We start from the raw sequence: 71,735 nt of genomic DNA on the forward strand, positions 1-71,735 counted from the left end.
AGAAGATCTAAGAAAAATTTCAGAAGCTGGGGTCTTGTGAGCCAGTGTCTAAGCTCAAACCATTACCTTTCTTGCTGCCTGAATTTCTCCATCTGTACAAAGGCTATGAGCTCTCACAGAGCACAATGGTGTCCCTGGGTCATTGCGCCTCAGTAGGAACGAATGAGGATGCCAAATTCAGGAAAAGATGCTGGGAAATAGCGCAACTCACCCCATCTCATGGTGGTTTTATTATTTGATTTTACAAAGCCAGCAACAAATGTAGAATCATAAAATCATAGAATACTAGAAATGGAAGGGAGCTTGAGAGATCAAGTCCTGTCCCCTGCCTTCACGGCAGGACCAAGCACTGTCTAGATCATCCCTGATAAATGCAATTTCAGACCATTGCTTCTTGTCCTCTCCTCAGAGGCATCGGAGAACAATTTTGTGCCTCCTCTTTGTAACATCCTTTTAGACTCAACAGACTGGTTACCTGGAAGCCACAAACAGTCTCTTGAGCCACCCTGACCCTTGGCTCACCACCTCGATATTGGACATCATGGTGAGCGGTGACTGAAAACAATTTGTTTGCCCTATAAAAATCTAGTGTCCTTCTCGAGCCATTGTTCTTTCCCCACAAAACACCCCACCCCTGTTCAAGTACAGTGCTCTGATGCCCGGGTCTAATTCTGCGTCGACTCCATTGGGACTTTATCTTCTCCTGACTTGTCATGCCGGGGGCTCTGTTCTGCCTGTCTCCAGCACTCTGGACCCCGCTGCCATCCTCATCTGGGAACCCCAATCCGTTCAAACTTCAGGGGAACTTAAAACGACAAAGGCTGCCAGATCGATTAGCAGAACATGGAACCTGTGGAAGAGCCATTCAAGTGCTAACGAAGCCGTTGAACAGGCATTTGCCAACCCCAGGGACATAAAGTCAGTTTCTAAAAGTACTGTGGGAGTCGACAAGACCTTAGTTTAAAATTTGCTTTGAAAATATTTCATTGGTGAGTTACTGAGGGTTAAAAAATCACCACTTTAAAAAATCGCCCTCCCACCTAGCTACCATCGGGTATCGGGGCACCAGTGTAATCGTGCTGCGTAGGGCCCATAATTCCGAAGCAGAGGCCTGCCTCTGGGGATACTGCTTGTGACTTGCCTCTTCTGGACTGGAGAATAGCAACAACTCAAATAAGAGAAAAGAGTCCCTTTGGAAAAGCCCCTTAATTGCTGTTTATTCCTAAAGCTGGTTAATGAGCACACAAGCACTGAGAGGCTGCTCTCCAGCCTGTTTACATTCAGACATTGAGCACGCCCCTCTGGGATCACACCGAGCCTTCCTACAAAAAGTGCCACCCCTGTGTCACCTCCCACTGTGAGATGCTGCCGCAGGTGCTGGAGGGAGAGAAGTGAAGCTGATGCCTATGGAAGACACGTCCGTCTCAGCATTCCCAGGTACCCGTCTCTTGCTGAGGAGCTCCCCTGCTTGACAAACCAAAGGTTACGTAGGCCTGATGGGTTAGCCAGTAAGTCTGGGGTCCTTTCTGCTCTCCTCAGCTCTTAGACATCCCAGGGCTCTTGTCACAGGTGATAAGTTTTTTCAAAGCGTCGAGGAGTCCTGTGGCGCCTTATAGACTAACTGAAGTGTCGGAGCGTAAGCATCACGTGCATCTGATGAAGTGGGTCTTTGCTCACGAAAGTTCATGCTCCTACACTTCAGTTAGTCTATAAGGTGCCTCAGACTAACACGGCTACCCCTCTGAAGTTTTGTCGAGTATCACAAACCTAAACCTCACTCTTTTCTTTGCACCAACTCCTGCCCCTGCTGGGCTGCGTTTCAGGGGCTAAGCGGATCGTTCCAGATGATGGGTGTTACTAGATGTGCAATGCAAGAGCAAATTTTGAGGCGGTGGTCCATAATATGCTGAGACCCCTCCCCCGCTGAGGGATACCTCCCCTTGAAGTAAGACCAGAAAAAAGACCACAGGAGCCAGCTTTGTGGTAATGCCCAGAAACGGTCACCTCCTCCCCCTGCATTTCAGGGCTCCGGCCGTTCATGCTTTTAACCTGCTTGGGAGCATGGCGGTTCTAAGGCCCTCGCTGGATCATTTGTAAGAAGTTTTCAGCATGGGCAAGACGTCTGCTCTCCCAGATTCAATCCCCAGGGTGTCAGAACGGCCATGTCAGAGCAGCCAGAATCTGTTCGGCCGGAAGCAGACACCCTGTGAGAGACAGCTGGGCGCAAACGGTTCTGCAGTTGGGCAAAAGGATCAGCAATTACATGCCAGGACTCACAATTGCCGGGGTCACACAGCAGTCACCTAATGTGACACCACCAGCACTGTCCACAGTAGCCACTCCAGTTGGGAATCCCTCTCCACTGAGCTCTTCCCTCCCGCAATATCCGTGGCAAGGCAGTGCCCAGGCCACAGATGGGTTCTGTGGACAGGTGTTTTTTAAATCAATTTTACGCATTCAGACTTTCAGTGTAAGTGAATGTTCCCTTGGGCATGTGCTATGAGACAGGGTGGCTGCGTCTAGATTGGCATGATTTTCCAGAAATGCTTTTAACGGAAAACTTTTCCGTTAAAAGCATTTTTGGAAAAGAGCATCTAGATTGACACAGACGCTTTTCCGCAAAATCACTTTTTGTGGAAAAGTGTCCGTGCCAATCTAGACGCGGTTTTCCGCAAAAAAGCCCCAATTGCCATTTTCGCGATTGGGGCTTTTTTGCGGAAAACAAATCTGAGCTGTCTACACTGGCCCTTTTGTGCAAAAGTTTTGCGCAAAAGGGACTTTTGCCTGAACGGGAGCAGCATAGTATTTCTGCAAGAAGCACTGATTTCTTACAGTAGAAAGTCAGTGTTTTTGTGGAAATTCAAGCGGCCAGTGTAGACAGCTGACAAGTTTTTCCGGAAAAGCGGCTGATTTTCTGGAAAAACTGGCCAGTCTAGACACAGCCGGCGAATATAAACTTTTGATTTGCATTTTTAGCAATAAGCCCACGGAGTTTAACGCCATAACACAGGCCATTACATTTCACCTAGTTACTCCTCTGTTCAGCTCAATGACCTGTGTGTGACTAAGGTCTGTGCCACACTGGGATTTTACAGCACAGATACATAGAGCCCAGGGTAAGAAAGGACAGAAAGGCGGCCAAGTCTAACCCCCCTGCCAAGACGCAGAATTTGCTGTGTCTGTACCATCCAGGACAGGTGAGTATTCATCCTTCTATGGGAACCCTCCCCAGGCATCTCTTCCTTTGTCCTCCTGCTCTTACAATCCACACTTTTTTCAAGAGATTTCTTCTAAATCTGCTGTGCACTTCTTTGAGCCAATTATGGCTGTCCTGCTTCCTGTGGCAAGAGAGAACAACTTTTCTCCATCTACTTTTTTCGTGGCAGATTGTCAAGTACCTGAGGAACAGTGTCATATGCCCCTTCGGTGCCCTCGTTTCTGAACTGGACATGCTTAGTTCCTTTGTCTGCTCACATTCGTTGCATTGCGTCTCTTGGATCATCTTCATCCTTTGCCTCTGGATTGTTTCCAGAACCCTTGAAATCTTCTGAGGGATAGGTGAGAAAACTGGACACGGTTCTCCAGCCAAGACCTAGGCTATGTCATGTAGGGGAACACTGTCACCTCCTGTGACTTCCACTCTGTGCTTCTCGTAATGAAACTCCAAATTGCATTTGCTTTTCTGTCAATACCCCTCCCCCAAGAGAGCTGTAGCTGTGTCGATCTTACCGTGTTGCAAACAACATGAGGGCAGCAAAAATTTCTTCCATCCACCTCTCTAGTGCCTCTTGGTGAAGAGGATCACCCATGCTAATGGAAGGACCCCTGCCACTGCTGTAAGTGGCTGCCTATGTTGAAGCACGACAGCACTGTCACTGTGGCAATTTACTGGTAGACGTGCTCTCAAGTAGATGATCCAGAAATGCACCCAGGCTGGGTCTGCAGACCCACGGAATTATAGAATCCACCAAGTCCCTTTGCAGTGGATCCCAATGGTTGATCATCCTCAAGGCTAAACATTTGTCCCTTATTTCCAGCTGGAATTTGTCTGGATTCAGTGTCCAGAAATTACCATAAAATTATCTGCTTGAGCGTGTTTTTGACAAGATAAATAGATGGGGCTCTTCAGTGTCTCTCTGTCAGTCCTAATCTCCAGCCACAGTGACTTCTGTGTCTCTTTTCTGCACCATCTCTCCTTTTACAACATCTTTTTTGAAACATGGATCCCAAAAATTGACGCAACTGATGTCACCTATACCAAGCGCTGAGGTAAAATCCTTCCCCTCTTCAAACTCACCGTCTCCCTGTTTGTGCATCCCAGCATCCCATCAACCCTTCCAGCCCCAGCATTGCACTGGAGACTCACACTCAGTCGGTTGCCCGCAACGTCCCCTGAATCCTTTTTGGGGTCCCTATGTTCCATAGAACAGTGTCCAGGTCTCTGGGTCAGGCCTGCAGTCCCTGTTCCAAGAGGATCACTGTGAACTCAGACAAACTTTGGGTCGTCCACAAATTTTATCTGCTGGGATTATCTCTTTGCTTCCAGATCATTTATGACAACACTGAAGAGCATTGGGCCTAGAACTGACCCCTTGAAAACCCAACGAGGAACAACCTCATTCCCTGACAGTGGTCCATTGACAATGGTTTCTGATATCTGTCAATGGGACACAATAAGTCCACTTTATATGTGCTCTTTTATTGTAGAGTGATTTTTGTTACTCTAAGGCAGGGGTGTCCAAACTTTTTTCAAAGAGGGCCAGATTTGATGAAGTGAACATGCGTGAGGGCCGACCATTTTGCCTGACATTCTTTGAACCATTAAAATTAATTGCAAATTAACTATTTTATGCAAAGTTTATTGCAAACGGCATACTTTTCATTTCGTCACATGGATGACAAATCTAAAGAAGCCAGATGAAAAAAAAATCCAGGAAGCTGAAATATATGTCAGGAACATTGTAAAGTACATTACATATTATTGGTAATAAAGGTTGTCTGTCAACTTTGGGGTGTATGGGGTGTTCAGGGAGGGGTAGCACCTCTGATGTACGGGCATGTCGTGTCCTTTTAGGGCAGCTCGTCCACCTTTGGTCCCCACTTGTCACTCAACTCTCACCTGTGGCTCCTAGTAGCTGTAGCATGTGCAGCGGCCACACCCCGGGCAACAGCTTCGACAGGCTGGCTAAACCAGGTTGAGAGTAGCCGTCGGGTCATCGACCTTCGGTGAGATAGGGACTTGTCTATCCCGAGCATGTGAAGACAGACTCCGGCGGATCGAGCGGATGAGACCTACTAGAATAGGACCAACGGTCATGAAGGTGGTTTCTGCAAGCGATGTGGTACGCTAAGAGCACGGCAAGACATGAAAGATGCCCTGGTCAACCACTGCGCCCAGCCCATCTCCAACCGTCTCGACTTTAGTCCTGCCATTGGAGTAAGATGGAATCTGGGAAGAGAGAGTGAGGCTGACTATGCGCACCTCTCCCTCACTTTAATCCAATTCACGCGCAAGTCTTGACATCTCGACATCTCCTAAGTCCTGTGGCGACGGGCGAGCGACGAAGCAGCAGGTGTGGATACACTGGGAGCTGTAGCCGCGGACCTGCACACAGGCGGCTCAGGTCTAATGGTCGTCTTCTTGCTGGTGGAAGCAACAGCTGGATTCGGCGTCTACCTGAGTGACTGAGCAGCCCTCTTTAGGATTGCACTGCTCACCTCCGTAGTAAGAGGAAGGGGCTAGAAAAGGTGCCCTAAACATTGTTTGCTTCACAGAACCCTGGCCAGCTTACCGCGGCTGGAGGGGATCCCATCTCATGCGGTCGAACAATAAAATTTCGAACAAAATGCAAGGTGGCACCACTCACTATTGGCACATGGAACGTACGCACGCTTCAGGACAACCCTTCAGCAGACCGCCCAGAAAGAAGAACAGCCCTGGTCGCCAGAGAGCTCACAAGATTTAACATCGATATTGCGGCACTGTGTGAAACTCGTCTAGCAAATGAAGGTCAGCTCATGGAAACAGGAGGTGGTTACACATTCTTCTGGCATGGACGCAGCAGTGACGAACGTCGTGAATCTGGGGTTGGCTTTGCGGTTAAGAATCATCTTGTCCGCAAACTTGCCAGTCTTCCCAAGGGCGTGAATGACCGACTCATGACACTGCATCTTCCACTACCGAGAGGAAAGCAAGCCACACTGATCAGCGCTTACGCGCCCACAATGACGAATCCGGATGAAGTAAAGGACAAGTTTTATGAAGATCTCGATGCCCTACTCTCATCCGTGAAGCGCACTGACAGGCTGATTCTACTTGGCGATTTCAACGCGAGAGTAGGATCTGATCACACTGCCTGGGATGGCGTCATTGGAAAAAATGGAATCGGTAAATGTAACAGCAATGGCCTACTATTACTGAAGACATGTGCGGCTCATGATTTGATCATCACCAATACCATCTTCCGCCTGCCCACTCGCAAAAAGACGTCCTGGATGCACCCACGCTCTAAGCACTGGCATCTCATTGATTATGTCATTGTGCGGAGGAAAGACAGACAGGATGTAAGGGTGACCAAGGCCATGCCGAGTGCTGACTGTTGGACTGACCACAGACTTATCATCTCCAAATTAAGCTTTCGCATCAAGCCAAAGAGACGTCCGCAGGGAAACAAAGCTGTGATGAAAAAGATCAATGTCAGTAGACTGAGGAACCCCAACACAGCAACTTTACTAGCAGAAGATCTTGGCAACCAACTTTTAGAGCTGCAATTAGAGGAAAATGCTGAGAAGGACTGGGAACGCTTCCGGGATATTGTGCACTCTTCTGCACTAAAGGTTCTTGGACCCTCACACAGGAAACAGCAGGACTGGTTTGATGAAAACGATGAAGAGATCAAGGCCATACTTGCTGAAAAGCATTGCCTTCACCGTGCTCACCAGAATGACCCATCGTCAACAGCTAAGAAAAATGCCTTCAACAACATTCGCAGGATCGTACAGAACAAGCTTCGTAAGATGCAGGACTCCTGGTTGAGTGCCAAAGCAGATGAAATCCAGAAGTTTTCTGATAGAAACGATGCCAAACGGTTCTACGAAGCCCTTAGATCCTTGTATGGACCTCAGCCCTCAGGGAGTTCCCCTCTACTGGACTCAGATGGTGCAACTCTCATTACTGAGAAGGCTCTGATTTTACAGCGTTGGGCTGAGCACTTCCAATCCGTACTGAACCGCCCATCTTCCATCAATAATGAGGCGATTGATAGAATGCCCCAGGCGGATATCAACCACAGCCTGGATGTCTCACCATCAGAGACTGAAACCTTACAGGCCATCAGCCAGCTGTCCAGTGGCAAGGCCCCAGGATCTGATGCGATTCCAGCGGAAGTCTATAAGGGTGGTGGTGCAGTGCTTGTCAACAAACTCACTCAGCTGTTCCAGTCCTTCTGGAATCAAGGATCTATTCCTCAGGAACTGAAAGACGCGTCTATCGTACACCTCTACAAGAGGAAAGGAAATCGACAAGTTTGCGATAATCATAGAGGAATATCACTGCTTTCCATCGCAGGTAAGATCCTTGCACGAGTGTTGCTGAATCGTCTGATTAACCACCTGGAACAGGGTTTATTACCCGAGACACAGTGCGGCTTCCGCAAAGAGCGTGGCACGGTGGATATGATCTTCGCAGCCCGACAGCTTCAAGAGAAGTGTCAAGAGCAGAATCTTGAACTGTACACCACCTTCGTGGATCTCACCAAGGCTTTTGACACTGTCAGTCGCGAAGGTCTGTGGCGCATCATGTCGAAGTTTGGGTGCCCTGACAGATTCATCTTGATGGTACGTCAGTTCCACGACGGCATGACGGCTCGTGTTTTGGATGATGGAGAAGCTTCAGAGGCCTTTCCCGTCACAAACGGCGTCAAGCAAGGGTGTGTGCTGGCACCGACCCTGTTCAGCATAATGTTTTCAGCCATGCTGTCAGACGCCTTTCAGAACAGTTCCTTGGGAATCAGACTGAGATACAGGACCGATGGGAAATTGTTTAACCTGCGAAGACTCCAGGCTGTCACCAAGATAAAAGAGACTGTGTTACGAGATCTCCTTTTTGCTGATGACTGCGCCCTGAATGCTGGATCAGAGCAGGAAATGCAAGCCAGCATGGACAAATTTGCAGCAGCATGCGACAACTTCGGCCTTCTCATCAACACAAAGAAAACCGAAGTGATGCACCAGCCAGCTCCAAAAGCTCAGCATCAAGTGCCCACCATCACAGTGAAGGGACAAAAGCTGCAAGCAGTGGACCAATTTACATATCTTGGCAGCACCCTCTCCCGCTCAGTGACAATTGACATCGAGGTCAACTGCAGAGTCGCCAAGGCAAGCTCTGCGTTCGGCAGACTGTTGACCAAAGTGTGGGACCGCCGTGGAATAAGCCTTGCTACAAAGCTTAAAGTCTATCGAGCAGTAGTGTTAACTACCCTGATGTACGCCAGTGAGACTTGGACTGTATACAGGAGGCACGCTAGGCAACTGAACCACTTCCACACGATTTGCCTCCGCAGACTTCTGAGGATCCGGTGGCAGGATAAGGTGCCAGACACAGAAGTCCTTTCTAGAGCAGGTCTGCCGTCAGTTTACACCCTGCTGATGAAAGCTCAGACACGCTGGGCAGGCCATGTTGCAAGGATGCCAGATCATCGCATCCCTAAACAGCTCTTCTATGGTGAGCTGTTTCAAGGGAAGCGATCGCACGGGGGACAAAAGAAGCGATACAAAGATACGCTTAAAGCCTCTCTCAAGTCCCTGGATATTGACACCACCTCCTGGGAGACCCTGGCACAAGACCGATCAACATGGCACACGCTGATCTACCTAGGCTGTCAAACATCTGAAGCCAGAAGGACAACCATAGCACAAGAGAAGCGAGCACTCCGTAAAGCCAGAGTTGCAAAAGCTGCAACAGTGGTGCCCACACATGTCTGCCCGACCTGTGGTAGAACATTCCGTGCCCGTATCGGCCTTATCAGCCATTTGCGGACACACCATGAACAGTCCATAACCTGTTAGATGTCAAGGTCCTCTTCGAATACGATGGACGAACAACAACAATAAAGGTTGTCTGTCAACTTTTAAGTTAAAAAAATATGAACAGGAACATAACACCAAGTATACATGTTGTGTCCAAATATATTTATAACTGATTTAGACCAACTGACATTAACTGAGATTTTACAATGTATTCATCTCAATACATATGGATTCGTTGGGGGCCATAAAAGATAGATATTGCCAAATTACCTGTGGGGCCGTATTAAACCGGAACACGGGCCGCAATTGGCCCGCGGGCCGGACTTTGGGCATGCCTGCTCTAAGGCTACGTCTACACTGGCATGATTTTCCAGAAATGCTTTTAATGGAAAAGTGTTCCGTTAAAAGCATTTTCAGAAAAGCACGTCTAGATTGGCAGGAAGCCTTTCCGGAAAAGCATCCGTGGCCAATCTAGACGCGCGTTTCCGCAAAAAAGCCCCGGTCATCATTTTTGTGATTGGGGCTTTTTTGTGGAAAAGACTACTGTGCTGTCTACACTGGCCCTTTTCCGGAACAGTTTTCCAGAAAAAGACTTTTGCCCGAACGGGAGCAGCATAGTATTTCCGGAAAAGCACTGATGATTTTACATTAGATCGTCAGTGCTTTTCCGGAAATTGAAGGGCCAGTGTAGACAGCTGGCAAGTTATTCCGGAAAAGCGGCTGATTTTCCGGAATAAGTGGCCAGTGTAGACACAGCCTAAATGTCTTCCTCTACTAACTCAAATGTCGCAGAGAAACCAAAGTCTATTACATCTGAATATTCCCTCTAAATCAGTTTTTCCTGAGCATTTGCCTCAGCTATGGGAATCGGCCTTTTAAAGCACCGTGTGTGTGTAGATCATTCTCATGGAGAACTGTTCTCTCTTTGACATTTGGTGTGTAGTCCACCTTCATCCTTTCCCCTTTTTTGTCTCTTCTCTAAACAATCCCAGACTCTTCAGTCTCCCTGTCAGTAGCTTCCTCCCCAATTGTCGTGGCCTGTCTCACAGCTCCACTTTATATTTCCTGTGTCGTTCATACAGAGGGGGTGACAGAGCACATGTCAAGAGCTGGCTATTCTCCATCCCGTTCCTTGTCTTGCTTTTCCACACTGCTGTGGATAAGCAGGTGTTCCCTGGAGCTGCTCTCAATGATGCCAAGATCTCTTCTTCAAAGTGTGTTTTAGTTGGAAGGTTTTCATGAAGCAGAAGTCTTGACAGAGTCCCCCCCCCCCCCCATGATTGTAAGCAACAGAGTGGAACGCTCTCCACAGCAGGTCTCTCTAGCTGGGGCCACATGGCGTTCAGCAAAAAGGAGGGATAAACAGGAGCCACACTGAACATTCCTGAGGGTATTTATGAATGTTTCCCACACTCAGACTTTTAGGAGTTATTGGCTCAGGGAGCACTATCAAATAGGGAATTAGCAGGGTCAGGTTTTTATAATTCCTTTGTTCTGAATAATGAAAATGTGTGTGAAGAGTGTTCAGTCGGCTTCCCGCATGAGAACAGCCAACTAGTGGTGCACGTACTAACTCCAACTAACATTGTCTCTCCATCCAGATGTTTGTACTCCGACCATCTCCCTAGATGTTGGGCATATAAAGAAGTCAGTGGCACGTATTGAACATTCAGGAAACATTGTTCTGCCTCAGAGTTGGACATCTCCTGCCTCCATGTCAGATTCCAACACAACCGACTTCACCAACCCCTCCACCTTCATCCTGTTGGGCGTTCCTGGACTGGAGGCGGCCCATCTATGGATCTCCATCCCCTTCTGCGCCATGTATGCCTTAGCAGTATTGGGGAACTTCGCCATCTTGTTCATCGTGAAGATGGACCCAAGCCTCCATGAGCCCATGTACTATTTCCTCTGCATGCTGGCGGTCACTGACCTGGTCTTGTCTACATCCACCCTGCCCAAAATGCTGAGCATCTTCTGGTTCAATTCCAGGGAAATCCATTTCAGTGCCTGCCTCTCCCAGACGTTCTTCATTGACTGTTTCACAGTGATAGAATCTGGGATCTTCGTGGCCATGGCTTATGATCGCTACGTGGCCATCTGTGATCCTCTGAGACATTCCACCACCCTTACAAACCTCTTTGTAGTCAAGACTGGCCTGGCCATGGTGCTTCGTGGCAGCGTGCTCGTAATGCCCTATCCCATCCTCGCAAGTCTGCGGCCATATTGCAGAACCAACATCATCTCCCATGTATTCTGTGAGCACATGGCCGTGGTGAAGTTGGCCTGCGCTGACGTCACCATCAGTAATTACTACGGCCTTTCTGTGCTATTCAGTGTCCATGGACTTGATGTAATTTTGATCGCCATGTCCTATACCCAGATCCTCAGGGCCATCTTCAGACTCCCCACAAAGGATGCCCGGCTCAAGACTTTTGGGACCTGCGTTTCCCACCTCTGCGCCATCCTAACATTTTACATCCCAATGATTTTCACCGCTCTCATGCACCGGTTTGGCCGCAATGTGGCCTTGTCTTTCCACATTCTCTTTGCCAACATTTACCTCTTAGTGCCCCCCATGCTAAACCCCATCATCTACGGCGTGAGGAGCAAGCAAATTCGGGACCGGCTGCTCCGGCTCTTTAATCGTAAAAGGACCTAAAGTTTTCTCCTGGTGCTTTTGCTCTCAGTCCCGCCTTTGGGAAGATCTAGCTGGTGATATGGAACGTGGCTCTCCTCACTGAGTCATTTACCGCATAGTCTGAGAGACATCTAAACACGTTCCCCGACTTACTGGGCTATGTCAGCCAGTCAAACTGGGGAACAGGCCTGTGTATAACTCAGTAACATAGTGGAATTCAACTTTTTTTACTGCTGGTAACAGGCACTGTGACCCCATCCCTTGCTCTGCCTGTTCCCTCAAAGTCTTGCCCCCTTGTTACACATTCAGCTAAGGCCCATCATCTACAGTTTGCTCAATTCCTCTTCTCTCCTTCCCTGTCACTCACTGGTTCATCTCCACCTCCTTCCCCAACAGCTGGTCTCCTTCTGCTCTAGGGCTGAGATGGGAACTTCTGCATCCCAACAAGGAGCCTGAGAGGTGGCTAGAGAAGCCCTTGGTTACCAGAGAAGGCAGGATGCTAGTCAGAGACGGGGTGGCCTCAGTAGCTCAAAGAATGTGATGAAGAATTGTCCCCAGTGCGTAGGGTCTGCAGCTGAACAGTGAAGCTGAGTCTAACACATGGAATGCATGTGTTCTTTGGTCACTACTTCTAGAAGCTCTTTACCCAGGCTGCTCGGCAGCATTACGCCACATTTACAGACAGACTGAGCCACATAGAAAGAAAGCGATTTACCCAAACCACACAATGAGTTGGTGGCAGAGCTGAGAATAGAAACTGGGTTTCAGATTCCCCCACGCCAGTACCGATGCTCTGGCCATGAACTGCCAATGCTGTTCTGGTTCGTATTTGACACAGTGTGGCTGTGTTTTGTCATCTGTGGAGATGAAGTCCTTCTTAAGCAGGAGGTTTTTATTAAAATGATAAGCAAGAACTACAGCCACAAAAAACAGGTTTCCACACAACTCAGTCTCCAGCCTGATCTTGCTTGTTTACCAGGCACCACACACTGTCTGGAATGCTACATAATCCATAGGGCCTGAACATAAGAATATAAGAACAGCCATACTGGATCAGACCAAAGGTCCTTCTAGCCCAGTATCCTGTCTACCGACAGTGGCCAGCACCAGGTGCCCCAGAGAGTGTGGACCAAAGACAATGATCAAGCGATTTGTCGCCTGCCATCTCTCTCCAGCCTCTGACAAACAGAGGCCAAGGACTTCATATTATCCCCTGGCTAATAGCCTTTTATGGACCTAACCTCCATGAAATTATCTAGCTTCTCTTTAAACTCTATTATAGTCCTAACCTTCACAGCCTCCTCTGGCAAGGAGTTCCACAGATTGACTACACACTGTGTGAAAAAGAACTTTCTTTTATTCGTTTTAAACCTGCTACCCATTAATTTCATTTGGTGTCCTCTAGTTCTTCTATTTAGGGAACTATGAAATAACTTTTCTTAGCAGCCCTCTCCACACCACTCATGATTTTATAGACCACTATCATATCCCCCCTCAGTCTCCTCTTTTCTAAACTGAAAAGTCCCAGTCACTTTAACCTCTCCTCATATGGGACCCGTTCCAAACCCCTAATCATTTTAGTTGCCCTTCTCTGAACCCTTTCCAAGGCCAAAATATCTTTTTTGAGGTGAGGAGACCACATCTGTACACAGTATTTAAGATGTGGGCATACCATAGTTTTATACAGGGGCAGTAAGATATTCTGGTCTTATTGTCTATCCCTTTCCTAATAATTCCTAGCATCCTATTTCCCTTTTTGACCGCCGCAGCACACTGCATGGAAGTTTTCAGAGAACTGTCCACGATAACTCCAAGATCTCTTTCCTGATTTGTCGTAGCCAAATTAGCCCCCATCATACTAATAACTCCCCCACACACAAACACACACTCCAGACAGCCACTTACCACAAGGGTCCCGTTTTTACTCCTCTTTTACCTGGAGAACTCCCTCTCCAAACTCTCCTGTTAGCTGTTCCTGTCAGGGCTTTTCCCCACGCTGGCACTTTAAAAGCAGAAGGAGGAAACATGCAAGAGACCTTAAGAATACCTTGTCTTTAGAGGCTTTTGTCTGAAAAAAAATCCCCTAGGTCACAGATTCCCTGATTTTAGGAGACAAGCTGCCACCATAGCTGCCACACAAGTGAAAACAAAAAAACAAACAAAAACACAACTCTTTCTTCTTGAACCCAGGGGAAATTGACTTTTTCCACATGAGAACATGGAAAAAATAAAATAAAATAAAATAAAATAAAATAAAATAAAAAACTATAAATCTCTGATAGCTGACTTCTCAGTCTTAGGCCCAGACATCCAATTGCCTTTCAGGACACAAGAATAAAATCATACTCTTAAAAAAGGTGATTGTATTAGCAAAACAAAAAGATAGTTGGTAAAGCATACTTGGTTGTGGGGTGTAATAGATGAACTGAGAAAAAAAGATTTAAAGAGAGAGAATTGGTCTCTAGAATTCAACTTTAGTTACAGCGTAAAGAGTGTGCGGGCACAGGGACTCAACACAGAAGAATTTAGCCAAACTACGTCACAAAGGGTGTGTCTAGACTACAGAGTTTTGTGACAAATATGGACTTTTGTCGACAAAACTATACCTGCGTCTACACTACCGCTGAGTTCTGTTGACATAACGTCGACAGAACTCAGCAGTTTTGTCGATGCTGGTAAACCTCATTTTACGAGGCATAACGCCTTCTGTCGACAGAGTTCTGTCGACAGAAGGTGTAATTGCCTGCAGGGTTGTGTCTAGACTACACTGCTATGTCGACAAATCAGCTTGCTTTGTCGACAGAACTCAATGTAGTCTAGACGCTCTTTGTCGACAGAAGTTTTGTCGACACTATCTGTCGACAAAACTTCTGTCAACAGAAGCCTGTAGTCTAGACATACCCAAAGAAAAGAACTGTGTCCAATTAAACATTCCCTACCTACTTGCTTGACTGTACTTCCAAAGGTTTCCTTTGAGGATGGGAACTGATAGGTCTGATATGAAGTGATAAAAGATATTACCTCACTCACCTTGTCTCGCTAATATCCTGGGACCAACCTGACTCCAACTACACTGCATATAGGAGATGTCAGACCAGCAATGGGTACAGCATAATAATCCTCACTGTTCCAGTTCATTTCTAGGCATGGGTGTTCCTTTTCTGGACATGGGTATCCCTGTGGTTCAATTCATCTTTTCCCCCCAGCTCTTGCTTTTAAACTCCCAAGAGAACAGCAGGCAGATTCCCTTTCCATTCAAATCTCAGCACTTTCTTCCAATTGGTTCGCCTGGCTCCCTGCCAACACTTTCTAGATTTTTGCAGGATTTTCTGAGTTTAACCCTTTACAGGCGGTACTCCTCTCATCCATCACTGGGCCCAAGCACATAGAATCATAGAATCATAGAATAATAGGACTGGAAGGGACCTCGAGAGGTCATCGAGTCCAGCCCCCCGCCCTCAAGGCAGGACCAAGCTCCGTCTACACCATCCCTGACACATGCTCCAAGGAATCAAATAAGTGCAGCATGCGACTCAATGGCCCTGATTAGGGCCTTTCAGTAGCAGTCCACTAGAATAAATATTCATCTCCCTTAAATGCCCAATGACCCCATGTTGCAGACCCTCCCTCCCAGCTCACTGGATGCTGCTGACATGTGATGTCTAGTTAAGTGACTTGAATCATATTCCTCAGCGGGGGTAAGTGGGTTCAGCCCCACTGAAACGAGGGGATGTCCCCTGAGTAGGTAACCCAATGGAGAGAGAGCACCAGGCCTTTGTGTCCTGCATAGACCATGGGAGCCAGGTCTGAGAAGGTCTAAGCAAAATTTCAGCAGCTGGGGACTCGTAGGCGAGTTTCCTGGTCTCCAGCCACGTCCCTTCCTTCTGCCTGAATTTCTCCATCTTTACCAGGGTTAGAAGCTCTTGGAGCAGTCAGCAACAGTCTGGGTAAGATTGATCAATGGTGTCCCTGTGTCATTGTGCCTCAGTCGGGCACAGATGAACACACCATATACAGGAAAAATGCAAAGAATTAGGGCAACTCACCCCAGTCTCAAGGTGGTTTTCTCATTAGATTTTACAAAGCCAGACTGGTTACATGGAAGCCACAAATGCAGTCTCCGGAGGCACCCAAGCCCTCAGCTCACCGCCTGGATACTGGACATCGTGGGGAGTGGGGTTTGAAACCAATTTCAGCACAAAAGACGCCTGCAGTGAGTCAGGTCGCTATGTAACTCACATCTCATGCAAGAAGTGTGCTGCTGGCAACCCGCTAGCACAGAGAAGCCAAAGGTTTAATAGAAAAAGAAAAAGTAAGAAATATCAATGGTTAAATACCAGATAAAACCCACCCTTGGTATTTTGTAGTGTTCAGGTATCAGTCTCATAGCAGTGATGCAATAACCTGCTCGCTTGCAAATGTCTCTCTGGAAGTTGCCCAGGCAGGTTGGGCTGTGCCAAACGTGAGTAGGCAGGACCTCTGATTTCGGCAGAGTGCAGTGTGGCTGAAGAGCAGGGTTCCTAACGCGGGGGGAGGGATAGCTCAGTTGTTTGAGCATTGGCCTGCTAAACCTAGAGTTGTGAGTTCAATCCTTGAGGAGGCCATTTGGGGGAAAAAATTGTCAGGGATGGTACTTGGTCCTGCTGTGCAGGCAAGGGACTGGACTTGATGAACTTCCAGCTCTAGGAGACAGGCAATCTTCATTCATTCATTAATAGACTTTGCTACAGAGCTTGGAACATTTCTCCTGTTCCAGAACTGGTCAGACCTGTCCCTTCCTGGTAAGTGCTGGTCAAGTCTGCATGGCCTGGACCCTCCATATGAGTGGCAGGTGAGACCTCACCCCACAAGCTATCCTGGGTGCATGGCTTCCTCCCACCCAATCTAACATCACTCTGGGTTGGCAGTGATCTTGGCATCTTGATGACAGCAGCTACCTGACCCCAATCACCTCCCCAGTGTTGGTTGTCCAAGTGTTGGTTGTCCAAGCAGGTTATGGCATTCTTTGCATTCTCCATATGGGGACTTAGAAGGCCGTCCATTGCTGGGGTCACATGGAGGCCAAAGGCCATCCAGCTGAAGCGATAGAACCCTTGTGAGTTGTGAATAGTTTCTTCTGCCCAGTATTCTGAACTACAGCTACCTGGCAATACTGTGTCATGGCCCTTTTGTGAGCCCTCAGTGCAGGGCTAACCCGCTGTTGCTGGGTGAGAATGCCCCGAGACAGAAAGCAGAAAACCATTGCTAAGGGGGATCTCTGCTTCCGACTGCTAATGAACTGACACCTGCCCACACCCCAGATCAGTAATGATCAGACCACCTTTCAGAGGCGTAGCTGTGTTAGTCTGCAACTTTCAAAACAATGGGAAGTCCTGCAGCTCCTTAGAGAGTAACAAACATAGATAGGACCAGGAACTTTCGTGAGTAAAACCCAGAGGAGTTGGACAAGAAATACCAAAAAACCCAAGATAGATAGATAGATAACAGCAAAAAAGTCCCTGTCAATTACAGATCCTGTGTTCATGAGGCTAATTAAGCCAGCTGGATATGCTCCATTCTTCTTACTATACCTACAATTTTTCCCTGTGGGATGACAGAGTAACATTTTCACATCACTCTGCGTCACACAGGAACATGCCCTGCCCACCCCCAGCCTGGTCCTTCCCAGGGCCCACGTGGGAGTCTGAGACTGCGTACGACCCCAACCCTGCACTCCCCTCCCCAACGGCTGGAGGGCTGGCATGATCTTCCCCTGGGAAAAGCAACACATGGGGGTGAAAGCAGGCCCAGCCCTGCCCCTCCCAGCACGAGGGGGGAAATCCAGGCCTGGGAGCTGTGCCTAACATGCGATGTGGCCCAGCATGGCCCAGCTGGCAGGATTAGAGCTGGGGCTGGCGCACACCACTGCCTGGCCACTGGAGTTCTGGTAAGACCATGGTGGGGAGGGAGAAGGGGACCTTGGCTGGTGGAGGAGGGAGGTGGAAGGGGTCCCTGGCTGGCGGAGGGGGGAGGTGGAAGGGGTCCCCAGCTGGCGGAGGGGGGAGGTGGAAGGGGTCCCCAGCTGGCGGAGGAGGGAGGTGGAAGGGGTCCCCAGCTGGCAGAGAGAGGAGGTGGAAGGGGTCCCTGGCTGGAGGAGGGGGGAGGTGGAAGGGGGCCCTGGCTGGCGGAGTGGGGAAGGTGGAAGGGGGCCCTGTCTGGCGGAGAGAGGAGGTGGAAGGGGGCCCTGGCTGGCGGAGTGCGGAAGGTGGAAGGGGGCCCTGTCTGGCGGAGAGAGGAGGTGGAAGGGGTCCCTGGCTGGCGGAGTGGGGAAGGTGGAAGGGGGCCCTGTCTGGTGAAGAGAGGAGGTGGAAGGGGTCCCTGGCTGGCGGAGGGGGGAGGTGGAAGGGGTCCCTGGCTGGAGGAGGGGGGAGGGGGAAGGGGTCCCTGGCTGGAGGAGGGGGGAGGTGGAAGGGGTCCCTGGCTGGCGGAGGGGGGAGGTGGAAGGGGTCCCTGGCTGGAGGAGGGGGGAGGGGGAAGGGGTCCCTGTCTGGCGGAGGGGGGAGGTGGAAGGGTTCCCTGGCTGGAGGAGGGGGAGGGGGAAGGGGTCCCTGTCTGGCGGAGGGGGGAGGTGGAAGGGTTCCCTGGCTGGAGGAGGGGGGAGGTGGAAGAGGGCCCTGTCTGGCGGAGGGGGGAGGTGGAAGGGGTCCCTGGCTGGAGGAGGGGGGAGGGGGAAGGGGTCCCTGTCTGGCGGAGGGGGGAGGTGGAAGGGTTCCCTGGCTGGAGGAGGGGGGAGGTGGAAGGGGTCCCTGTCTGGCGGAGGGGGGAGGTGGAAGGGGTCCCTGTCTGGCGGAGGGGGGAGGTGGAAGGGTTCCCTGGCTGGAGGAGGGGGGAGGTGGAAGGGGGCCCTGTCTGGCGGAGGGGGGAGGTGGAAGGGGTCCCTGGCTGGAGGAGGGGGAGGGGGAAGGGGTCCCTGTCTGGCGGAGGGGGGAGGTGGAAGGGTTCCCTGGCTGGAGGAGGGGGGAGGTGGAAGAGGGCCCTGTCTGGCAGAGGGGGGAGGTGGAAGGGGTCCCTGGCTGGAGGAGGGGGAGGGGGAAGGGGTCCCTGTCTGGCGGAGGGGGGAGGTGGAAGGGTTCCCTGGCTGGAGGAGGGGGGAGGTGGAAGGGGTCCCTGTCTGGCGGAGGGGGGAGGTGGAAGGGGTCCCTGGCTGGCAGAGAGAGGAGGTGGAAGGGGAACTTAAAATAACAGAGGCTGCCAGATCGATTAGCAGAACATGGAACCTGTGGAAGAGCCATTCAAGTGCTAACGAAGCCATTGAACAGGCATTTGCCAACCCCAGGGACATAAAGTCAGTTTCCGAACGTACTGTCTATGTTCACACTACATCCCTCTTTCAAAAGAGGGATGTAAATTAGACTGAATGAAATTGCAAATGAAGCCTGGATTTGAATTTCCACACTTCATTTGCATAATGGTGGCTGCGCAATCTTTCAAAAAAGAGTATTTCGAAAGTAAAACCGCTGTCCAGACGCGGTTCTTTCGAGCCCTCCCCCCCCTTTTTTTAAAGATCCTGTACTCCTGGACCTTCTCCAATTTCGCCACATCTTTCTTGAAATGTGGCAGCCAGAACTGGACACAATACTCCAACTGAGGCCTAACCAGCGCAGAGTAGAGCGGAAGAATGACTTCTCGTGTCTGGGTCACCACACACCTGTTAATGCCTCCCAGAATCATGTTTGCTTTCTTTGCAACAGCATCACACTGCTGACTCATATTTAGCTTGTGGTCCACTATGACCCCTAGATCCCTTTCTGCCGTGCTCCTTCCCAGACAGTCGCTTCCCATTCTGTGTGTGTGAAATGGATTGTTCCTTCCTTAGTGGAGCACTTTGCATTTGTGCTTATTGAAGTTCATCCTGTTTACCTCAAACATTTTCTCCAATTTGCCCAGATCATTTTGAATTATGACCCTATCCTGCAAAGCACTTGCAACCGCTTCCCACTTCATATCATGTGCAACCTTCATAAGTGTTCTCTCTATGCCATCATCTACATCATTGATGAAGATATTGAATAGAACCAGTCCCAAAACAGATCCCCATGGAACCCCACTTGTTATCCCTTTCCAGCATGACTCTGAAGCATTAATAACTACTCTCTGAGAACAGTTATCCAGCCAGTTATGCACCCACCTTATAGAAGCCCCATCTAAGTTGTATTTGCCCAGTTTATTGATAAGGTCATGCAAGACCATATCAAACGCCTTACTAAAGTGTAAGGATACCACGTCCACCGCTTCTCCCTTATCCAGAGAGCTTGTTGTCCTATCAGAGTAAGCTATCAGATTGGTTTGACATGATTTGTTCTTTACAAATCCATGCTGGCTCTTGCCTATCACCTTATTGTCTTCCATGTGTTTGCAGATGAATTCCTTAATTACCTGCTCCATTATCTTCCCTGGCACAGAAGTTAAACTGACCGCTCTGTAGTTTCCTGGGTTGTTCTCATTTCCCTTTTTATCTAGATTTGCCCTTTTCCAGTGTTCTGGAATCTCTCCCAACTTCCATGATTTTCCAAAGATGACAGCTAAAGGCTCAGATACCTCCTCTATCAGCTCCTTGAGTATTCTAGGATGCATTTCATCAGGCCCTGGTGACTTGCAGACATCTCACTTTTCTAAGTGATTTTTAACTTGTTCTTTTTTTATTTCATCTTCTAAACCTACCCCCTTCCCACGAGCATTCACTATGTTAGACATCCCTTCATCATCAGACTTCTCGGTGAAGACCAAAACAAAGTCATTAAGAGTCTCTGTCATTTTCAAGTTTCCTGTTATTATTTTTCCCTCCTCTCTGAGCAATGGGCCTATCCTGTCCTTGGTGCTCCTCTTGCTTCTAATTCATTTATAGAAAGTTGACAGGACCTTCCTTTAAAACTTGCTTTGGAAATATTTCATTGGTGTGTTACTAAAGATTATAAACTCACAGGTCTAAAGAATTGCCTCTCCCCCCATCGAACTAGCTACCATCGGGTATAGAGGCACCAGTGTCATCATGCTGCGTAGGGCCCATAATTCCTAAGCTGAGGCCTGCCTCTGTGGATACTGCTTGTGAGTTGTCTCTACTGGACTTGAAAATAACAATAACTCTAAGAAGAGAAAAGAGTAACCTGGCTATGGTACCTGTGGTTCTGGGAGCTGTGTGGCTCATGTCCATTCTCCTACCCACTGCTACTCTCAGTTGGGGTAACTGGAAAGAAGAAACTGAGAGGCCAGAGGGCCAGTGGTGTGACATATGCTGATACGTGTTCACCTCATAACAAAGGGGGTCACAGCCAAAGGTACTGGATACTGCCAAGGCAAAATCCCTGATAACTTACACACGTAGGGTGCAATCAACACGAGCATCTTATCTTGAAGAGTAAGAAATATGACAGATTGATGTTGGATTTTTATGGCAGGAAAGTGGAACTCCTGGGTTCTGTCATGGATCAATCATTCTCTGTGGACCGTGGCCAAGTCATGTGCCCTTGTGCCTCAGTTGATCTCTTTGTATACTCGGGCTATGTTCATAGAATCTTTCTCCTGCTAGGGCTCTGTGGATGCTTCAAGGAGAGGTGCTGCACAATACGATGGAAACAACGGGTGATAATTATTGACTTCTGGTCAACAGCAACCGCCCCGTGTGCCGGCAGAAAGTGTTCATGGCTCCCCACAGTCATCTATCTACAGATCAGTCTGTTTACTATCTAGCCACCCACCATGGGCATTCACAAGGAAGCAGATGCGGTGGAGACCTTGGCATTATCCCTCATTTTCCTAATAATCAACTCTAATGATTGAATAGTCACAAAAACCCAGAGCAGCCAATCCCTCGCTTATTCAGCTGAGACGAAGAGCTCTCCTTTCCCTTTGGGAATGCCCCTTCACCGCTGTTTATTCCTAACGCTGGATAATGAGCACACAAGCACTGAGAGGCTGGTCTCTTTACATTCAGACATTGAACACACCCCTCTGGGATCACACAGAGCCTTGCTACAAAAAGTGCCACCCCTGTGTCACCTCCCACTGTGAGATGCTGCCGCAGGTGCTGGAGGGAGAGAAGTGAAGCTGATACCTATGGAAGACACGTCCATCTCAGCATTCCCAGGTACCCGTCTCTTGCTGAGGAGCTCCCCTGCGTGACAAACCAAGGGCTACATCGGCGTGATGGGTTAGCCAGTAAGTCTGGGGTCCTTTCTGCTCTCCTCAGCTATTAGACATCCCGGGGCTCTTGCCACAGGTGATAAGATTTGTCAAGGATCACAAACCTAAACCTCACTCTTTTCTTTGCACCAACTCCTGCCCCTGCTGGGCTGCGTTTCAGGGGCTAAGTGGATCGTTCCAGATGATGGGTGTTATTAGATGTGCAATGCAAGAGCAATTTTTGAGGCGGTGGTACATAATATGCTGAGACCCCTCCCTCGCTGAGGGACAACTCCCCTTGAAGTAAGACCAGAAAAAAGACCACAGGAGCCAGCTTTGTGGTAATGCCCAGAGACGGTCACCTCCTCCCCCTGCATTTCAGGGCTCCGGCCGTTCATGCTTTTAACCTGCTTGGGAGCATGGCGGTTCTAAGGCCCTCGCTGGATCATTTGTAAGACGTTTTCAGCATGGGCAAGACGTCTGCTCTCCCAGATTCAATCCCCAGGGTGTCAGAACGGCCATGTCGGAGCATCCAGAATCTGTTCAGCCGGAAGCAGACACCCCGTGAGAGACAGCTGGGTGCAAACAGTTCTGCAGTTGGGCAAACGGATCAGCAATTACATGCCAGGACTCACGATTGCCGGGGTCACACAGCATTAACCTAATGTGACACCACCAGCACTGTCCACAGTAGCCACTCCCGTTGGGAATCCCTCTCCACTGAGCTCTTTCCTCCCGCAATGTCCGTGGCAAGGCAGCGCCCAGGCCACAGATGGGTTCTGTGGACAGGTGTTTTTTAAATCAATTTTACACGTTCAGACTCTAGTGTAAGTGAATGTTCCCTGGGCACGTGCTATGAGACAGGGCAAATATAAACGTGATTTGCTTTTTCTAACAATAAATTCAGAGAGTTTACAGTGACTATTAGACCACCCCATCAGATCTCCTGTATAACACGTGCCAGTGCATTTCTCCTCGTTACCCCTCTATTGAGCCCACCCACTTGTGTGTGACTAAGACCTGGTCAACACTGGGATTTTACTGCACAGATTCATAGAGCCTAGACTAAGGAGAACACAAAGGCCATCTCGTGTAACACCCTGCCAAGATGCACAATTTGCTGTGTCTGTACCAGCCAGGAGAGGTGACTATTCATCCTTCTTTGGAAACCCTTCCCAGGCATCTCTTCTTTTGTCCCCCTGTTCTTAGAGTTCACATTTCTCCTGAGAATTCTTCTAACTTTGCAATGCTGTTGTTCAAGTCTACTAACTGTGGTCATGCTCTTTGAGATAAAAAAGAACTCGTTTTCTCGATCGCTGTTGTTTTACACCAACTTTTTAAGTATCTGCAGAAGTGTAAAGTGTCTCCTCAATGTCCTTGTTTCCAAATTCAGCGTCTCAGCTCTTTTTTCTGCTCCTAGTCTTTGTATTGCACCCCTTGGATCGTCTTTGCCTCTGGATCATTTCCAGAACCCTTGCCACCTTCCTAGGAATAGGTGAGCCAAAGTGGGCACGGTTCTCCAGCTGAGACCTAAGCTGTGCCGAGCAGAGGACTGTTACCCCCTCCTATGACTTGCACTCTGTGCCTCTGTTAATCACACCCCAAACTGCATTGGCTTTTCCTTCAGTAGCAAAAAAAATCCAAAGAGAGATGTAGTTGTGTCAGTCTAAACACAGTGCAGACAGCATGAGGTCCACACAGAATTCTTCCAGCCACCTCGCCAATGACTCTCAGTGAAGTGGATTACTGACTCTACCACTGGTGTAAGTGGTGCCTATGTTCAAGCACCACTGCAATGCCACTGTAGTGTTTTATTTGTAGACAAGCTCTTAAGGAGACACTACAGACATGCAACCAGGCTAGGACGGCAGACACACGGAATTAGAGAATCGACCAAGGCCATTTTCAATGGATTCCAATGGTTGATCTGCATCAGGGCTAAACAGTTGTTCCTTATTTCCACCTGGAATTTGTCTGGATTCAATTTCCAGCTCTGCCTTGCCACGCTAGATGAGAGCATATTAGTATCCATAGTTTCCTCCCCATAAATGTATCTGCTTGAGCATCTTTTTGATAAGATCAATAGACGGATCTCTTCAAATGTCTCTCTCTGGCATCGTCTCTACCCCTTTCCTTGTCTAGGTTTTCCAAGCTATTGCGAATGAACAGGTGTTCCATGGAGCTGCTCTCAGGGATGCCCAGATCTTTTCTCCAAAGTCCGTTCTAGTCGGGAGGTTTTTAAAAAGGGTTTCCTCCTCCACTGTGATTTTAAGCAACAGAGTGAACAGAGAACCCTCTCCTGCATGGCTGTCTAACCTGGGTCACAAGGCATTAAGAAACAAGGAGGGATACACAATAGCCACATGCAACTTTCCTGATGGTGTTTATGAATGTTTCGCACATTAGAACACATAGGAGTTATTGGTTAAAGGAGCTCTGTCAAATAGGGAATTAGTAGGGTCAGATTTTCATAATTACTTTTTTCTAAATAATGAAAATGTCATTTTCTGTGTGTTAAGAATAACCAATCGGCTTCCCTCATGAGAACAGCCAACAAGCGGTGCACGTACTAATTCCAACTAACATCGTCTCTCCATCCAGGTGTTTGTACTCTGACCATCTCCCTAGATGTTGGGCACATAAAGAAGTCAGTGGCATGTACTGAACATTCAGGAAGCATTGTTCTCCCTCAGAGTTGGACATCTTCTCCCGACTCCATGTCAGATTCCAACAGAACTGACTTTATCAACCCCTCCATCTTCATCCTGCTGGGAATTCCTGGCCTGGAGGCAGCCCATGTCTGGATCTCCATCCCCTTCTGCACCATTTACGCCATTGCCATCTTGGGGAACGTCACCATTCTATTTGTTGTGAAGACAGATCCAAGTCTCCATGAGCCCATGTACTATTTCCTCTGCATGCTGGCCATCACCGACCTGGTCCTGTCTACATCTACCCTGCCCAAAATGCTGAGCATCTTCTGGTTCAGTTCCAGGGAGATCGATTTCAGTGCCTGCCTCACCCAGATGTTCTTCATTGACTGCTACTCAATGATGGAGTCTGGGATCTTTGTGGCCATGGCGTTGGATCGCTACGTGGCCATTTGTGTTCCACTGAGACATTCCTCCATCCTGACAAACACTGTGGTGTCCAAGATTGGTCTAGCCATGATGCTTCGTGGCAACATTCTCATAATGCCCTGTCCCTTCCTTGCAAGTCAGTGGTCATATTGCAGAACCAACATTATCCCCCATACATACTGCGAGCACATGGCTGTGGTTGAGTTGGCTTGCACTGACATCACCATCAGTAATTACTACGGCCTTTCTGTGCTGCTCTGTGTCCATGGTCTGGATGTTATTTTTATTGCCATTTCCTATACCCAAATCCTTAGGGCTATTTTCAGCCTCCCCACAAAGGACGCCCGGCTCAAGACTTTTGGGACTTGCAGCTCCCACCTCTGCGCCATCCTTACATTTTATGTCCCAATGATCTTTACCTCCCTCATACACCGGTTTGGCCACAGGGTGGCCCTGCCTTTCCACATTCTCATTGCCAACATTTACCTCTTGGTGCCCCCCATGCTAAACCCCATCATCTATGGGGTGAGGACCAACCAAATCCGGAATAGGATCCTCTGGCTCTTTACTCATAAAAGAACTTAAAGTGTTCTCGTCTGGGACCAAGCTAGAGAAAGAGGTAAACACGGGGGTGGCAAAATCTGCAGATGATACTAAACTTCTCAATAGCAATAGAAACGTAGCCGTGTTAGTCTGGTGTAGCTGAAACAAAATACAGGACTAAGTAGCACTTTAAAGACTAACAAGATGGTTTATTAGGTGATGAGCTTTTGTGGGCCAGACCCACTTCCTCAGATCCACTTCCACTTACCCATTACAAAGATAGCTTCCCCAGTTATCACCTTTAATACCATTAGCTCACAAACATTTACCTTCCCCCTGCATCTCCCTTCTGTTCTGAAATTTGATTTGTCCTTTTCATATGTGTTCATCATTTTTTAAATTGTATCCTTTGGTATATATGGTTGTGACTATTTTCTTCCACTATTTGATCTGAGGAAGTGGGTCTGGCCCACGGAAGCTCATCACCTAATAAACCATCTTGTTAGTCTTTAAAGTGCTGCATAGTCCTGTAGTTTGTTTAAACTTCTCAAGACAGCTAAGACCAAATCAGAGTGTCAAGAGCTCACAAAACTAAGTGATTGGGCAACAAAACGACAAATGAATTTCAATATTGATAAATGTGAGGTTATGAACATTGGGAAAATAATCCCAAGTATACGTACAAAATCTATACATACAAAATGATGGAGATTAATCATAGAATCATAGAACCATGGAGCTGGAAGAGACCTCAGTAGGTCGTCAAGTCCAGCCCCCTGCTCTAGGCAGGACCAATCCCAACTAAAATGAGCTATTACTGCTCAAGAGTGACATCTTAGTGCCACTTCAGATAGTTCTCTGAAAACATCCATTCAATGTGCAGCAGGAGTCAAAAATGCAAACAGAATGTTAGGAATCTTTAAGAAAGGGGTACATAATGAGTCAAAGAATATCTTATTGCCTCTACATAAATCCATGGTACGCCCATATTTTGTATACTGTGTACAGATGGGGTCACCTCATCTCAAAAAAGGTATCTTGGCATTGGAAAAGATTCAGAAAAAGGCAACAAAAACGATTAGGACTTTGGAACAGATGCCATATGAAGAGAGATTAAAATGATTGGGACTTTTCGGCTTAGAAAAGAGGAGACTAAGGAGAGAGGTCTGTAAAATTATGTCAGATCTGGAGATAACATAGGAACTAGGGGTCACCAAATGAAATTGATAACAGGTTTAAAAACAAAGTAAAGGAAGTTTTTCTTTACACAGTGCACAGTCGGCCTGTGGAACTCCTTGCTAGCGGATTCTGTGAAGACTTCGACTTTAACAGGGTTCAAAAATAGTTAGACCAATTCATGCCCAGAAAATGAATACCCGTGCCGAGAAATGGACTGGACCTTTACAATATGGATATGTGAGTAGAAAGGAAATGTTTTTAGGTAGCAGTGAGCAGGTTACTTCCTTTGTTTTGTTTGGTTAAACTCCTCTGTGTTGAATCCATACTCTCCCCACTTCACACTATACTGTAAGTAAAGCTGAATCCTAGGGAAGCAATTCTCTGTCTTTAAATCGTTCTTTTCTCAGTTGCTTTATAGCACCTAGCAACCCTAGTATGCTTTACGAATTCCATCTTTTTGTTTTGTTAATAAAAGCACCTTTTGGAGGCTATGATCTGATTCTTGTGTCCTGGAAGGTAATAAGAGGTGTGTGTATGCATTCTGCAGGCCGAGGGTTCAGCTCTGCTGTCCATCAGGAAACCTCACAAGCAAAATCACTCAGACACCCCAGCTTTCCCTGGGCCACAATCAGACTCAGACCACACATACTGGTGAGAGGCTATAAAACCCAATCTCAGTTCCCATTTTGATTCTGGGAGAGGACAGTATACAGTGTGCATGCTCTTCTGGAAAAACTGGAGCACGTTAAGAAATGTACCAAAGGACACACTGGGTATGTCTAGACTGCATCCCTCTGTCAGCATTGCAAATGAGGCAGAGATTTAAATATCCCGTGCTTAATTTGCATAAAAATGGCCGCCACGTTTTGCCGACTCAGCACTTTGTTAGCAAAAAGCAGCAGTCTAGAGGGGGATCTGTAGAGAAAGAAAGCCTTTTTCGACAGATCCTGTAAATATCCTTGCAGGAGGCATAAGGGATCTGTTGAAAAAGGCTTTCTTTCTCGACAGATCCCCCTATAGACTGTTGCTTTTTGCCGACAAAGTGCTGAGTCGGCAAAACGCGGAGGCCATTTTTATGTAAATTAGGCACGGGATATTTAAATCCCTGCCTCATTTGCAATGTTGACCTGCCTAATCTGCATCCCTCTGCCGACAGGGGGATACAGTCTAGACATACCCACTGTATATGAAAAAGCCTTGATACTCGTATTTCTCTGTTGATGCCTATAACTAGTTTTGAAACTTGTCACAAGAGAAAGGGAAGTCCAGAACTGGTATTCTGTGTGGAAAAGGGAAACGGCGGCATGCCGACATTTGGTTTTCATGTCTTCGTGCCAAGATGCCTACACTACGGAAATTAACTCAATGTTAACTGGATTCCAGACAGTTGCTAGAGCTGACATGGATAAGTTTACTATTTTCTTTAGCTCTAGGCAAGGTCACATGACACATGACATGGGGTAATGGTGCAAAAGCAGACCCAATCTGCTACGGTTCTTACCAAATTTTACCTTGGGTTTATAAACAAGTGCGAGGATATTGATGGCTCTAGGATAAACCTTGCAATGATGAAGCCTGTTTTAGGTGAGCCTGGTTTCCATAAACCATTCGTATTGGACTAGAACCTGTAATAACATAGAGCCAAACTGCGGAGGGCTTGTGATGCCCTCAGTGATGTTACTGGCATCACTTCCTGCGTCAATTTTGCTTTGGGGGTGTCATGTTATTGGATTTCAAAGTGAGCAGGCTGCATCTCCGGGGGGTGTTTGCTCCAAATCCTGTACAAAGGGAACCATGTGAGGTGTCAAACAAAGGCTTATGCTCTGCAGATTCTATATACGCCACTCATATGCTTGTATGACGTTTGTATGTGCAGTTACGGATATGGGCTCTGTACTTGTGTTGTACATGTTCCCTGTCTGGGAGGGAGCAATAGGCCTGGACTGCCTATTGGGAGCAATGATTGTTCAGCAACTGGCTGTGCTCACTAGCCCTGCTTCATGGCCAATGGCTCTCGGAGCGGCCAATACACCTGAGAGTTGCGTCTGGAAACATGCAGGCCAGCCAGTGCGTTGGGGCTACTTGCACGTGAAACACGGACAGGTCACTCGATCATGTGACCAGCTCCAGTTTGGGAGACACCAGGGCTACGTCTGGACTGGCATGATTTTCCGCAAATGCTGCTAACGGAAAAGTATTTCTCTTAAAAGCATTTTCGGAAAAGAGCGTCTAGATTGGCATGGATGCTTTTCTGCAAAAGCACTTTTCGCAGAAAAGCATCCGTGCCAATCTAGACGCGGTTTTGCACAAGAAAGCCCCAATCGCCATTTTCGCCATCGGGGATTTTTTGCGCAAAACAATACCGCGTTTTCTACACTGGCCCTCTTGTGCAAAAGCATTTGTGCAAGAGGGCTTTTGCCCGAATAGGAGCAGCATAGTATTTCCGCAAGAACATTGACAATCTTACATGAGATCGTCAGCGTTCTTGAGCAAATTCAAGCGGCCAGTGTAGACAGCCGGCAAGTTTTTCCGCAAAAGCCCTTGGTTTTGCGGAAAAACTTACCAGTCTAGACGCAGCCCAGGAATATAAAAGTACCATGAGGCTGCTTCCATGTTCTCCTCAATCCTTCTCCTGATTCCAGATGCAGCCTTGCAAGAGACAGAGTGCAGAGAAGGATTGCTGACCCATCCTGACACAGGGTGTATACCAGGAACTTATAAGCTGGCAGTTTGTAACATCTCTGCTGAGAGCCTGCACCAAGAACTGGGTTGCTGACGTATGTGATGTGTTCTCTTAACAATCACACTCTCAACCTTTTCTTTCTTTTATTAATACACCTTCAGATTGTAGATTCTAAAGGACTGGCCCAGTGTGCTCTTGTGGGTAAGATCCAAGACCTAAATTGACCTGGGTCTGTGGCTGGTCCTTCGGGACTGGGAGGATCTGTTCAGAGTTGTGCGATTTGGTTTTATAACCTCTCACCTGTGTGTAAGGTCTTGGTCTGATTGAGGCCCAGGGAACACTGGGGTGCTTGTGAGGCTTCCTGCTGGCCAGATTGGCAGTGCTCGCTGTGACTGGTTTGTTGCCTTTATGGGAAAGGACTCCTGTCGTGGGCTGTAAGTAGACCTGGTTTTGGGCAATTCGCTCTGCTCTGACGCTCTCACTGGTGCCCAGGCCCGGCCTGGTCTATTACAATCCTTCAAGGACAGGAGCTACCCAATACAGGGGGAGGAATAGCTCAGTGGTTTGAGCATTGGTCTGCTAAACCCAAGGTTGTGAGTTCAATCCTTGCACAGGCCATTTGAGGCAAAAACTTGTCAGGGAGGGTACTTTGTCCTGCTGTGAAGGCAGGGGATTAGAGTCAATGACTTTTCAAGGTCTCTTCCAGTTCTAGGAGACAGGCAATCTCCATTAATTTATTATGATAGCAACTGTTGAAAATTACTGATCTCTGGTCAAGAGCGACAGCTCCGTGTGCTTGAAGAAAGTGTTCATGTCTCTCCTCAGTCTTCTACCTCCAGATCTGTGTCTGCTCTCTAGCCATCTCTCATGGGCATTCACAAGGTAGCAGACCCTGTGCAGACATAAGCATTATCCCTGGCTTTCTTAATGATCACCTATAATTACTGAATCATCACAAAAACAGAAAGTAGGCAATTTCTCACTGGCTTAGCACAGAAAGCAGGAGTTGCCCTCTGGGAAAGTACCTTAATTGTGGTTTACTTCTAAAGTTGGATAATTAGCACAGAATCCACTAAGGGCCTGGACAGAGCCTTATTATAAAAAGTGCACGCTTTTGCGTCTGCTCTCAAAGTGAGATGCTGCCGCGGACACTGGGGTGAGAGAGGTGGAATGGATGCCCAGGGAAGACTCTTCCATCTCAGAATTCACAGGTACCTGTCTCTTGCTGAGGAGCTCACCAGTGCTATGTAGGTGAGATGGGAGGGACGGGAAGATTGTGACCCTTGCTGCTCTGTTCAGACATTAATCATGTAAGGACCCTTGCCAGAGGTGAGAAATATCCTCAAGTATCCCTGGCCCATAATATGATCAGACCCCTCCCCACCGCCCCACAAAACTCCCCTTGGAGAGAGACCCAAGATGGGAGCATCTCTCAGGAGCCAGTTGTGTGATAATGCCCAGAGATTGTCACCGCCTCCTCTTGCAGTCACACAGTCAGTCTTTCAGTGTGATTGAATGGTCCCTTGTTCACCTGCGAGGAGACAGCATCAATGTAAACTCTCGATCTGCCTTTTTAGCAAGAGATTCACAGAGTTTAAGGCGAGAAGTCACAATTAGGTCAACCAGTCAGACCTGCCATAAATCAGAGGCCATTACATTTCATCCAGTTACCCCCGAAGGGAGCCTATGGAGCCAGGGGAAGAAAGACCATAACGATCACCCTGCCAAGATGCAAGATTTGCTGTGTCTGTACCTTCCAGGAGAGGTGATCCTTCTTTGGGAATCCTGCCCAGGCATCTCTTCCTTTGTCCTCCTGTTCTTCCAGGTAGCAATTTTCCTGAGACTTCTTCTAACTCTGCAAATGTTGTTTTGAACCCGTTAGCTCTTACTCAGCTCTCTGCGGCAAGACACAGCAACTTCTCTCCGTCTTTTTGTTTTCCACGGCAGTTTTCAAGTATGTGATGAACAGTGTCGTGTGCCCTTTTCAGTCTATTTCCAAACTTAACATTTTCGGTTCCTTTGTCTGCTCATATGCTCTGTACTCCATCCCTTGGATCGTCTTTCTCCTGAGCCTCTGGATCATTTCCAGAACTCTTGCAACCTTCCTAGGAATGGATGACTTAAATTGGATGCAGTTCTCCAGGGCTGCGTCTAGACTGGCATGATTTTGCACAAATACTTTTAATGGAAAAGTTTTTCCGGTAAAAGTATTTGCGCAAGAAAGCCTTTATACTGGCATGTGCCTTTGCGCAAAAGATTTGCTTTTGCGCAAAAGCATCCATGCCAGTGTAGACGCTCTCTTGTGCAAGAACGCTCCAATGGCCATTTTAGCCCTTGGGCTTTCTTGCGCAAGAAATGAACTTGCGCAAGAGGGTTTATCCCTGAGCGGGAGCGTCGGAGTATTTGAGCAACAACCACTGATTTTGTGCAGTACAAAGTCAGTGTTCTTGCACAAATACTCGTGGCCAGTGTAGACAGGCGGCAAGATTTTGCACAAAAGTGGCCACTTTTGTACAAAATCTTGCCAGTCTAGATGCACCCTTGATGAGGCCTAAGATGCATTGAATAGGGGGATACTATCAGCTCCTCCCACTCCATGCCCCTGTTAATCCAACCACAAACTGCATTTTCTTTTCTGTCAATAGAAAAAAAAATCCACCCCCAGAGGCTGTGTCAATCTAAACTCCGGTGCACACAGCACGAGGGCAGGAATCCTTCCCCTCTTCAAACTCACCATTCCCCTTTTTGTGCCTGCCAGCATCACATCAGCCCTTCTGGCCCCAGCATCGCACTGGAGGCTCACAATCAGCCCACTATGTCCCGTGAATCCTTTTCGGGGTCCCCGCGTTCCATAGCACAGTGCCCGGGTCTGGGGGTGAGTCCTGCAGTCCCTGTTCCGAGAGGATCACCGTGAACTCTGTCCACTTTGGGGTCAGCCACAAGTGTTACCGGCAGGGATTTTCTTTCCTTCCAGGTCACTGGTGAGAATACTGACTCGCACCAGGCCTGGAACTGATCCCTGCAGAGCCCCGCTAGAAACAGCCCTGTTCGCTGACAGTCACCCATTGACCACAGCTTTCCTGAGCTCAGGCAGTTTGACATGTTGTAGTCCATGTTGTGTGACCTCCCTCATTGTGGTGTCTTCTACTATGAAAACAAATGTCTCCAAGAAATCAGCTGATTTTTTTTCCTCTGAATACGTTTTTCTGATAATTTCCCTTCGCTTTTGGGAACTAGCCTTCTGAAGCACTAAGTGGCTATAGCGGCGAGGAGTCCTGTGGCACCTTATAGACTAACTGAAGTGTAGGAGCACAAGCTTTCGTGGGCAAAGACCCACTTCGTCAGATGCATGTAGTGGAAATTTCTAACACGGCTACCCCTCTGATACTTAAGTGGCTATAGAAATTCCTTCCTGGGAACTGTTCTCCCTTTGGCAGTCGGTGTGTAATCAGCTTCATAATCTCCTTTATCAAAGACCTTTTCTTTGACATTCCTCTAAACAATCCCAGATTCCACAGTCTTTCAGTCTACAGCAGCGCCCCCATGGTCCTAGCCTGTCTCACAGCTCCTCTTTATATTTCCTGCATTTTTTCCACAGACAGGGGACTAAAACGAAGCACATATCCAGAGCAGGTTGCTCTCCAGCCCTCTCCTTTTCCTTGTTGTTGCCACTAACGCAAATGGTGTTTCCTGGATTTGGTATCAATGATGCTCAGATCTTTCCTCTGAGGTCTGTTCTAGGTGGGGTGTTTCCCCCTATCATATCATTGCACGGCATAGGAAAGACAGGGAGTATGGCTAGAGACCACTTTGGCTTAATCAGGAGATCTTGAACGATCTATAATCCAAAAGTAGTCCCATAAAAAGTGGAAATTAGGGGGAAAATTAAAAGGTGATGGCACGAAACAAACTCCAAATACCAAGGATGAATATTAACTCCCGCCCCCTCAAAGCCATGCACGCATACATAGGGGCTGGTAGGTAAGGTTCTCATGGGAAGCAAGACGAAGAGGAAAAAACAACTGAAGAGATTTGGCGTTATTAAAGGCTCAAAAGCAAAACTATTTCACTGCACAGGTGAGATAGGAAGTCTGGCAAGAGACCACCCTGGCTTAGCCAGGAAATCTTACATGATCTAAAAACCAAAAAGGAGTCCTATAAAAAGTGGAAATTAGGCCAAAGCACAAAATAACACAAGTGTGTAGCGGCAAAATTAGAAAGGTGATGCCACGAAACAAACTCAGCCTCACTAGACACATAATTAGGAACAAGAAAACATTCTACAAGTACATTGCAGGCAAGAAGATGACCAAGGACAGGGGAAGCCCATTGCTTAGTGGAGAGGGAGAAATGTGGAAATGGCAGAGGTGCTTAATGACTCTTTTCTTTTTATTTGCACCAAAAAGGTTGGTGGGGACAGAATGCTAGTGGGAATGGGGTCAGTTTGGAAGTTAAAATAATAATAATAATAAAAGAACAAGTTAAAAATGACTTAGGAAAGTTAGATGTCTTCAAGTCACCAGGGCCAGATGAAATGCATCCTAGAATACTCAAGGAGTTGATAGAGGAGGTATCAGAGTCATTAGCTGTCATTTTTGAAAAGTGATGGAAGGCAAAACAGATTGCAAAAGACTGAAAGGGGGCAAATATTGTGTCCATCTATAAAAAGGGAATTAAGGTAACCCATGAAACTACAGATCAGCCATTTTAATTTCTGTGCCAGGGAAGATAATGGAGCAGGTAATGAAGGAATTCATCTGCAAACATATGGAAGATAATAAGGTGAACGGTAACAGTCATCATAGACTTATAAAGAACAAATCGTGTCAAACTAATCCGATACCTTTCTTTGACAAGATAACAAGCTTTGTGGATAAGGGAGAAGGTGGACGTGGTATACCTAGACTTTAGTAAGGCATTTGATACAGTCTTGCATGACCTCCTTATCAACAAACCAAAGAAATACAACGTAAATGGACTATAATGATTTGGGTGCATAGCTTGTTGGATAATAGTTCTCAGAGAGTAGATATCAGTGAAGTGGGGTTCTGCAGGAATCAATTGTGGGACCAGTTCTGCTCAATATTTTCATCAACCATGTAGATAATGGCACAGAGTATGCTTATAAAGCCTGCAGTTGATACTAAGCTGGGAAGGGCTGCGAGTGCTTTGGAGGATAAGATCAAAATTCTAAATGATCTTGCAGTACATGGGATGAAATTCAACAGGCACAAATGCAAAGTTCTCCATTTAAGCTATGTCTAGACTGCGGAGTTTTTCCAGGATACTGAAGGTATCCTGGAAAAACTTGGCCATGTCCAGGGAACACGTCCGCTTTTTCGGAACAGTTTCCAAGAAAGCAGGCGTGTTCTTTCGGCATCCCTGTATTCCTCATTTTATGAGGAATAAGGGATGTTCTGAAAGAGGAGGTTTTTCCAAAATTTGGCCCAGTGTTGGAAAAGCCTCTTCTGAAAAAACAAGCAGAAAAAGGTACGCAATTGTGGTTTGCAATTTGTGTATCTCCCCCCGCCCCGGCAGAGCCTAAGGAAGGAGCAATCCATTTCACACATACAGAATGGGAAGTGACTGTCTAGGAAGGGATCTAAGGGTCACAGTGGACCACAATCTAAATATGAGCCAAGTGTTTGACACTGTTGCAAAAAAAAAAAGCAAAAGCAAAAAAAAAAAGCATGCAAACACCATTCTGGGATTGATTAACAGGCTGTAATTTTTTCCCTCTACTCTGTGCTGATTACGGTCTTAACTGGAGTATTGTGTCCAGTTCTGGGCACCACATTACAAGAAACATATGTACAAACTGGTAAAGGTCCAGAGTAGAGCATCAAAAATTTTTAAAGGTCTAGAAAACATGAGCTATGAAGAAAGACTGAAAGTTTTTGGTTTTAAGTTTGAATGAAAGGGGATATGATAGCAGTGTTCAAGTACCTAAAAGGGTGTTGTCGCAGGGAAAAGGGAAAAACATTTTTTCTCCTTAGCCTGCGGTGACAGGACAAGAAGCAATGGGCTTACATTGCAACTCGGGAACTCAAGGTTGGACATAAAAAAGTCTTCCAAATTGTCACGGTGGTTAAACACTGAAATAAGTTGCCTGGGGAGATGGTGGAATCTCTATCACTGGAGATGTTTAAGAACAGGGTCGACAGAGCTTGGCTCTTTCACAAAAGCAGAGGAATGGACGTGATGACCCCTCAAATTACCTTCCAGCTTTTGTACTGTATCGTTCTATGATTCTACGTGGTGACAGACATTTTGATTTTTGTTTCACTCTGATTTTAAGCAACCAAAGGAATGGGGAACTCCCTACAGGATGGAGTCTCTAGCCAGGAATACAAGTTATTAGGGAACAATGGGTCATAAACAGCAGTATCTATTGGCTCATGAAGTGCTATCAAACATGGAATTCTTAGGGTCAGTTTTTTATTATTCATTTTTCTTAATAATGAAAATAGCCGTTTTAAGTGTGTGAGGAGCAATCATTCTGCTTACCCCATGAGAATGTCCCGCAGTTTGTAGAATCTCCTATTAACATTGTCTTCCCATACAGGTATTTCTACGGTAACTATCACCTGAGACTCTAGGGACACACAGGAAGTCAGAGAAACGTACGGTACATGCAGGAGACTTTGTTCTGCCTCAGATTTGGACCCAGTCTCGCTGCCTCCATGTCAGATTCCAACACAACCATCTTCACCAACCCCTCCACCTTCATCTTGCGGGGCATTCCTGGCCTGGAGACAGCCCATGTCTGGATCTCCATCCCCTTCTGTGCCATGTACATCATAGCCATCTTGGGGAACATCACCATCCTGTTCATTGTGAAAACAGAGCCGAGCCTCCATGAGCCCATGTACTATTTCCTCTGCATGCTGGCCGTCATCGACTTAGTCCTCTCTACGTCCGTCCTTCCCAAAATGCTGAGCATCTTCTGGTTCAATTCTAGGGCAATCAATTTCAGTGCCTGCCTCACCCAGATGTTCTTCATTCATTGTGTTTCATCAACAGAGTCTGGGATCTTTGTGGCCATGGCATTTGATCGCTACGTGGCCATCTGTGATCCCCTGAGACATTCCACCATCCTGACAAACACCATGGTGGTCAAGACTGGCCTAGCCATGATGTTTCGTGGCAGCGTGCTCGTAATGCCCTATCCCATCCTCGCAAGTCTGCGGCCTTATTGCAGAACCAACATCATCCCCCACATATACTGTGAGCACATGGCCGTGGTGAAGTTGGCCTGCGCTGACGTCACCATCAGTAATTACTACGGCCTCTCTGTGCTCCTCGGTGTCCATGGACTGGATGTGATTTTCATTGCCATGTCCTATACCCTGATCCTCAGGGCCATCTTCAGACTCCCTATGAAGGACGCCCGGCTCAAGACTTTTGGGACTTGCAGCTCCCACCTCTGCGCCATCGTAACATTTTACATCCCAATGATCTTCACTTCTCTCATGCACCGGTTTGGCCACAGCGTGGCCCTGCCTTTCCACATTTTCTTTGCCAACATTTACCTCTTGGTGCCCCCCATGCTAAACCCCGTCATCTACGGCGTGAGGACCAAGCAAATCCGGGACCGGCTACTCTGGCTCTTGAGTCTTAAAAGAACCTAAAGTTTTCTCCTGGTGCTCTGGCTCTCAGACCCTGCTCCGTGCAGAGCTGGCTAGGGACACACAGTTTGGTTCTTCTCACTAAGTCATTTCCTGGATGGTCAGGGGCCCATTGAAACCCTTCACCGTGCTGTGTCAGCAGGAAAGTTGGGGAATTGGTCTGTGCACAACTCAGTAACATGTAAGATTGTGACCTTCTTACTGCTAATAAATGGACCGTGATTGCCCACCCCTTCCCTTGCTGTTCCCTCTAGGCCCTGCCCCCTTGCTCCCCTTGCCTTCTAAGGTCCATCCCCTCAAGTTCGCTCCACTAGTCTCCTTCCCTGTCACTCAATAATTCTGCCCTAGTTCCCTCCCCCAACAGCTGGGTTCCCTCTGCTCTGGACCTGGGCTGAGAGCTGCCACAGCCTGACCGGGAGCCCGTATTGAGGGCTGGGCGGACTCAGCACTGGTGCCAACAGGCCCGTCAGGAGCCGAGGGATGTCAGGAAGCCACATGAGGAAAGCTGAAGGTTGGGAGCAGGGGAGGTGCAGCTTGTGGGCCGCAACGTTCAGCTACAAAGTCCTGAGGGCAGAGATCTTTGTGTGACTTTTTTTTAGCTTTCAGATCCCTGTTGTTACTGCTGGAGGGGGCCTGTAGCACCCAGGGATGCTCTAGAGCTGGGGTGAGGAACTTTTTGGGTCGGAGCTGCTGACCTACAGGACAATGAGTCGGGGGCTGCAGACAAGTGAGAAGAAAATAAAACAACCCCCCTCCCCAAAAACAATAAAACCCCAACCCTCACTGACGTTGCCCCTGATGGAGAAGGAGAACGACACTCCCCCATTCCCCTCGCACACCAGAGCCTACAGGGGCTCAGGCTAAGAGATGTTACGTGGAGTGGGGTGGTGGAGGGATGGATCGCCAGCATGGGCTCCCCGATGCTGGGGTGGGAGCCCCAAGCCTCAGGAGCTGGATCTTGGCAAGCCAGGTGTTACCCACCAGCTCTGTGATTCTTGGGGAACCAGAACATGGTCACCTGTCAGCCTTGTGCTCTTGGGGAGCCAGGGAGTGACATTCATGGGAAACCATCCCCCTCCCTCAGGCCTCTGCTAGAATCAAAGACAAAGCAAAGAAAAGGCCGGGGAAGACACACCTAGCTGCTTCAGACAAGGGGGATACAATTAAGGAAACACCCCAGCCTCGTTTGCATTAAAGATGGAACAGAGGGACATCTCATTAGCATACAGAATGGAGAGCAGCTCTTCCAAGGCAGGAACCGCACTGAACTATGGGACACCGAAAGCAGAGAAGCACGGCCTGATGGGAAATCCCTGCACCAGATGCTAATGAACCCAGGCCTGCTCACACCCAAATTAGTCATTATCAGACCAATTCTAGTAACGATCCTATTGACATCTAAAATACTCAAACTGCCTAGTTGCATTGTGAGCTCCTTCAAGGAACATCACCCATAACCAGGGGTGATCAGTCTCTATTGTCTCTCCTCTTTCTCTTTGAACTATCCCTATAAAAACTCCTCTCCTTGCCCCAAGAAAACTGTTCTGATACCTGGACTTAAACTGCATCAGTTCCATTGAGACTTCTTCATCTCCTGTCTGATCGTGCTGGGGGCTCTGTCCTGCTTGTCTCCTGCCCTCTGGACCCCCGGCTCCCATCATCATCTGGGAACCCCGCTCAGTGCAAGCTCCATGGAGTGGTGAGGTCTCTCTCTTTCTCTCTCTCATCAACTATCTCTCTAAGCATAGCCTCCTGACCCTGCCCTGTGTAAACTGTTATATGGTTACCTAACATTTGTAATCAGTTTCAATTTAGATTTAATATTGTAACTGTTTGATATCTATTCACTACTCAGAAATAAATCACTTTCATTGTTAAGCTGGTTGCTTCTCTCTCTTTCTTTCTCTTTTGCTCACTCTTCCTTAAGGGGTGTTGTTTTGGCTTCCCCATTCTCTCTGCAACAACGCTTCTTGTACCCAAGCAAAAGATCCCTGTAGTGCCCAAAATCCTGTGGGGTTTGCTCATCGTGTGGTTTACTAGTGAATGACTGTGGTGTGAAAGTTGGGGCAGCCTCGTCCCCACTCTAACATGTCCCAGTGGTGAGGAAAGTGGCCCTGCCCTACCCCATGCGGAAAGCGTCCTGGCCCCTCAGGAATGGCAGGGCAGGAATTCTGCTACCCCTCCCCCCCAGGCTGGAGCGCAGGAATGCCCCTCCTCACTGCCCATGGAAGATGCTGGAGCCAGAAAGCGCCCCAGGGCCCCACCCCAGCACCTGCACCGCAGCGACACCTCTGTCCCCGCGGGAAGTCCTCCCCCATAATGCCCAGCCCATCTCCCCCCACCCCTGCCCTGAGCCCCCTCACATGTCCAACCTGCACCCGCCAGGGCCTGCCGTCTGCCCTCAGCCCCGCCCCCACAGGCCTCCTCGCACCCCGTCCAAATGCAGAGAGTGATCCGACAGGGTGCGTGGGGCAGGAAAGGGCTAACTTCAGTGGGCTGGGGAGCGGTAAGGACAGCTCTGAGCAGTGGGGACACTGAACACGGAGATGCCGTTTCCTCTTGCACATCACAGAAGAACTAGGGCGTCCGAGGGGGAAACGATTAGTCTGTAACCGGGAAAACATGAAAAACAACGGGCGGTCCCGCAGCACCTTAGAGACCCACCAAACCTGTCGATGGTATCATGGGCGCTCCTGGAAACAGCCCACTTCAGATGAAGGAACTAGGGGTGAAGTGTAGGTGTGCGCAGCCTCCATGGCCATGAGCAGGCAGAGGGCAAGAGAGCTGGAATCTCTTAATGGCGGCTGTGTTCCGCTCACTCCCTCTGACGCATGTGGTGTTGACGCTGTCGGCGACATGGCGCTGGGCTAGATGCACCTTTGGTTTTACCCAGCATGGTCATTCTGATGTTTTGTATAGACCCTACAGCTTTCTGCTCTCCTGCTGTAACCCACTAGACCCTGCTACCCTCTCACAGCTAGGCGAGAACCTAAGACCCATGCCGGGGTCTTTCTCTTCAGAACGTTAGTAGTAAAGTAAGCATATCTATTAATTTTTTCACCCTAACCAGTGTCCATGAAGTGCCTTGCCACAAAACTGGTCAGAACCTGATAGTGTGAGAGCTGAGGGTATCTTACATGTATTTATTTTATTTGTATTTATATAGCAATGAGCTGTAATGTACCTGAGCGCTAATTGCTAATGTACCTGAGAGCTAACTGCTAAGTTATCTACCAAAATCTAGAGTTTCCCAGTGACTAAGCAGCCCCTGAATTCACAGTTACAGTTGCCATTACTACCAACATCTGTGATTGCCCCCTTGAAGTCAGGGGTGGGAGAAGACTCCAGTGAGTGACACGGGAAGGGGAAACAAGGAGTAAATTACAAGAGCAGGGCCTTGGTGAAAAATATGAAGAAAAGGAGCTGAGGATGATAAAAGAGGAGCAGTAAGGGAAGGCAAATAGGACGCTAGGAATTATTAGGAAAGGGATAGAAAATAAGACCCAGAATATCTTACTGCCCCTGTATAAAACTATGGTACGCCCACATCTTGAATACTGTGTACAGATGTGGTCTCCTCACCTCAAAAAAGATATTTTGGCCTTAGAAAAGGTTCAGAAAAGGGCAACTAAAATGATTAGGGGTTTGGAACGGGTCCCATATGAAGAGAGGTTAAAGCGACTGGGACTTTTCAGTTTAGAAAAGAGGAGCCTGAGGGGGGATATGATAGAGGTCTATAAAATCATGAGTGGTGTGGAGAGGGTGAATAAAGAAAAGTTATTTATTAGTTCCCATAATAGAAGAACTAGAGGACACCAAACGAAATTAATGGGTAGCAGGTTTAAAACGAATAAAAGAAAGTTCTTTTTCACACAGCATGTAGTCAACCTGTGGAACTCCTTGCCAGAGGAGGCTGTGAAGGCTAGGACTATAATAGAGTTTAAAGAGAAGCTAGATAATTTCATGGAGGTTAGGTCCATAAAAGGCTATTAGCCAGGAGATAAAATGGTGTCCTTGGCCTCTGTCTGTCAGAGGCTGGAGAGGGATGGCAGGAGACAAATCGCTTGATCATGGTCTTCGGTCTACCCTCTCTGGGGCACCTGGTGCTGGCCACTGTCGGCAGACAGGCTACTGGGCTAGATGGACCTTTGGTCTGACCCAGTAAGGCCGTTTTCACGTTCTTATGTTCTAAGACGTTTGGGGGGGTCCAGGTATCACCATTACAAAGGTTATGACGTACTGCCATTGACCAGTTCATAGTTTGTCGCACTAACACAGCACAGTAAGACGAGGAAAGGACTTAATGTCTTTGACTGTCCAGTCAGTGATTCAGGGAAGGGTCTGGAGAGAATTCAGCGTCAGACCCAGAGCACCACGAGCAAACCTCACGCCCTTTTCTGATTAAAGATGAGATGCAACCTGTCCCGGATCTGCTTGGTCCTCACCCCATAGATGATGGGGTGGAGCATGGGGGGCACCACCAGATACACATTGGCAATGAGAATATGGATATGCAGGGGTATGTTCTGGCCAAATCGGTGCGTGATAACGGAGAAGAGAGCTGGGACGTAGGCAACTAAAATAACACAGAGGTGGGAGCTGCAGGTCCCAAATGTCTTGATTCGGGCATCCTTTGTGGGGAGGCGGAAGATGGCCTTGAGAATTTGTGTATATGACATAATGATAAAAAACACATCCAGACCAGTCACCATGAATGCCATAAAGAGCCCATAGTAACTAGCGATGCGGATGTCAGCGCAGGCCAGCTTCAGCACTGCGATGTGTTCACAGTACGAATGGGCAATGATGTTGGTTCTGCAGTATGGCCACTGTCTTGCTAGGAAGGGTGAGGGCAGTGACACTATGCTGCCACGCAGCACCACGGCCAGGCCGATCTTGGCCACAACACAGTTTGTCAGGATGGTCGAATGTCTCAGGGGGTAGCAGATGGCCACGTAGCGATCCAACGCCATGGCCACGAATATCCCAGATCCCATCAGCGAAGAACAGTGAATGAAATACATCTGGGAAAGACAGGCACCGAAATTGATCACCCTGGAATTCAACCAGAAAATGCTCAACATTTTGGGCAGGATTGAGGTGGAGAGGACCAGGTCACTGACAGCCAGCATGCAGAGGAAATAGTACATGGGCTCATGGAGCCTCGGCTCTGTCTTCACAATGAACAGGATGGTGAAGTTCCCCAAGATGGCTATGACGTACATGGTGCAGAAGGGAATGGAGATCCAGACATGGGACTCCTCCAGACCAGGAATCCCCAGAAGGATGAAAGTAGAGGGGTTGTTAAAGTCTGTTTTATTTGAATCCAACATGGAGTAGGAGAGACACTGTTGAACTCTGGGGCAGAACTGTGTCTCCTACATGGACCGTCTTTTGCTCTGACTTCCTGTATGTGTCCAAGATCCAGGCTTGTGGTCACAATACAAATGCCTGAATGGAGAGAAAAATGTGAATATGAGACACTACCTGTATTACTGGAGGCTGTTCTCATGGTTTGAAGCCCTTTGGTCATGCTTCACAAACTGAAAAATATCTTTGTCATTATTCCAATAAAAGAATATTGAAGACTGATGATAAAAGTACCAATTCCATATTGTACGGTACCTTAAGTGGCTCTGAGTCCTACAGATTGTGGTTTGGGAAGAGTTAATTATCACCAGAAGAATACAAGAGCATGGATACGCTTTAGTGCTCCTGACGACAATGAAACCTACCCTACAGAGTCCCATTCACCCTGTTGATCAAAATCATAGAGTGGAAAAAACCAAACTTTTCCCAAGAAATGTGCCAGGGGAACATCCTAACTAGGAACTCAGGGAATACATTTGGGCATCATTGGTAGCAGCTCCATAAGGAGAACTGTGGAAAATACAGAGCAATCAGCTTTACATCTGTACCAGAAAAGACAATGGGACCAATAATCAAGGAATCCAGTTGCAAACTTCTAGGCTGCATCTAGACTGGCAAGTTTTTCTGCAAAAGCAGTTGCTTTTGCGGAAAAACTTGCCAGCTGTCTACACTGGCCTCTTGAATTTGCGCAAGAACACTGACGAGCTAATGTAAGATTGTCAATGTTCTTGCGCAAATACTATGATGCTCCCGCTCAGGGATAAGCTCTCTTGCGCAAATGCTTTTGCGCAAGAGGGCCAGTGTAAACAGGTAAAAACTGTTTTGTGCAAAAAAGCCCCGATGGTGAAAATGGCGATCGGGGCTTTCTTGCGCAAAACCGCGTCTAGATTGTCACTAAGACTTTTCCGCAAAAAGCGCTTTTGCGCAAAAAGCATTTGCGGAAAATCATGCCAGTCTAGACACAGCCCTAGAGCATAATAAGGTGATAACTAAAAGCACGGATTTGTTTAGAAAAATCATGTTAAATTAATTTGATACTTTTCCTTGATAGACTAGCAAGCCTTGTGGATAAGGGGTAAGTGGTAGAGATGGTATACATAGTTAGGCAATTGATACAGTCTTGCATGACCTCCCTATGAATAAATTAAGGGAATACAACCTAGATGGGGCTACTATACAGTGGGTGCATATATTGTTGGATAACTATTTCCAGATTCGGTGAGGAGTCCTGTGTCTCTGAGTCCTACCACAGGACTCCTTGCTGCTTTTGCAGATTCAGACGAACACGGCTACCCCTCTGATACTATTTCCAGATTGTAATTATCAATGATTCACAATCATGCAGAAAGGGCACAGCAAGTGGGGTTCTGCAGGGATCAGTTTCAGGATCAGTTGTGTTCAGTGTCTTCATCAAGACTTCCAATAATGGCATAGAAAGTACACTTATAATGTTTGTGGATAATACAAAGCTAGGATGGGTTGCAAGTGCTTTGGAGGGTACGATTAGAATTCAGAATGATTGGAGCAAACTGGAGAAATCGTCTGAGGTAAATAGGATGAAATTCCATAAGGCAAATGCAATGTACTCCACTGAGGAAGGAACAATCAGTTTCACACATACAAAACAGACATGACTGTCTAGGAAGGATCTAGGGTTGATAGTGGAGCACAAGCTAAATATGAGTCAACAGTGGACACTGTTGCAAAAAATGGAAACCTCATTCTGTAAGGTACAGGACACTGAGTTAGACGGACTTTTGCTATGGCCCAGTATGGCTGGTCTTATGTTGGACATTAGGAAAAACTTCCCAACTGTCGGGGGGTCTGTCTACGCAGCAGCGTTATTTCCGAATAACGGCTGTTATTCTGAAATAACAATGCGAGCGTCTACAGAGCAATTCTGTTATTTCAAAATAGATTTGAAATAATGAACGGCTTATTTGGACATCTGTGAACCTCATTCTATGAGAAATAATGCCCGCTCTGAAATAGCTATTTGAAAATAGCTGTAGTGTGGACGCTCCATTGCTGCTATTTCGAAATAGCTCCTCCCCACGGCCATTGAGACTAATTATTCCTCAGCGCCTTCCGAGGCTCTAAATTGAGGTAGCGCATCCAGATTAGCTAAGCCTGCCTCAGACTAATTTTGAGGCTTCTCTGTAGTAAAGATGTGCTATTTCGAAATAAGCTTGCAGTGTAGATGTACCCAGGATGGTTAAGCATTTGCAAAGGAATAGTGTGATGTACTCCTATCACATACTGAAATGAAATGAAATACCTTCCAGTCCCCTAGTAGTCAAAGGATATTAAATAGCATCTACACTAGAGCCTTAGAGATATGAACCTGTGTTATGAACTGAGAAGTCAACCACATATCTAATTCAGAAACAGAAGTATGCAATGAAGCAGCAACTCTGCCCCCCCCCCCCCCCCGCATGTTAAACAAGCCTTAGGTCAGTTGAATATTTGATTGTCCTTAATGAGCCATCAAGCAGGCTAGATAGTCATGATGGTAAACTGTCCAGGGGTGTAACATAAAACACGTTTTGAAATACAGACATACACATTCAAACCCTACATACGAAGTTAATACATTTTTTTCACATACCTTACATGGCCTGTGTGACATTGGAAAAGGATCAGGAAAGGGCAACAAAAATGATTAGGGGTTTGGAATGGGTCCTATATGAAGAAAGATTAAAAAGACTGGGACTTTTCAGCTTAGAAAAGAGGAGACTGAGGAGGAGACTATAAAAACATGATAGTTATGGAGAAAGTGAATAAGGAAAGGTTATTTACTTCTTCCCATAACACAAGAACTAGGGGTCACAAATGAAATTAATACGCAGCATCTTTTAAACAAACCAAAGAAAGTATTTCTTCATGCAGCGTACAACCAACCTGTGGAACTCCTTGCCAGAGGATGTTGTGAAGACCAGGATTTAACAGGGTTCAAAAAAGGGCTAGATAAATTCATGAAGGTTAGGTCCATCAATGGCTACTAGCCAGGATGTTCAGGGAGGGTGTTCCTAGCCTCTGTTTGTCAGAGGCTGGGAACGGGTAACAGGAGGGGTGGGGATTATCTGTTCTGTTCTCTTCCTCTGGGGTATCTGGCATTGGCCACTATCCGCAGACAAGATACTGGGCTGGATGGACCTTTGATCTCACCCAGTGTGGTCATTCGTATGTCCTTATATGACACTACTCATTGCTATTTTTCGGTATTGATATTCATACCATCATAACAAGTCATCCAAATGGCATAAAGCATCACACCCTAAAGAGGTTTTAGGAGTCACTGTGGGTCACCCAATGTGACCTCCTAAAAGGGCTGCTCTGATCATTGGATGAATAAACAAGGCAGTGGTGAATAGCAGCACGGGAAGGAGTGAAACTGACAATTTCCAATTCCGGGGTTCACATATCAAAAAGGATGTTGAAAAATTGGAAAGGGTGCCGAAAAGAGCCACAAAAAGTAATAGGAGGCTGGAGGAAATTATGGACAGTGAGAGGCCGAAAGAACTTCATCTATTTATCGTATCAAAAACATCATTGAGAGAGACTTTCCTGGGGAGGAAACAGTGGGTACTAATGTACTGTGTAGTGTAGCCGAGAAAGTACAATACAGGCCTAATAATTGGCTGTTGAAGTCAAACAATTCTATCTTGAAATAAGGGCCAAATTTAGCAAGGAGGGCGATTTAACTGTTGTTACCATCTACAAATGGAAGTAGTGGGTTCTCCTCCTTCCCATATCTGAAGATTCGGAAAAGATGCCTTTGTAGAGGATGTGCATCAGGCTTTTTCTACCCTTAAAATGCTACTGGGACACTTTCAAAGTGCTATTCACACCAACAGCAGTGTTCCTCCCCCAGTGTAGGTAACCTTATTCCCCAAGAGTTAGGAACTAGGTTGATGGACTCTGTATTCTTTGTTATTGCCAAAAAAATAAAAGGCAAATGAATGTGCGGATGCATGAGCAGTGGTACAGATGTCTTGCCCATGTGAAAAATTCTTAAAATTGTTCTAGTGAGAAGCCCTAACACATCCACACTTTCCAGCAGATAATAGCCAGATAACATCCCTTCCCTCCATTAGCTGCCTGAGCCCTAACAGGCGAGAGGAGGAGGTACCAGGAAGGATCCTTGTGCCACTGAAATGCAACCACGCTGAGGCTGGAGTCCATCTGCCAGGGCAGGTGGGGGTGAACAGAACCCACAGATGGCTCCTGAGGTCCTTTCCTAGGTCTTATCAAAGCAGACTTTTGCCTCATCTGGGCCTGTGCAATATAGAGGCTGCAATCCCAGAATGTGGCCTTGTAATGTGTATCTGCTAACATGTTTTCTAAGGGAAGATCCTCCGTGCCACGGAAATGCAGCCACATTGAGGCTGGAAGACACCAGTCAGGGCAGGTGGGGGTGCACAGAAAGGAGAGAGATTTTGGCCAGTGATACTGGAGTCACCTCCTGTGGCCCTCGCATGTTAATGGCTGGGCAGGGCAGAGAGGGCCACAGGCTATGTCCTCGTTCCTGCATTGTATTAAGTGGGTTTAGCAGGGGAGTGTCTCAGCCAGAGCTGGTACCTGTGAGTTCTGAGAGGGACGTGTCTTCCCTGGGAACCCCCCTCAGGCAGCCGCGTCCCGCACCTCTCTCAGCCCAGCGCCTGCAGCAGCGTCCCGCGCCGAGAGCCAAGACTGTTGTGGGCATTGTTTATAAAACAGCTCTGTGCAATCCCAGTGGGGTTCACTCAGCATGTAGCGGAGAAGCAGCATCTAGATGCAGACAAGCTGCAGAGTAGCCTTTCTAGGATGCTGGGCTATTTATGCAGCCTTAGGAGTAAAGAGTAATTAAGGGCCCTCCCCAAAGGGAGAGGAGAACGCCTGGGCTCTGGGCTGAGTCACAAGGGACTTGGCTGCTTTGTGTATTTGTGTCTATTAAATGATTATCGTTGATTGAGAAGAAAGCTAGTGGTAAGGCCTAGGTCTCATTAGGCCCTGATACCCTGTATCTGCCCAAAGCAAATGTGTCACCAGGAAAAAATTCCCATTGCTCACATTGATATAGGTGAGCAAAGGGAGACATGAATTGGCTACAGTCACCCTGGCTACGTCTACACTGGCCCCTTCTTCGGAAGGGGCATGATAATTTTGAAAGTGGGAATAGGGAAATGCGCGGGGGATTTAAATATCCCCCGCGGGATTTAAATAAACATGGCCGCCGCTTTTTTTCCGGCTTGGGGAAAAGCCGGAAAAAAGCGTCTAGACTGGCCCGATCCTCCGGAATAAAGAGAGATCCTGTGGAAAAGGGATTTATTCCGGAGGATTGGGCCAGTCTAGACGCTTTTTTCCAGCTTTTCCCCAAGCCAGAAAAAAAGCAGCGACCATGTTTATTTAAATCCCGCGGGGGATATTTAAATCCCCCGCGGATTTCCCTATTCCCACTTTCAAAATTAGCATGCCCCTTCCGAAGAAGGGGCCAGTGTAGACATAGCCCCCGAGATTGAGTGGCAGGATGGCAAACAGAACCTATGAATCCTGCTACACCCGTCGGACTATAGGGATGTGTCTAGACTCCAGGGTTTTGTTGACAAAAGTGGCCTTTTGTCAGCAAAAGTATACCTGCATCCACACGTCCGCTGTGTTCTGTTGACATAACATCAGCAGAACGCAGCAGTTTTGTTGACGGGGGTAAGCCTCATTCTATGAGGAATAACGCCTTTTGTCGACAAAGTTCTGTCGACCAAAGGAGTTATTGCATCTACATTGTCCTTTGCGTCTACACTCTCATGTCGACAAAGCGGCTTGCTTTGTCGACAGAACTGGCTGTAGTCTAGACGCTCTTTGTCGACAGACGCTTTGTCAACAGTATCTGTCGACAAAGCCTCTGTCGACAGAGGCCTGTAGTCTAGATGTACTCCTAGATGATCAGGGCTGCCTGCAAAGGCCTATATTTCAAGACTTGAACTGTATTCGTATCCCTTAGCCAGCTATAAATCTCCCTATATATGGGTACTCTCTCACTTGATAGTCTGAGGCCTTGTTCTTTGGCTAAGGCCTTCTTTTTCTTTGGCTAAGCAGCAGGGGCAGCCAAAATCTGGGAAGCATCCAATTTAGTACCTCCAGATAAACAAACAGTCCTGAAAGATGTAAAGAAAACTTAGGTTGATAGCCATCTGTCTGGCAAAAACTCATTGCTTACCAGTGGTTGTGAAACCCTCATTCCTTTATTGTTTTGCTTTTGTGCTCCCCAATTTCTACTGTTAATCTGTGTGGTCTCTGGTTTTTGAATTGTTTCTGTGTGCTGTATAGTTAATCTTGCTGGGTGTGAATCAGTCAAGGAGTTGTGAGCCATCATCGTCCTCATCACCTTCACCTTCCCCATCCCTGCCAGAGTGGCCCTCATCCTGGCACCTCCCAAGAACTGCATCGCCTTCTACCACCCTTAGGCTGGGATGCCACTTTTATCATCTGTCACGCTGACGTCGTTATGTTTGATGCATATCCAGCAAAGACTGTTTCCTTTTCTCCTTATTTATTTCCTCACTGTACCAATGGTGACGTGTCTTTTTCCTATAGGTCAGTATATCATTGACCTTAGCTTATTACACACAGCAATTAGTTACCATGGTCCCTTCTGTGGTTATGTAACGCATTTGTTATTTCCATCCTACCCCACTATTTGCTCTGGTCTTAAGCAGTTATTTCATGTTTTCCCAAGTAACAATGTATCTGCTAAGTTTAAGGCTATTCTTGGACGGCCCTATGCCGTTGAAGGTTGCTTTAGCTAGGTGAAAAGTCCCAATTATATGAGCATTGACTTTGTTATCTGGGTGAAAGGTCCCTCGCTTTACAGACAAACTCATATAAACCTAGTGTAACCTATTATAGTAAACGTATAATCGAAAACGTGAGGACATACATCTATAAGAAAACAGATCTATAGGCAAGCAAGCCGACCTGTAGGCTACACCAGTAGCTGGACGCTACCAGATTCCCCTTCCATCTTGACTTTCCAACCGGTACCTGACCACTGAAAATGGCATCTGGATACAGAAGTGAAGAACCAGACTGTCCGTGTAAAACCAGTTGGGTGGGAATCTGATTAACTCTCAATTTATTGTATGGATTGTCTGTCTTGTTCCACTGCCATCCCTACCAGTATGTAAAACAGGCAGTCACGTAGGGCACCACGAAATGTGGGGCTCCTAACTTTGTTGTGCCCTAGGCAACTTCAGAGGCAGTGGTGCCAGCTCCGGCAGGCAGCTCTCTCTCCCAGGGCTGTCCCTACTGAGCTTCAGGGCCTGAGACAGCCACCACACCCACCCCACCTTGCCCCATGCCAGCCCTTTCCCTAATGCCCTGCCTCTGCTCCAACCCACCCCACTTCTTCCAGCCCCTGTTCCACCCCCATCTTAACTCCACTGATCCCCCCCCGCCCAGCAACATGGGGGCGGGATTAGAAGGAGGGCTGGCTCTGGCAGGAGGAGTTGGGCCCACCCCGCACTCACCAGCAGGAAGTGGAGTGATCTGGTCCCATTCTGCTCCACTTGCTCCCTAGTGTGTCGCTTAGTGCAGGGGGAGGTCCCAAGTGTCCCCCTCCGAGCAATGTCTCTGCCAGCAAAGGGGCAAAGGGGCAAAGGGGGTAGGGTCTGGGCTGCTCCGCTTCCCCCCAAAGCCAGTGAGCGCAGGCGCAGGAACAATCTCCGCTGCCTCCGTGCCTTACTCCAAGTCCCCTCGCTGTTACGGGCCTGCCCTGCTCCTGCCCCCATGGCCCCACAGGCCTCTTCCCCAAGCCGAGAGGCAGGAGGCTGAAATGGAGTCACATCTCACCAATTAGATTAGTCATTAAGAACTATCAGGCCCTAACATGATCTCACCCACATTGGAGAAAGGAGTAACAGCACTCGATATAGAACCAGTATTCTCCAGCGTCTCTGCAGGGGGAGCATGTGGAAGGGAAGAAACCGCTCCAGAAGGGGGAACAGAGGCAAGTGGCGTTGGTCCAACTCTTCAGATACAGGGACTAGAGGATTTAGGGGAAGCTGGGCCAGGAAAGTGGGGACTCTTTGGTCTCAGGGCTAGAGCTGCAGCCGAGAGACAGATTCCACCTGGAAGGTGTCGTACTCAAGGTTCACTGGTGAGGCGTCTGACAAGTCTCCTGCCCTGTCTCTACGTGAGAACACAAGAACGGCCGTACTGGGGCAGACCAAAGGTCCATCCAGCCCAGTAGCCTGTGATGATAACCACTTGGCTGCCTGTGTTCACTCCCGTTTACTATGTTGACCAGACACCATTAGTCCACAAAGTAGACTCCGAGAGAGCCCACAAAATCAGATAGGGATGAAAGGCACCCGGCCAGGTTTCTTATCAAATGAAATACAAATAACAGTTGTCAGTGGACTCTGCTGAACCACTACACATTTGTACACCCTGACAACGGTCGCAACTCAGTCAGTGCCAGAAATAAGACACTGTCGACACTCTGGCTGTGTCTACACTGGCAAGTTATTCCGGAAAATCAGCCGCTTTACCAGAAAAACTTGCCAGCTGTCATCAGTGCTTTTCTGGAAAAACTATGCTGCTCCCATTCGGGCAAAAGTCTTTTTCTGGAAAACTGTTCCGGAAAAGGGCCAATGTAGACAGCACAGTACTGTTTTCCGCAAAGAAGCCCCGATCGCGAAAATGACGATCGGGGCTTTTTTGCGGAAAAGCACTTCTAGATTGGCCACGGACGCTTTTCCGGAAAAGTGTCCTGCCAATCTAGATGCGCTTTTCCAAAAATGCTTTTAATGGAAAACTTTTCCGTTAAAAGCATTTCCGGAAAATCATGCCAGTCTAGACGTAGCCTCTTTGTGTCATTGGCCAGCATACCGTGGAACAGAAAATAAACTCCACAGTCCTTTTCCTTGACTGGAAATGGGGAGATGTGTAGTGGGGGGAACCCAGACCCTGTGATAGTAGCTGCTCATTTGAATCCCCAACACTTCCTAGAATATAGCTCCAAGACCCCAGTCTTCTTCCCTGCACCTTCCCCAGCATCTGCCTACTCTCCAGTTCATCATCCTAGTTGTGATCTCCTTTCCTCCTACTCTCAGCTGCACTTCCCCTACAGCTGCAGGCAAGCTCCTTTTATAGCCAGTCTGAACTGGTTTTCTTAATTACTCCTTGGTCTAGCTTTGCCTGACTCTGCAGGCCTGGCCAATTAGCCTCAGGTGTTCCACTGCCCCTGATTGCCTCTCCCGGTTCTAAACCCGCCTCTCCCTGTTACTCTGGGGACAGGGATCTCTTCAGTCTGAGTCTCATACAGCTCCTCAGACAGCCTGCAGGATGTGGGGGGTTGCATTGGAGGAGGGGGCAGCCTCCAGAGTCTCAAACCCCTCCAGATGGCCTTCAGGTTGAGGGTGGGGGGCAGCTGGACTGGGTGGCAGCCTCCAGAGCCTTAGCTCCCCACAAAGCCTGCAGGCCACAGGGAGGCCTCTGGAGGCTGGAGGAAGCCCCCAGAACCTAGCCCCAAACAGACAATCTATAGGTGGGTCCCGAAGGCTGGGGACAGCCCACAGATCCTAGCCAGTCCTCCAGAGGACCCCCCAAACAGGCTGCAGGATGGAGGGGCCACTGCACACTCTGGTGTATCACCCCCGCAAGAAGCTGCAGAGCAGAGTGGGCAGCTGGAGGGTGAGGCCAGCCAACAGGCTGCAGGACAGTGGGGGCACTGCCTGTGACGGACCGGGCCGGGTCTGAGCACGGCTGAGGGCACCTGCTCAGGGCAAATTGCTCAAATCCGGGGCTCCTTACAGCCCCCAGACTGGTGACCTCTCTAAACAGGCCACAAACCAGTCCCACAGAGCGCTCCAGCAGCCTGCCTGAAGCCTCCCGAGCAAAACCCCTCTGACACCCCAGCAATATCCGTGCCCCAGATGGCGCCGGGCCTCACACAAAGGTGGGGGATCCTAGCACCCAATCCCACCTACCCTGAACAAGTTCTGTCCGGTTCCAAGAAACCAGCCACAGATCTCTGGTCAATTTACCCTCTGGCCCTTACCCACAAATCACGCTGGGCCAATCCTTTAGCATCTAACATCTAAAGGTTTATTATTACAATAAAGAAAAGCATGAGAGTGAGGTTGTTAAAGGATAGTACATTACATGCATCGAATCTCCTAGTTCTCAATGCAGGCTCTAGCAGAGATGTTACAGCTGCTGGCTTAAATTCCTTGTTGTGCATCCTAGGATCAGGATGGGTTCACAGGTCTTTCCAGCCCTTCGATCCCTGCACTGCTGCCTCTGGGATGAAGTGCTGAGCTGAGTACCAAGATGGAGTCCACCACATGGCCTCTTTATACATCCTTCCTGGTCTCTTCTTGGCTACAGCAGGTCACCTGGCCAGCGGCCTATCCCTGTGTTCCCTGCTGGCAGCCCTCAGGTGTCAGCCCTCATTCTTTAGGTGTGTCCTTGGCCCATTGAGTGTCATTGTCCCACAGGGCCTCGCTAATTAGCATGTCCATAGGCTGGGCTCTGCCCAATGTTCAACCACATGCAGAGAAATATTCAGTATCCACACAGATTACAGATTCCTAACTACATCAGCCGCTTTTCCGGAAAAACTTGCCAGCTGTCTCCACTGGCCGCTTGAATTTCCAGAAAAGCACTGACGATCTCATGTAAAATCATCAGTGCTTTTCCAGAAAATCTTTGCTGCTCCAGTTTGGGCAAAAGTCTTTTTCTGGAAAACTGTTCCGGAAAAGGGCCAGTGTAGACAGCACAGTAGTGTTTTCCGCAAAAAAGCCCTGACTGCGAAAATGACGATCGGGGCTTTTTTTGCGGAAAAGCGTGTCTAGATGGCCATGGACGCTTTTCCACAAAAAACGCTTTTCCAGAAAAGCGTCCTGCCAATCTAGATGCGCTTTTCCATTAAAAGCATTTCCGGAAAATCATGCCAGTGTAGACGTAGCCACAGACATTATACAATCACATGGCTAGCGTACATAGGATTAGCAGACAATAAGCTCCCATTCAATACCCCACATGGCCCCTTTTATACCATTTCTGGGGCCAACACCCCCACCTAGGGGTGCAGCAGTGATCTGGCTGCTTCCGTCAAATTCAGTAACGTGACTCTGCCCCAGGCAAGATCCCCCTGGAGCAGCTGCAGGCTGCCCCCCTCACTCCCCCGACAGGCTCCAGGCCAAGGGGGAGCAGCTAGTAGTGAAGGCCAGCCCAGAGATCCCCAGCCCCCAGCCCACAAGTGCACAGACCTATTTCCTCTTCTCCCGGGAGGAGCTGCCCTCTGGGGAGCACAGTCCTAGTCCCTTGGGGGGAGCCACTAGCTGGGAGCACTGCTCAGCCCTCTGGGAGGAGCCGCTGCAGGAGCAGCGCCACCCTCACTGCCACAGATGGCCCCAGTAAGCTCTCCCCTACATCCCAGACCCCTGTCCTGAGCCCCCTGCCTTACGTCCTGCCCCTCTGACCTGGCTTACTACAGCATCGCCTCCTTCTCCCCCTTAGCCTGAGGCCCCACCCCACAGACCTCCCATCATTTGTCCCTAAGCCTCCCAACCCCTTACTCCCGAACCGTCATTCCAGCCTCCATCGTCCTTCACGTCATTTTTAAAACATACAATCTTGGAAATCAAGCAGGTGCATTTTTCATTGATTCCCTCCCCCCCCCCCCCAAAAAACCCCCACCTCACTTCAGTTACAGACGCAAGCACTGCTGGGACCATCTGCTCAGAAACACACAGTTTCCATAAGGAAATAAAGACATCGATAAAAAATCGATCTGTAGGCAAGGAAGCCGACCTATAGGCTCCAGCAGAAACTCAGCACTGCCAGATTCCCCTTCCGAATTTCCCACTGAACACCAGGTACCTGGCCACTCTCAATGGGACCTGGACACAGATGCCAAAAACTGTAACACCCAGCTGGGTGGGAATCCTATTAACTCTCATTTTATTGTATGAACCATCTGTATTCTTGTGCTGTGGGCTTTCCCCCACCGCCATCCCTACCGAAGACATGGAGGGAGTCCCCCTGCCCCCAGTGTTTTTCTGCCCTAGGCATATGCAAGAGCATCAGCTCCATCTCCCAGCCAGCTCCACCGCCCTCCCCAAACTGTGCCCCGCAGGGCTGTCTGTAGGGAGGTACAGGGCCCAGGGAAATGGCCAACTCTGCCGCTGCTTCTCGCTGACCCCCCACTCCACCCCTTCCCCTAAGTCCCTACCTCTGACCCTCCCCGCCTTCTCCTGACCCAGCCCTTCCCCCAATCAGTGTAGGCCAGGAGATTAGCGGGCGGGAGGGAAGCACAGCTCTGGCAGCAGGGTTTGGACCTGCCCTGCACTCATTGTTGGTGGCAGGAAGTGGAGTGAAATAGCCCCGGATGGCTCTGCTTCCTGCCGCCGGTGACTGTGGGGAGCAGTCGCACCCCTCTCCTCAAGCCCTCTCCTCCAAGCGACATCTCTGAGAACAGGACTGGCGCAGACTGGGTTTGTGCTGCTCCACATTCCACCAGTACCAGTGAGTACAGGGGTGGGCCTAGTTCCTGAAGGCTCCCTGCCCTGCAGTGATGGGTTTTCCTGCACGACAGCTGCCTTCACAGTCCCAAAACCCTGAGCACAGCCCCCCCCCCCCATGGCTTTTCCTGGTAGCCCCAACTGCTCCTTCTTGCAGCCAGCGGCAGACACCAGGAGCCATGTCTCACTAAGTAGACTACGCATTGGGTCTGAATGGAGATTGGTCTGACGGCCAGAGCAGCAGGAGAAAACTTTATGTTCCTTTATGAAAAAATAAGAGCTGGAGCAGCCTGCCCCGAATCTGTTTGGTTCTCTCCCTGTAGATGATGCGGTTTAGCATGGGGGCCAACAGGGTGCACATAATGGCAAAGAGAACTTGGGAATGACGGGGCACGCTCTGGCCAAACCGATGTATGAGGGCAGAGAAGAGAGTTGTCAGGTAAAAGGTTAAGATGGAACAGAGGTGGGAGCTGCAGGTTCCAAAAGTCTTGAACTGGGCATCCATGGTGGGGAAGCTGAAGACACATCTGGCTATAGGCCACATCCATAAGAAGCACATCTGGAGCCATCACAGTGAATACCACAAAGAGGCCGTAGTAACTACTGATGCGGAGGTCCATGCAGGCCAGCTTCACCATGGCTATGTGGTCACAGTACGGCTGGAGGATGATGTTCATTCTGTAATAGGGCACCGGCTCACCAGGAAGGGATAAGGCAGAGTGAGCATGGCACCACTAAGCACCATGGCCAGGCCCATCTTGATCACTATGGAGTTTCTCAGGATGGTGGAATGTCTTAGGGGATCACAGATGACCACGATCCCAGACTCCATCCCCGAGAAGCTGTGAATGAAGTACAGCTGGGTGAGACAGGCACTGAAACTGATCTCCCTGGAATTGAACCAGAAGATGCTCAGCATTTTGGGCACAATAGATGTTGTTGGGGAAATCTCGCTCCCCTGGGATACAAAGTCCCCAGAAGGGTCCGAGGCTGGAGGTCAAAGCAATGAGGCAGGAGAGAAATCTAGAAGGAAAACTTTATTATGCATGCAGGCAGGCTGACAGCTACCAGAGTGAGAGCAGCAGCAGCCCTGAGAGATTCTTTATACAGTATGTTCAGACAGTAGTTGTTGATTGTTTTCTTTAACATAGCAAAGTCTCAGCAGAAGTACTCGGAGAGGTTTCTGTTCACACCAGAACTGCTAGAAGTCAGTTTTACAGAACAAAGGCACATGAGAACCTGCGTGAGGGGTCTACAAGGCAAACTGTGACAAAGACAAGAGTTTACATGGCAATTTGTGACAGACTAGGAGTCTCCATGAACTTGAGATAGGAGGCATTGTAGGGTCTTGATTAGAGTTAAGATGAATTCTCTCCATTACAGGGAGAGAGGCCTGGAAAACTTTTAACCCTTACAGCAGTTTTCTTTTAGAGAGTTTTGATTTCCTCCACCGCCCCCCCTTAGACACAACTGGAGTTATTTGATTTTTCTCCCACAACGTACACACAACCAGGTTGGCAATGGCCAGCATGCAGAGGAAATAGTACATGGGCTCATGGAGATTCAGCTCTTTCTTCACAATAAACAGGGTGATGAAGTTCCCCAAGACAGCTGTGATGTACATGGTGCAGAAGGGGATGGAGATCCAGACACGAGCCACCTCCAGACCAGGAACGCCCAACAGGATGTAAGTGGAGGGTTGGTGAACTCGGTTGTGTTGGACCTCTTTGTCAGGGGATGTTGTGAAGACCAAAATTATAATAGAATTCCAAAAAGAGCTAGACAACTTCATGGGCAAGGGGTCCTTCAGTGGCGATTAGCCCTGGTGGGCAGGGATCCAAAGTTATGATCTGTTTTGCAGAAGTTGGGAATGGGTGAAGGGGGATGAATCACTTGACGATTGCCCATTCTGTTAATTCCCTCCAAAGCACCTGGTATGGCAACTCTTGGAAGGCAAGCGACTGAGTTAATTGGATCAGTGGTATTACCCAGTATAGACATTCTGAAGTCTTTGTATAGAGCCCAGATGTATCTGTCCCCATTATGATATACTAGACCAACCTTCCTACCAGGGCTGAGATAGACCTTGGAGTTCTGGCAGGGCTTCTATCTCTGCAGTTATTAACAAACTGAGAATGTGCACTGCTATGTGAAAACGAACCAGTTTCCCTTAAAAGAATTCCCATGAGATGTCAGATCAAGTTCTTATTAGAGCGAAGCGCGTCTACCATTGATTTTCTTTTCTTTAGAATGGAATTAAAGTGCTCTAATCAGCTAAATTCTAAGTTATGTCTGCCAATACAATGCAGTTTTCAAGAGCCTAAATAGTGTCTGGAATTATGATTAAAACTTCCACTGTACCAAAACACTGCAATGGCTGTGGAAGGGGAGTGGAGGGACATGGATATTACCCAGGCAGTAACAGGGGATGGGCAGGGAGGACAGAGCGAAGGACAGGGTTTTGGGGGAAGGAGACAGAGGAGCTGTGGAGTCTTGGTGGAAAATCTGGGGGAAGGAGAAGAGTATCGGTGGAAGAGGTGGGCAAGAGTTAGATTCCTGGGGGGTCAAATACCGGCTTTTAAAAAGGCAGCAAGCAACGGGTTGTGCAGAGACGGATTTCCCAGTTTCTCATGCTGCCAGAGCACAGTAAAGTGTGGAAGGGATTGAATGTTACTTGGCTTGTCCAGTCTATGAGTCAACACCACCTCACCAGCTACCTCTCCACAGATTTAGTTCTGACAGCCAGAGCAGTAGGACAAATTGTTATACTCATCTATGAGAAATGAGCTGGAGCAGCCTGCCCCAGATCTGTTTGGTTTTCACCCCATATATGATGGGGTTTATCATGGGACCCAATAGGGCGCACACACTCGCAATGAGAACTTGGGAACTGTGGGTCACATTCTGGGCAAACCGATGTATGAGGGCGGAGAAGAGAGTTGTCAGGTAAAAGGCTAAAATGGAAAAGAGGTGGGAGCTGCAGGTTCCAAAAGTCTTGATTCGGGCATTCTTTGTGGGCTGGTTGAAGATGGCCCTGAGGATCTGGGTATAGGACACAGCCATTAAAAACACATCTGGAACCGTCACGATGAATACCACAAAGAGGCCGTAATAACTACTGATGCGGATGTCCGTGCAGGCCAGCTTCACCACGGCTATGTGCTCACAGTACGGCTGTGGGATGATGTTCGTTCTGTAATAGAGGCACCGCTTCACCAGGAAGGGATAAGGCAGTGCGAGCATGCCACCACGCAGCACCATGGCCAGGCCAGTCTTGGCCACCACGGGGTTTGTCAGGATGGTGGAATGTCTCAGGGGATGGCAGATGGCCACGTAGCGATCAAAAGCCATGGCCACGAAGATCCCAGACTCCATCATTGAGAAGCCATGAATGAAATACAGCTGGGTGAGGCAGGCACTGAAATCGATCTCCCTGGAATTGAACCAGAAGATGCTCAGCATTTTGGGTAGGATGGATGTAGACACAACCAAGTCGGTGATGGCCAGCATGCAGAGGAAATAGTACATGGGCTCATGGAGGCTTGATTCCATTTTCACAATGAAGATGATAATAAAGTTCCCCAAAATGGCTATGATGTACATGGTGCAGAAGGGGATGGCGATCCAGACATGGTCCCTCTCTAGGCCAGGAATGCCCAGCAGGATGAAGGTGGAGGGGCTGAAGAGGTCAGTTGTGTTAAAATCTGACATGGAGTAGGGGAGAAGTTGTCCAACTCTGAGGCAGAACGTTGTCTCCTACAAGTACCTTATGTTCTCGCCACTTCCTGTATGTCCTTAGGATTTAGAGATATAGTGAATCTAAAAAATACCTAGATGGAGAGACAATGTTAGTATGAAACATTCCATGCACTATATTACACACTTAAAAATGACAGTTTCATTATTCAGAACAATAAATTATGAACAACTGACCTTACCAATGTCAATTCCACATTTCTTGATGTTCCATGTGTCAATAATTCTCTCACAAAATGGTTTGTCATCCATCATTTCCTAATGCAATGAAAGCCGAGATAGGGAGCTCCCCTTTCACCCTGTTGCTCAAAATATTAGAGTGGACAAATACTCAACCATTGCTAAGCATGTGCAGTGGGAAATCCCAACCAGAGCAAACTTCAGTGAGAAGACCTTTGTGGAGGCAGGAGAAAGGGAAAAAGGGAATTTGTGTGCATCCATTTTAGGGTGTGTCTAGACTACAGGGTTTGTCAACAAAATTGGACTTTTGTCAACAAAACTATACCTGCGTCTACACTGCCGCTGAGTTCGGTTGACATAACGTCGACAAAACTCAGCAGTTTTGTCGACGTATGTAAACCTCATTCTACGAGGAATAATGCCTTTTGTTGACAGAGTTTTGTAAACAGAAGGCGTTATTGCATCTACACTGTCATGTCAATAAAGTGGCTTGCTTTGTCGACAGAACTGGATGTAGTCTAGACTCTCTTTGTTAACAGAAGGTTTGTCGACTGTATCTGTCGACAAAAATTCTGTCTACAAAAGCCTGTAGTCTAGATGTATCCTCTGTGTCCACACCTTGGTGTTCCTGACAGCAGTTCAATGGAAACACCTGGGCAGTGTCTACGCTGGTACGATTTTGCGTAAAAGCGGCAGCTCTTGCTTCAAAACTTGATGCCTGTCTACACAGGATGTGTGTTCTTGCGCAAGTAAAATAATGTTCTATTGTATGAAATCAGGGCTTCTTGCATGAGAACTATGATGCTCCCGCTAAGGAATAAGCCCTCTTGTGCAACTGTTCTTATGAAAGAGGCCAGTGTAGACAGGCAACATGAATTTCTTGCGCAAGAAAGCCCGATGGTTAAAATGGCCATTGAAGCTTTCTTGCGCAAGAGAGCGTCTACACTGGCATGGATGGTCTTGCGCAAAAGCACATCTCTTGCACAAAAGCACATACCAGTGTAGATGCTCTCTTCTGCAAAAGAGTTTTTGCGTGAGACCACGCCAGTGTAGACGTAGCCCTGCTCTTTCACAGTGGCAGTTTAACAAAGACAATGGTCAGATGCATAAGGCATGAGATGGAGAATAACCTGCCGCGGACATGCACTCAGTTTCTGTCAGCGAGAATGTACGAAAGACAGAGCAGGTAGAAATGGTGTCTGGAGACAAGCTATAATGAGGACTAATTTAGTGATAACCACTAAAGAGAGAGATCTTGGAGTCATTGTGGATAGTTCTCTGAAAACATCTACTCGGTGTGTAGCAGTAGCCATGTTAGGAATAATTTAAAAAGGGACTGAGAATAAGACAAAGAATAATTTTACTGCCTCTATATAAATCCATGGTACGCCCACATCTTGAAAGCCTCGTACAGATGTGCTCACCACAGAGAACTATCCACTAGAACTCCAAAGTCTCTCAACTAATTTAGTCCCATCATTTTTTTACGTATAGTTGGGATTAAGTTTTCCAATATGCATTATTTTGTATTTATCAACATTAAAATTCATCTGCCATTTTGTTGCCCAGTCACCTACTTTTGTGAGATCCTTTCAAAGCTTTTCAGTCTGATTTGCCCTTAAGTATCTTGAGAGGTTTAGTAGCATCTGCAAATTCTTCCATGTCATTGTTTACCCCTTTCTCCAGCTCATTTGTGACTATGTTGAATGGGATTGGTCCCAATACTGACCCCTGTGGGACCCCACTAGTTACTTCTCTCCATTCTGAGAACTGACCATTTATTCCTACCCTTTGTTTCCTATATTTTAACTAGTGACCAATCCATGAAGGCACCTTCCCTCTTATCCCATGAGAGCTTACTTTACCTAAGGGCCTTTGGTTAGGAATCTTGTCAAAAGCTTCTTGGAAATCTAAAGCAACAAGGAGTCCTGTCGCACCTTATAGACTAACAGATGTATTGGAGGATAAGTTTTCGTGGGCAAAGACCCATTTCATCAGATGCAGCATTGGAAGAAGTGGGTCTTTGCCCACAAAAGCTTATGCTCCAGTACATCTGTTAGTCTATAAGGCTATGTCTACGCTAGCCCCCTAGTTCGAACTAGAAAGGATAACGTAGGCATTTGAAGTTTCAAATGAAGCCCGGGATTTAAATATCCCAGGCTTTATTTGCATCTTCCCATCCGGGTGCCATTTTTAAATCCCCCTAGTCTGAACTAACTGCCCACGGCTACACGTGGCAGTCAAACGTTAATTCGAACTAAGTCCTAGTGGAATGAGGTGTAACAGTTAATTTGAACTAAGGACTTAGTTCGAATTAACATTTAACTGCCGTGTGTAGCCGCGGGCAGTTAGTTCGGACCAGAGGGATTTAAAAATGGCACCCGGATGGGAAGATGCAAATAAAGCCCGGGATATTTAAATCCCAGACTTCATTTGCAACTTCGAATGCCTACATTAGCCTTCCTACTTCGAACTAGGGGGCCAGTGTAGACATAGACTAAGGTGCCACAGGACTCCTTGTCGCTTTTGCAGATCCAGACTAACACGGCTACCCCTCTGATACTTGGAAATCTAAGTATACTATATCCACTGGATCTCCATTGTCCATATTCTTGTTGACCCCCTCAAAGAACCCTACTAGATTAGTAAGGCATGACTTCCATATACAGAAACCATGTTGACTTTTTCCCAGTAAATTATGTTCATCTATGTGTCTGACAATTTTATTCTTTACTATTGTTTCAGCCAATTTGCCTGGTAATGAAGTTAAGGTTATGGGCCTGTGATGGCAAGGATCACCTTTAGGGCCCTTTTTGAAAATGGGTATCACATTAGCTATCTTGCAGTCATTAAGTACAGAAGCTGATTTAAGGGATAGGTTATAAACCACAGAAAGAAGTTCTGTAATTTCACATTTAAGTTCTTTCAGAACTCATGGGTGAATGCCATCTGGTTTTGGTGACTTGTTACTGTTAGGTTTAGCAATTTGTTCCAGAACTTCCTCAAATGACACCTCAGTCTTGGACAATTCCTCAGATTGTCACCTTCAAAGAATGTCTCAGGTTTCGGAATCTCCCTAAGGGTATGTCTACACTACCCTCCTAGCTCGAACTAGGAGGGTAATGTAGGCATACCACACTTGCAAATGAAGCCCGGGATTTGAATTTCCCAGGCTTCATTTGTATTAACTGGGCGCTGCCATTTTTAAATCCCTGCTCGTTCGAACCCCGTGCCACGCGGCTACACGCAGCACGGACTAGATAGTTCAGACTAGGCTTCCTAGTCCGAACTACCGTTACTCCTCATTGAATGAGGAGTAACGGTAGTTCGGACTAGGTTTCCGAGTCCGAACTACCTAGTCCGTGCCGCGTGTAGCCGCGTGGCACGGGGTTCAAACGAGCAGGGATTTAAAAATGGCGGCGCACAGTTTATGCAAATGAAGCCTGGGAAATTCAAATCCCGGGCTTCATTTGCAAGTGCGGTATGCCTACATTACCCTCCTAGTTCGAACTAGCGGGGTAGTGTAGACGTACCCTAACATCCTCAGGCATGAAGAGTGATGCAAAGTATGCATTTAGTTTCTCCACAAAGACCTTATCATCTTTGAGTTCTCCTTTAGAATCACCCAGTGGTCCCGCTGCTTATGTAGCAGGCTTCCTTCTTCTGATGTACTTAAAAACATGTTGCTGTTACTTTATGAGGTTTTGGCTAGCTTTTCTTCAAACATCTTTTTGGCCTTCTTTATTATATTTTTACACTTCATTTTTGTTCCTTTCTATTCGCCCCACTAGGATTTTACTTCCACTTCTTGTACAATGCCTTTTTATCTCCCCCTACTTCTTGGTGGTTAAGCCATGGTGGCATTATTTTTATTATCTTGCTGTGTTTTTTAATTTGAGGTATGCGTTTAAGTTGAGCCTCTATTATTGTGTCTATGAAAAGTTTCCATGCAGTTTGCAGGGATTTTACTTTTGGCCCTGTATCTTTTAATTTTTGTTTAGCTAACCACTTCATTTTTGTGCAGTTCCCCTTTCTGAAATGAAATGCCACACTTGTTGGGATGCTGTGCTGTTTTTCCCACCACAGGGATATTAACATTTTTTATGGAAAACTGGTCTTCTGAAAGAAAAGTCAGCTTCATCCGTTAATGAGAATACCCATCTGTTTTATAAGGGAATCAAGCAGTTGTAGTGGACTGATTTTTGGAGGCATTTGATTTAGTAGGGGAAACATTGAGAAAAAAGAATACAACTGATTACACTGAAATCGATAGAATGAACAATCTCAACCAGTAATATCTATAGAAATTTAGCATATCCAAGGGCCTACTTCCCTAAAGGTGAAACAGATCATCAGCAAAACTGATTAGCAGGAAAAATACAGAAGGAAAAAATGTAGGGAAAAATGAGCTTTCTTGGAGAAGGGATTATTAGATAGCTAAAAACCATGTTTCAACAGTGAAGAAAGTAAAGACGTTTGCACAAAAACCTGATTCAGTTGCAAAGTGAAGGCAGCCATTGGAGTTGGAATATATATATATATATATACCACACCACATAGGAAAAATGGGGAAATAGATAACAAGCAATTCAATTGGAAGCTCTGAAAATTCGTGAGGGACATTAAAGACGTCAGGGAGAACTCTGTGCTTAGCAGGGCTAAGGGTAACAAACATGAGGCTATAAAATACATATCAACATAAGAAGGAATATGAGGAGCCCATATAACAGGAGGTGATGAAGTACTTGCCAGTTGATTAGCATCCAAGTATGGAGTTGAACAGCATGGAGTTGAACCCTAGAATTACAAACACCAGAGCTAATAACTGACTGATCAACTACACATCCCATTTGGGTCGATAATTATGGAATCAGGTAGTAGCAGAGCTAAAATAAACAAGCAAACAACCAAAAGTATGGACAGTACGGACAATATCTTTGGCCATTATCTTTGAAAAGTCATGGAGAATGGGAGAGATCCTGGATGATTGGAAAAAGGCAAATGTAGTGCCCATCTTTAAGAAAGGGAAGACGGATGATCCAGGGAACTATAGGCTTATCTCAGTCCCTGGAAAAATCATGGAGGGGATCCTCAAGGAATCCATTTTGAAGAGAGGAAGGTGATCAAGAATAGCTAGCATGGATTCATGAAGGGCAAGTTGTGCCTGACCAATCTGATTAGCTTCTATAATGAGGTAACTGGCTCTGTGGACATGGGGAAGTCAGTGGCTGTGATATACCTTGACTTTAGCAAGACTTTTTATACGGTCTCCCACAATATTCTTGCCAGCAAGTTAAAGGAATATGGATTGGATACATGGACATTAAGGTGGATAGAGAGCTGGCTGGAAAGTCGGGCCCAATGGGTAGTGATCAACAGCTATATGTTAGAATGGCGGTCAGTTTTTAGCGGAGTGCCCCAAGGTTCGGTTCTCAGACCGGTTTTGTTCAACATCTTTATTAATGATCTGCATGAGGGGATGAATTGCACCCTCGGCAAGTTTGTGGATGACACAAAATTAGGGGGAGAGGTAGACATGCTGGAGGGCAGGGATAGAGTCCAGAGTGACTTAAACAATTTGGAGGATTGGGCCACAAGAAATCTGATGAGGTTCAAAAAGGACAAGTGTAGAGTCCTGCCCTTGGGACAGAAGAATCCCAAGCATAGTTACTGGCTGGGGATCAACTGGCTAAGTAGCAGTTCTGTAGAAAAGGACCTGGGGATTACAGTGGATGAGAAGCTGGACATGAGTTAATAGGGCACCCTTGTAGCTAAGGAGGCTAATGGCATATTAGGGTGCATTAGGAGGAGCATTGCTGGCAGATCTAAAGAAGAGATTATTCCCATTTATTCGGCTCTGCTGAGGCCACGTCTGGAGTATTGTGTCCAGTTCTGGGCACAGGAAGGATGTGGACGCATTGGAAAGGGTCCAGCAGAGGGCAACCAAAATGATTAGGGGGCTGGACCATATGACCTATGAGGAGAGGCTGAGGGAGTTGAGTCTATTTAGTCTGCAGAAGAGAAGAGTGAGGGGGGATTTGAGAGCAGCCTTCAACTTCCTGAAGGGAGGTTCCAAGGAGGATGGAGAGAGGCTGTTCTCAGTGGTGACAGATGGCAGAACAAGGAGCAGTGGGCTCAAGTTGCAGTGGGAGAGGTCCAGATTGGATATTAGGAAAAACTTTGCCTATGGCTACACGCAGCACGGGCTAGGTAGTTCGAATGAAAGCTCCTAATTCGAACTACTGTTACTCTTCCTGCAATGAGCTGGCTGTGAGAGCGAGATGCAGGAACCTGGAGTGCTTAGTTTGGACAGAGGAGATTAAGGGGGAAAGTGAAACCCAACTTCAAATACTCAAATGGCTGCCATGAAAAAAGGGAGAAAAGTCGTTCTCTCTTTCCTCAGAGGGCAGGACAAGAAGCAATCGGTTAACTCCAGCACAGTGGATTGAGAGGAAATCTCTGGGGAAAAGTCCTAACTGTAAGAACCTGAGGAGACTGGAAGAGACACTGCAGATGGTCATGGAAGGTTCTTCAATGGAGCATTTCCCATGCAGGCCGGATACTCATCTCTCTGGAACTGTTTAGGCACAACAAATCCTGGATCTTGCACGTGGGTCAGACAAGCTGCCCCTGGGTTCCTTCCATCCCTGTGGCTCTATGATTGTACCATGTCAAATCCTGGTGTGGACAAGGTCTCGGTCACTCACACATTGTGGAGCTCTAGACAGGGGTAACTGGGTGAAAAGTAGTAGCCTGTGTCAGACAGGAGGTCAGGCTGGATGATCTAAGGGTCCCTTCTGACCCTGTACTCTGTACATCTATCGATAAAGAAAGTGGATCAGGCATTTATATTTACTGTGTCTTATAACACAGGAACAAGGGACCATTCAATGATATTGAAAATCTGAAAAGACAGCACTGAGAAAAGACAATCGTTTGCATCATCCATATTTGGGCTGCGGAACTCCCTGCCACAGACATTATTGGAGCACAGAGATTAGCTAAATATGATTCAAATGGGTGGACCCATGTGGGTGGTGCCGAGAGGACTTCCTTTCTTTAAGGCTGCCTTAAAAACAGAATTCGGTGACTCTAATTTCATTGGCTTGCAAGTGTATGAAACATTAACTCTTTGGACTGACATTTTCCAATGGCTGGGTATCTGATCTTGGCCATTTTTTTTTTGCAAGTTTCAGGCATAAAACTCCAGCTACATTAAAAAATGAAACTAGGACAAAATGTGTCTTGCCTACGTTGAGAAACATATTGTAACGTTTCTAGTATGGAGATTGAGCATCTCCATGATACGCAGCCGCTAAAAGTCAGGTAACAACCTTTAACAGCCAGAGCCCCGTAGTGCAGGAGGAGGAGGTGAGTCTCTGCATTAACACACAGCTGGCTCCTCAGGCTTTTTCTCAATTCTTACTCCAAGGATCCTCTTACCTCAGTGGAGCTTGAGCAAACCAAGGGGCCTGAGAATGAAAACACCACAACCTTGTTCTCGTTCCCTTCACATCCACTTTGCCCTGGTGTGTGGAGCAGGGGAGCGCCTCAGCAAGAGATGGGACCTGTGAGTTCTCAGATGGAAGTGTCCTTTCTCAAAATCTCCTCAGGCAGCCATGTCCCGCACCTCTCTCAGCCCAGCATTTGCTGCTGCGTCCCGCACAACTGTGCACCACTTCTAACACAGCTCTGTGTGGTCCCAGTAACGTTCACTCAGCCTCCAAGACAGAAGTAGGATCTGGATGCAAACTCGGCTCTTACAAGCCTGTCTGAGCTTCTGGGATATTTATAGAGCTTAATGAGTCAACACCAATTAAGGGGCCTTCCCAAAGGGGGATGAGAACTCCTGGGCTCTGGGCTGAGTCATGCAGAATTTGATTGCTCTGTGCATTAATGTACATTTAAGAATTATGGATGATTAGGGGGAAAAAAAGGGATAATACTTTGGTCTCCATAGCGCCCAATACCCTGTAAATACCCCAGAGGGATGAATACGTACTGGACAGACAGACGACGGACTGGGAACATACACACTTTACGCACCTACCCAGGGCTTTGGCCAGAAGGTCAGAGGTCAGTAATGCTCAAAAGTAACAATCATCATAGCGGGCAGCACCTTTCACTAACGAGGACTCAAACCAGCCAGCGAAGGAACGTCCCTACGGCTGTATCCCTATATACAGATAGGTAAGTGGTGGCAGAGGGTGACGTGTCCTGGCCAGGATCATACCCAGGCTGAGTGGCAGGATGGAATCAGGAGACTTGATTTCCGGGCCCTACCCAGGGTCTCGCCATGACACCAGGAGGGAAATGGACCCCACCGGGGCAGGGGCTGTTGATTGGGGGGGATGCAGAGTTAAGGTTCCAAGAGTGAGTCTGAGCCTTCGCCAGCGCGTCCTGGTGAATCTGCGGGTTCAGAACGAGCCGGAGTCGTGAATTCCTGCTCCTGTGAGTGGTGAGCTCCCGGGCCGCCACTCGGAGACCTGCCCGCACGGCAGTCCGGGGCTCCCAGGTACCAGTCTGACATGCTGGGGGAATAGCATAACATAAGAACGGCCGTACTGGGTCAGACCAAAGGTCCATCTAGCCCAGTATCCTGTCTACCGACAGTGGCCAGCACCAGGTGCCCCAGAGAGGGTGGACTGAAGACAATGATCAAGCGATTTGTCTCCTGCCATCCCTCTCCAGCCTCTGACAAACAGAGGCCAAGGACACATTTTATCCCCTGGCTAATAGCCTTTTATGGACCTAACCTCCATGACTTTATCCAGCTTCTCTTTAAACTCTATTATAGTCCTAGCCTTCACAGCCTCCTCTGGCAAGGAGTTCCACAGGTTGACTACACGCTGTGTGAAGAAGAACTTCCTTTTATTAGTTTTAAACCTGCTACCCATTAATTTCATTTGGGGTCCTCTAGTTCTTCTATTATGGGAACTAATAAATAACTTTTCTTTATCAGCCCTCTCCACACCACTCATGATTTTATAGACCTCTATCATATCCTCTTTTCTAAACTGAAAATCCCAGTCTCTTTAGCCTCTCCTCATATGGGACCCGTTCCAAACCCCTAATCATTTTAGTTGCCCTTTTCTGAACCCTTTCCAAGGCCAAAATATCTTTTTTGAGGTGAGGAGACCACATCTGTACACAGTATTCAAGATGTGGGCGTACCATAGTTTTATACAGGGGCAGTACGATATTCTGGGTCTTATTTTCTATCCCTTTCCTAATAATTCCTAGCATCCTGTCTTTTTGACCGCCGCTGCACTCTGTGTGGAAGTTTTCAGAGAACTGTCCACGATAACTCCAAGATCTCTTTCCTGATTTGTCGTAGCCAAATTAGCCCCCATCTTACTGTACATATAATTGGGGTTATTTTTCCCGATGTGCATTACTTTACACTTATCCACATTAAATTTCATTTGCCATTTTGTTGCCCAATCACTCAGTTTGGTGAGATCTTCTTGGAGTCCCTCACAGTCTGCTTCTGTCTTGACTATCCTAAACAGTTTGGTATCATCTGCAAACTTTACTACCTCACTGCTTACCCCTTTCTCCAGATCATTTATGAATAAGTTGAAAAGGATTGGTCCCAGGACTGACCCTTGGGGGACACCACTAGTTACCCCTCACCAATCTGAAAATTTACCATTTATTCCTACCCTTTGTTTACTGTCTTTTAACCAGTTCTCAATCCAAGAAAGGACCTTCCCTCTTATCCCATGGCCATGTAATTTACACAAGAGCCTTTGGTTAGGAACCTTGTCAAAGGCTTTCTGAAAATCCAAGTATACTATATCTACTGGATCCCACTTGTCCGCATGTTTGTTAACCCCTTCAAAGAACTCTAGGGGTATGTCTACACTACCCTCCTAGTTCGAACTAGGAGGGTAATGTATGCATACCGCACTTGCTAATGAAGCCCGGGATTTGAATTTCCCGGGCTTCATTAGCATAAGCGGGGAGCCGCCATTTTTAAATCCCCGCTGCTTCGAACCCCGTGTAGCGCGGCTACACGGGGCTCGAACTAGGTAGTTCGGACTAGGGTGCCTATTCCGAACTACCGGTACTCCTCGTTTCACGAGGAGTAACGGTAGTTCGGAATAGGACCCTAGTCCGAACTACCTAGTTCGAGCCCCGTGTAGCCGCGCTACACGGGGTTCGAAGCAGCGGGGATTTAAAAATGGCGGCTCCCCGCTTATGCTAATGAAGCCCGGGAAATTCAAATCCCGGGCTTCATTAGCAAGTGCGGTATGCATACATTACCCCGCTAGTTCGAACTAGCGGGGTAGTGTAGACATACCCTAACAGATTAGTAAGACAGGATTTCCCTTTACAGAAACCATGTTGACTTTTGTCCAATAAATTATGTTCTTCTACATGCTTCACAATTTTATTCTTTACTATAGTTTCGACTAATTTGCCCGGTACTGAAGTTAGACTTACCGTTCTATAATTGCCAGGATCGCCTCTAGAGCCCTTTTAAAATATTGGTGTCACGTTGGCTACCTTCCAGTCATTAGGTACGGAAGCCGATTTAAAGGATAGGTTACAAACCACAGATAATAGCTCAGCAATTTCCCGTTTAAGTTCTTTTAGAACCCTTGGATGAATGCCATCCGATCCCGGAGATTTGTTAACATTAAGTTTTTCTATTTGTTCCAAAACCTCCTCTAATGACACTTCAATCCGGGACAGTTCCTCAGACTCATCACCCACAAAGGACGGTGCAGATTCAGGAATCTCCCCAACGTCCTCAGCCGTGAAGACTGAAGCAAAGAAATCATTTAGTTTCTCCGCAATGGCTTTATCGTCCTTGATTGCTCCTTTTATAGGTCGATCATCTAGGGGACCCACAGGCTTTTTAGCAGGCTTCCTGCTTCTAATGTACTTAAAAAACATTTTGTTATTTCTTTTTGAGTTTTTGGCTAGCTGTTCCTCAAAATCTTTTATTGCTTTTCTTATTACATGTTTGCACTTGATTTGACAGTGTTTATGTTCCTTTCTATTTATCTCACTAGGATTGGACTTCCACTTCTTAAAAGATACCTTTTTGTCCCTCACTGCTTCTTTTACATGGTTAAGCCACGGTGACTCTTTTTTAGGTCTCTTGCTATGTTTTTTAATTTGGGGTATACATTTAAGTTGGGCCTCTATTATGGTGTCTTTAAAAAGTTTCCATGCAGCTTTCAGGGATTTGGCTCTAGTCACTGTGCCTTTTAATTTCTGTTTAACTAACCTCCTCATTTTTGCGTAATTCTCCTTTTTGAAATTAAATGTCAGGGTGCTGGACTGCTGAGGTGTTCTTCCCACCACAGGAATGTTGAATGTTATTATATTATGGTCACTATTCCCAAGCGGTCCTGTAACGGTTATATCCTGGACCTGATCCTGCACTCCACTCAGGACTAAATCGAGAATTGCCTCTCCCCTTGTGGGTTCCTCCAAGAAGCAGTCATTTAAGCCATTGAGAAATTTTATCTCCGCTTCTCTTCCTGAGGTGACATGTATCCAGTCAATATGGGGGTAATTAAAATCCCCCACTATTATAGAGTTTTTTATTTTGGTAGCCTCTCTAATCTCCCTCAGCATTTCTATGTCAGTATCGCTATCCTGGTCAGGTGGTCGGTAATATATCCCTACTGCTAATTTCTTATTATTGGAGCATGGAATTTCTATCCATAGCGATTCTATGGAACATGTTGATTCACTTAATATTTTTATTTCATTTGATTCTACATTATCTTTCACATACAGTGCCACTCCGCCACCCACCCGGCCTGCTCTATCCTTTCTCTATATTTTATATCCCGGTATGAGTGTGTCCCACAGATTTTCCTCATTCCACCAGGTTTCAGTGATGCCTATTATGTCTATCTCCTCACTTAATACGAGGTACTCCAGTTCACCCACTTTTTAGTCAGACTCCTAGCATTTGTGTACAAGCACTTTAAAAATTTGACACTGGTTATTTGTCTGCCCTTCCCTGATGCATTGGATTCCTTTGTATGCTGTTGTTTGTCAGCTCTGGCCCATGGTTTGCCCTCTCCCCTCCTCTCTTTCTGACTACAGCTTAGAGAATCTCTATCAACGGATTCTCCTCTAAGAGAAGTCTCTCTCCGATTTACATGCATCTCCGCACCAATCGGCTTTCCCCCATCTCTTAGTTTAAAAACTGCTCTACGGCCTCTTTAATGTTTAGTGCCATCAGTCTGGTTCCACCCTGGTTTAGGTGGAGCCCATCCTTCCCGTATAGGCTCCCCCTCTCCCAAAAGTGTCCCCAGTTCCTAATAAATGTAAACCCCTCTTCCCTACACCATCGTCTCATCCACGCATTGAGACTCTGAAGCTCTGCCTGCCTATCTGGGCCTGCGCATGGAACTGGAAGCATTTCCGAGAATGCCACCATAGAGGTCCTGGATTTCAGTCTCTTTCCTAGCAGCCTAAATTTGGCCTCCAGGACATCTCTCCTACCCTTCCCTACCTCATTGGTACCTACATGTACCACGACCACCGGCTCCTCCCCAGCACTACACATAAGTCTATCTAGATGCCTTGAGAGATCCGCAACCTTTGCACCAGGCAGGCAAGTGACCATACGGTTCTCCCGGTCATCACAAACCCAACTATCTATGTTTCTAATGATCGAATCACCCACTATTAACACCTGCCTCTTCCTAACTGGTGTTCCCTCCCCCTCAGAGGTATCCTCAGTGCGAGAGGATACCGCAACATCCTCTGGGAGGAGGGTCCCAACTACGGGATGGTTTCCCTCTGCTCCCATTAAATGCTCTGTTCCCTTGAGACTTTCATGCTCCTTAAGATCCCTGGGGTTCTCAGACTGGAGGTGGGACAGTACTACAGTGTCCCGGAAAGTCTCATCAGCATAGCTCTCTACCTTCCTTAGCTCCTCCAGTTCAGCCACCCTGGCCTCCAAAGCCCAAACTCGGTCTCTGAGGGTCAGGAGCTCCTTGCAACGGG

General features: G+C 47.5%; 3 protein-coding genes and 1 pseudogene across 3 annotated transcripts; 3 read left to right on the forward strand and 1 right to left on the reverse strand.

The window, feature by feature from the left end:
• The first annotated feature begins 10,741 nt into the window (after positions 1-10,741).
• LOC102456939 (olfactory receptor 52M1-like) lies at positions 10,742-11,689 on the forward strand. The gene has a single exon (XM_006117168.1). The coding sequence runs from the start codon at positions 10,742-10,744 to the stop codon at positions 11,687-11,689; it is 948 nt and encodes a 315-aa protein (XP_006117230.1).
• Positions 11,690-24,543: 12,854 nt separating this feature from the next.
• LOC102457186 (olfactory receptor 52M1-like) lies at positions 24,544-25,491 on the forward strand. The gene has a single exon (XM_006117169.2). It carries the CDS (start codon positions 24,544-24,546, stop codon positions 25,489-25,491), a length of 948 nt encoding a protein of 315 aa, XP_006117231.1.
• A 10,503-nt stretch (positions 25,492-35,994) lies between these two features.
• On the forward strand, positions 35,995-36,942 carry LOC102457433 (olfactory receptor 52M1-like). Its single transcript, XM_014570511.2, has one exon. It carries the CDS (start codon positions 35,995-35,997, stop codon positions 36,940-36,942), a length of 948 nt encoding a protein of 315 aa, XP_014425997.2.
• A 4,382-nt stretch (positions 36,943-41,324) lies between these two features.
• On the reverse strand, positions 41,325-42,323 carry LOC102457680 (olfactory receptor 52R1-like; annotated as a pseudogene).
• Positions 42,324-71,735: the final 29,412 nt, after the last annotated feature.

The sequence above is a fragment of the Pelodiscus sinensis genome, chromosome 1 (assembly GCF_049634645.1).
Source record: "Pelodiscus sinensis isolate JC-2024 chromosome 1, ASM4963464v1, whole genome shotgun sequence".
In the NCBI taxonomy this organism is placed as follows: Eukaryota; Metazoa; Chordata; order Testudines; family Trionychidae; genus Pelodiscus; species Pelodiscus sinensis.

Coding starts and splice junctions, on each gene's coding strand:
- LOC102456939 (XM_006117168.1), top strand. CDS start 10,742: ATGTCAGATTCCAACACAACCGACTTCACCAACCCCTCCACCTTCATC.
- LOC102457186 (XM_006117169.2), top strand. CDS start 24,544: ATGTCAGATTCCAACAGAACTGACTTTATCAACCCCTCCATCTTCATC.
- LOC102457433 (XM_014570511.2), top strand. CDS start 35,995: ATGTCAGATTCCAACACAACCATCTTCACCAACCCCTCCACCTTCATC.